The sequence below is a fragment of the Vicia villosa genome, linkage group LG1 (genome assembly GCF_029867415.1).
Source record: "Vicia villosa cultivar HV-30 ecotype Madison, WI linkage group LG1, Vvil1.0, whole genome shotgun sequence".
NCBI classification, from domain to species: Eukaryota; Viridiplantae; Streptophyta; class Magnoliopsida; order Fabales; family Fabaceae; genus Vicia; species Vicia villosa.
The window spans coordinates 246,119,268-246,191,356 of record NC_081180.1 but is presented as its reverse complement, the minus strand read 5'-3'; the positions used below and the strand labels follow the sequence as shown (position 1 = coordinate 246,191,356).

The 72,089-nt window shown below is 34.9% G+C and overlaps 7 protein-coding genes, 1 long non-coding RNA gene and 1 other non-coding gene across 9 annotated transcripts; 4 read left to right on the top strand and 5 right to left on the bottom strand.

Moving 5' to 3' along the window:
* Positions 1 to 6,996: 6,996 nt before the first annotated feature.
* LOC131625067 (peptidyl-prolyl cis-trans isomerase FKBP12) lies at positions 6,997 to 8,676 on the bottom strand. The gene is made up of 4 exons (XM_058895970.1): positions 8,501 to 8,676; positions 8,291 to 8,386; positions 8,041 to 8,093; positions 6,997 to 7,295 (listed from the first exon to the last, which is right to left on the bottom strand). Exons 1-4 carry the CDS (start codon positions 8,586 to 8,588, stop codon positions 7,194 to 7,196), a joined length of 339 nt encoding a protein of 112 aa, XP_058751953.1. The 5' UTR covers positions 8,589 to 8,676; the 3' UTR covers positions 6,997 to 7,193.
* An 8,656-nt stretch (positions 8,677 to 17,332) lies between these two features.
* LOC131598460 (uncharacterized) lies at positions 17,333 to 17,935 on the top strand. The gene has a single exon (XM_058871059.1). It carries the CDS (start codon positions 17,333 to 17,335, stop codon positions 17,933 to 17,935), a length of 603 nt encoding a protein of 200 aa, XP_058727042.1.
* Positions 17,936 to 36,225: 18,290 nt separating this feature from the next.
* LOC131598453 (uncharacterized) lies at positions 36,226 to 36,872 on the bottom strand. The gene is made up of 3 exons (XM_058871051.1): positions 36,642 to 36,872; positions 36,320 to 36,568; positions 36,226 to 36,231 (listed from the first exon to the last, which is right to left on the bottom strand). Exons 1-3 carry the CDS (start codon positions 36,822 to 36,824, stop codon positions 36,226 to 36,228), a joined length of 438 nt encoding a protein of 145 aa, XP_058727034.1. The 5' UTR covers positions 36,825 to 36,872.
* A 4,017-nt stretch (positions 36,873 to 40,889) lies between these two features.
* LOC131625056 (uncharacterized) lies at positions 40,890 to 41,438 on the top strand. The gene is made up of 3 exons (XR_009290721.1): positions 40,890 to 40,953; positions 41,030 to 41,131; positions 41,347 to 41,438. It is a non-coding gene; the product is annotated as an uncharacterized LOC131625056 (long non-coding RNA).
* Positions 41,439 to 43,864: 2,426 nt separating this feature from the next.
* On the top strand, positions 43,865 to 43,936 carry TRNAH-GUG (transfer RNA histidin (anticodon GUG)). Its single transcript has one exon. It is a non-coding gene; the product is annotated as a tRNA-His (tRNA).
* Positions 43,937 to 44,384: 448 nt separating this feature from the next.
* On the top strand, positions 44,385 to 44,609 carry LOC131625045 (dolichyl-diphosphooligosaccharide--protein glycosyltransferase subunit 4A-like). Its single transcript, XM_058895963.1, has one exon. It carries the CDS (start codon positions 44,407 to 44,409, stop codon positions 44,521 to 44,523), a length of 117 nt encoding a protein of 38 aa, XP_058751946.1. The 5' UTR covers positions 44,385 to 44,406; the 3' UTR covers positions 44,524 to 44,609.
* A 329-nt stretch (positions 44,610 to 44,938) lies between these two features.
* LOC131625038 (protein PELPK2-like) lies at positions 44,939 to 45,589 on the bottom strand. The gene has a single exon (XM_058895958.1). The coding sequence runs from the start codon at positions 45,527 to 45,529 to the stop codon at positions 45,173 to 45,175; it is 357 nt and encodes a 118-aa protein (XP_058751941.1). The 5' UTR covers positions 45,530 to 45,589; the 3' UTR covers positions 44,939 to 45,172.
* A 2,277-nt stretch (positions 45,590 to 47,866) lies between these two features.
* Positions 47,867 to 48,178, bottom strand: LOC131598442 (protein PELPK1-like). The gene has a single exon (XM_058871045.1). The coding sequence runs from the start codon at positions 48,176 to 48,178 to the stop codon at positions 47,867 to 47,869; it is 312 nt and encodes a 103-aa protein (XP_058727028.1).
* Positions 48,179 to 68,591: 20,413 nt separating this feature from the next.
* Positions 68,592 to 68,960, bottom strand: LOC131598432 (uncharacterized). Its single transcript, XM_058871036.1, has one exon. The coding sequence runs from the start codon at positions 68,958 to 68,960 to the stop codon at positions 68,592 to 68,594; it is 369 nt and encodes a 122-aa protein (XP_058727019.1).
* Between the last annotated feature and the right edge of the window lie 3,129 nt (positions 68,961 to 72,089).

The window sequence follows — 72,089 nt, the reverse complement described above, 5'->3', positions numbered from 1 at the left end:
CTTACTGTCTTCTCTACCCTGACTACAAATTCACCTTCAATCCGCCTGAACCTGAACCCTATATCTTCCTGGAACTTTTCAGACATAAGGTGATTAGCAGTCTAGACCTTCTGAAGGATGCATTTCTAAATGGTCTGGATGATGTTTCTTCAAGAAATCTCTAGAGAAGATTTCGCAAAGATTTTCAAGTAGAAGCAATGGGAGTACAGAAAAGACTAGTGGCTGCTGCCCCTGGTTACCCTGGTTACCTTCTGGAGGATGATAATGGTATATACTACCATCCTCTCAGAAATTGTGTTGCTGCTGAGGAGAAGCCCTTTGTGGATGAATTGGAAGTAGCAAGACTGGCTGCTGAAATGGAAGCAAATCCATGCAGGGATATCGTTATCTTTATTCCTGATTATCCTGTTCTGCTCGGAGACTTCAAGACTCTCTTTGACTATCTGAGGGAAAACCTTTCTGAGAAAGATCCAAGCTTGGTCATTCCAGAAGTTGTTGACCCACCAGAAGTTGAAGGTCCTTCTGCTCCTAGAAATCTAGCTGCCATTCTTCAGGCACTTGAGAATGGAGACTCGGAAATTCCTGCTGCAGAATATGGAGATGCTTCTATGCAAGAAGCAGATGCTGAAGATCATGTTGCTGAATCAGATCCTGTTGAGGAAATCCCTGCAAATGATCTATCCATGGAAGCTACAGATCAAGTTGCTATTCCTGTGGTTGAAAGCGGTGAAGCTTCTTCTGATGAACCCTCTCGTCTTGCAAGGACTCTGGAAGAAATTCAGAAGAGACAGGATGAGCAAAGCTCACTCAATGCTGAGTATAGAGCTTTCATGGTGAGGCAAGATGGACACAACAATGAGGTTCAAGAGATGCTGGCCAAGATCTTGTCAAGGCTAGGGCCATCTTAGATTGAGTCTGTGTTGTTTCTTTCTTTTCGTTGCATCTGTCTTTGTGCATCTGATCTTACTTATCTTTATGTACTTCTGTACCTGCTGTTTGAACTTCAATGAAATCATCTTCGTCCTCCGTGTGTTTCGTTTGTCTCTGAATCTTTTTTGCTTTTTGATGATATGACAAAAAGGGGGAGAAGATAAATGATAAATGATTTGATTAATCTATCAGTTGCTGGGTAAAGCTCCCACACATTTACTAACAAGAACTGCAAGTTCTATATGGTTTAAGTGTTTTGCAGGTATAAAGAAGTGAAGAGAATCTTCAAAGCAAACACCAGAAGCAAAACCATAAGAAGTGTTATTCTGTAAAAAGAATAAGCTCATGGAAACTGAAGCAAGCTGAGTGCTGTCAAGCTTCAAAAATCAGAAGCAAGAAAGAAGAATGAATCAGAAGCACTGATAATAGAATTTGATCCATATTTGTCTATTTGCTCTGACAAAATTCTATTTGCTCTGATACATTATTTTAGCCTATATGGCTCTGATACATATCATGTGTTCGAATATACATTTTATGTTCTGACTCGTTCATGCTGACTTTTGTCGTTTAGTTTTTGTTCTGTAACATTTCAGGATGTAGAGATGCTCTGATGGTGCTCTGGTACATTCAACAATGTTCTGATACAAATCTAGCATGAAGTGATGTTGGTAGAAATTCAAAGCTCTGAAGCTATCCGAGGGAAGCAGAAATCAGAAGCTGTGAATATTCTAAAGATCCAGAAAACTCAAGTTCTGAAGCTGTCCTAAATGGAAGCAGAAATCAGAAGCTGTGAATGTTCTGAAGATTAAAGAAACTCAAGTTCTGAAGCTGTCCTAAATGGAAGCAGAAATCAGAAGCTGTGAATGTTCTGAAGATCAAAGAAATTCAAGTTCTGAAGCTGTCCTAGATGGAAGCAGGAATCAGAAGCTGTGAGTATTCTAGGGATCTAAAGAAATTCTAGTTCTGAAGCTGTCCAATGGAAGCAGAAGTCAGAAGCTATGAATTCTCTAAAGACAAGAAGCTTATGTGATCGTCTCTACCGAAATAATCAGAGAAGTCTTTTATTAAAGTTCTTCGAGTATTTATTTCAGGGGGAGATTATTTATCTCAGGGGGAGATTGTTAATCTCAGGGGGAGACATATTCATATGCTTATGCTATAGCTGTGTAATTTGTCTTTTGCCGTCTGCTCTTTCTGATCGCAAATTCATATCATTTATATATGTTTTTGTCATCATCAAAAAGGGGGAGATTGTTAGAACAAGATTTGTTCTGATCAATTATCTTAGTTTTGATGATAACAATAATATGAATTTTGCTTAAGATAATATGGTACTCTAATCCAATGCAATTTCCTTTTCAGGAAATATATAGAGTATGCATAATTCAGCGCTCAGAAGCTTTGTCTCAAAGGGTTCAGCATGCAACATCAGAACATGGTCTGGCAAGACATCAGAAGATGGTCGAAGCAGAATCAGAACATGGGTCTATGGAAGCATCAGAAGAACATGAGATCAGAAGCACTGAAGTTCTGATGGTATCACGCTCAGAAGCACTTCAAGGTCAGAAGATCAGAAGATGCTTTGCACCAAGCTGTTTGACTCTGATGATATTCAAACGTTGTATTCACAAACATCAGATCAGAAGGAAGTACAAGTGGCAAGCTACGTTGACTGACAAAAGGAACGTTAAAAGCTATTATAGGCAACGTCAGTAGACACAGCGTGAACAAGGCTCGAGGTAGCTGACAAAAGCGTATAACATTAAATGCGATGCTGTACGGAACACGCAAAGCATTAAATGCACTCAACGGTCATCTTCTCCAACGCCTATAAATATGAAGTTCTGATGAGAAGCAAGGTTAACGATTCTGAACAAAACAACTCCTATTAACTTGCTAAAACTCTGTTCTATTCAAAGCTCAGAATCTTCATCTTCATCAAAGCTCACTACATTGCTGTTGTAATATATTAGTGAGATTAAGCTTAAACGTTAAGAGAAATATCACAGTTTGTGATTATAGCTTTTAAGAAGCAATTGTAATACTCTTAGAATTGATTACATTAAGTTGTAAGGAACTAGAGTGATCGTGTGGATCAGAATACTCTAGGAAGTCTTAGAGGTTATCTAAGCAGGTTGTAACTAGAGTGATCGTGTGGATCAGAATACTCTAGAAAGTCTTAGAGGGTATCTAAGCAGTTGTTCCTGGAGTGATCAGTGTGTGATCAGAAGACTCTGGAAGACTTAGTTGCTGACTAAGTGGAGAACCATTGTAATCCGTGCGATTAGTGGATTAAATCCTCAGTTGAGGTAAATCATCTCTGCGGGGGTGGACTGGAGTAGTTTAGTTAACAACGAACCAGGATAAAAATAACTGTGCAATTTATTTTTATCTGTCAAGTTTTTAAAGCTACACTTATTCAAACCCCCCCTTTCTAAGTGTTTTTCTATCCTTCAAGGTGGTGACACCTTCCTCCTTCTGGAAGACGAAGGCGGAGATGCATGAGTCCTAGAAGTTGATGCCTCCGCATCAATCAAAGTAGAACCGACAGGTGCTTGTGGGGCTTGAGCTATTTCCTTCCAAACTAATGCATGTTACACAACTCTGCTGTGCCTCAATCTATCTTTATTATCAGTTTATGTAATTAAACTACACAAGCATTATACAGATGAAACAGAATGAAAATAAAATTAAACAATGCATATTGACTAAATACAAAAATACATTTCTATATTTTGAAAATCAATACTTGAAAAAATCAGAAGTGCATTTTCGAATTGTTTTGCAACTTAGAATAACGAAAATGGCAGAAATACAATCAAATCCAACATCCAAAAAATACATTGATCATTTAAACTACCTATCAAACACATTCCTTAGTTAAATAACAAATCTAAACTACCTATTAGACAACATAGTGCTCAATTTCTACAAATGTATAAAGAAATAAAAAATGTATAGAGAAATCAAAACTTATCTAATATGAGTTTGATTGTGATCTCTTTGATCGATTTTGAATTGATGGTAAAAACTTGAACGTGAGTTGAGAGAGTTTAAGAGTTTGTGAGTTGAGAAAGTTTGAAAGTTGAGTGAGTTGAGAGAGTACAAGTGAAATGAGGAATGAGAACAGACTCTGACGCGTATTCAACAAAAAAGGCGTCCGGAGATACATTTATGAAAATGCATTTTCATATTATTTTTTTATATAAATTTAAAATCTGACTAAAAAAACAAATGAGTTGTGCATAAATAAGATGCATCCAAAGATGCATTTCAATATTCTATGAGTAGTTTTGAACTTTTTACTAAGGTGAAAAAACAATGCTTAGAATAGAAAAAACAAGGCTTAAATGCACTTTTGGTCCCGGTAAGTTAACGAGTTTTTGATTTTCGTCCTTGTAAGTTTTTTTGTTTTGTTTGAGTCCCTATATCTTACTTTTTGCTTGAGGTTTAGTCCCTAAAGTCAAAATCCGCAGGAAAATCTGTAGGTTACCTGCGGATTTTCCTGTGAAATTTCCTACGGATTTTGATTTTAGGGACTAAAACAAACGCGAAAGTGAAATATAGGGACTCAAACCAAAAAAAATAACTTACAGGGACGAAAATTAAAAACTCGCTAACTTTCAGGGACGAAAAGTGCATTTAAGCAAAAAAAAAAAAAAACAATTCCAAAAAAAATAATAAGACACTAGCTCTAAATATCCAAAAGAAAAAAAAAAAAAAAAACTCTAAATAGAGACCAACGTAGGCTAAGCTCGTATGGGCTAAAACACTCACCAGCTCTAAATAAAACACCTAGTACGTTGGGAGATTTTTTTTTATGATATATAACTAAAAATTTGTTTATAAAAATAATTAAAATTAATTAAATTGCCCACAAATAAAAATAAATTATGCTATAATACCCGGTTATCTAGTTATTTATATATAATGATAGTTTTGTTCATATTTAAAAAGAAACTAATTATTTAAGTATTAATAATTGCATAGAATAATTGTGGGATACTTAATGCTATAAATTTGAAGATTTTTATGTAGATTGAAATAAGGTGAACATCTTTTGAAATTCCAAAGTATCTTTGGGATATGTATATTCGAACTAACTCAATTTTTTTTTAAGATATGCATATCCGAATTAACTAATATTCAATTTTTTTTTAAAGTTTTAGTTTAAAAAAATATTTATTTATAATATAGTTATAATATAATTAAAGAGAGTTGTTATTGATAAAGAATAACTTAAATACAAATTATTATAAATAAAAATTAAAGAGATTAAATAAAATTTTAATTTTGTAATAATTTATTTGTCATAAAAAATTTTAAATTATAAAAATAATTATTTTTTGGATGACTACAACATTATGCATTATAATTAATAAAATTATGACGTTAAAAATAATTTCCTCTTATTAGCATTATAATTTTTAACTTATATTAGATTTTTTTAAATTAATTTTATATGAAAATAATGTGTTGATTTAAATATTTAATAAATTGATAATATTATTATATGTTGATTATAATAATATATATTTAATTGTATATCTTAATTAATACAATTAATCATATTAATAATACAATTGATTCACCTTAATTTTAATGTTTAATAAATATTAGATTACTTCGAAAATACATCTCCGAAAATATATGGGTGTATAATGAGATTCTCTAAATTTGTATATACGTTGCTTCCACACTATTTACAGGTTTTGTTAATGTTTAATAAATATTAGATTACTTCGAAAATACATCTCCGAAAATATATGGGTGTATAATGAGATTCTCTAAATTTGTATATACGTTGCTTCCACACTATTTACAGGTTTTGGGTTCGTGCCTTCCAAAGATTAAAATATCATGTGGTTTGAATTAAATTATTTCATTTAATTTTTATCAATGCATGATTATATATTTATAGTATGTCACAAAAGCAAAATAACTTCAAAATATATAACATATAATGTGTTTATTATTAACATTACAAAATAGTAATAATTAATTAAGTGTGATAAATATGAAATAACAAATAGCATTCTTTTTATAAGTTTTAGTGAAAACTATAATAATAATAATTTAACACCTCACTATTATTAAAATAAATAAGTTTTAAAATTGTGTATGTTTCAATAAAAATGACAATAGATAAGAATATATAATTAAATAAACATGAAATGCCACCCAAAGCATAAGTTATGCTAAAAGCAACAAAATTCAACTAAAAAAATTACTAATGACACTTCAATATATCTGCTTATTTTATATATCCTTCTTATAGCTCATTTTTGTTTAATGTATGACTAATCACTTAAATTTAAATTCTAACAACTTCTCTTAAATTATGAGTCTTTCATATCACTAGTCTTAGCTAGACATGATTGTGCTAAAAGTATAAGGTTGAAGCCAACCCAAGAAAAAATGTATAAGGTTGAAGCTTATTTGAGTTAAAAGAGTCTTTTAACTCTTTTGAATGTATTATTTGATCTTATTATTTGAAAGAAAACCTATAATGAAAATAACATACAAAAGAAGTCATTCATTTCTAGCTTGAACCTTATACTCTTACTCTTAGCACAATCATGCCTTGTACTTAATGTATACTTTATATAGTTGATTGAAAATCATAGAAAAAAGCTGTTGTAAGGTGGAAAAAATCACAGTTCTAACATACAATTTGTTTCTCGAAGTTTACACAAGTGTTTTTGAAGTGTTTTTGAATACTGAAGGCCAGGCCAGAAGCAAGGTGCTTCTGAGAGCTTTCCTACAACAGTAAGCCGTTACAAAAAGAGCTTATGTCGAGCATTATTCCAAGAACTTCTCTGTTGTCAATAAGTTATACAGAAGCTTTCAATAGCTTATGAGCAAGTATCAACAAATACACAATAAGCAAAAAAAGTTTTTCTTATAATCTCATAACTAACCTTTATCCAAATATGACCTATGCAACAATCTTATAAACGAAAGCAGAAAGCCAGAAAAACCATCTCAAGACTTTCACAGGAAGCAGAAACAAAAAGCATAAGCAATAAGCACTTTCCTAATTGATAAAGAAATTGGAGGATATAGTAAAAGGTAGCAAATATTAATACTGAAGAGTTTCAGACCAGTGGAGTTTTATTTAGCATTCAAGTTCTAACAACTCAACCTCGGTAGATATCATTCATAGCGCAACGATACAATTAAACATGTCCAAGGAAATAGAGGATACTCAACTCATACTAATAATTTACCATAGGAAAGACTAAAAAGTTTTTCGGTTTTCATTGTGCACTTAAGACCTCGATCTCAAACTCCAAGACAGAGTTGGGCTGTATTCCCCAGGCAGGAAAACCACCGGCACCATAAGCATAATCAGGAGAGCACTGCAAGATTATACACAAAGTGAATAACAGTTGGATTATCCAAATCGCAAAAAATTATAAACATGATATATGCAATAAGAACATTTGATTGATCAACTGGAATCAGATTGATAAAATTTAGCATATGTGTGATTTTGAAGTGAAAAACAATTGATTTTAGGAGAATTGATGTTGTAAAATTGATTCTGTTTGAATGTAAAATTTGAGTTGAATGTAAAGAGATTTATGTTTGAATAACTTTAAGCAAAATTGAATTGAACAATAAATTAAATCACGTTTATACTCAAAAGCTACAAATTCTAACTTCAACTAGAATCAATTTTGGAGGCAGAATCAATTCTACTGTAGAAGAACCAAACACCTCAAAATCATTCCAAAATCAATTCTACACCTCTGAAATTGCTTTTACCTCCCAAAGGTTAAACCAAACATACACTCAATATATACAAATCTAAATGGATCTCCATCTTGTGCAAGTAAAAACAAACATATAGCATATAACCCTTATTATAGAAGTGCTTACGTATAAGCTATAAACAAGATCAAAATACTTTGATATAAACTATAAATTGCTTTCATAATAGTAATTATAAACATATCATAAGCAATTTCCATAAGCTCTCTCTAAAACAATATCACAATTCACAAGTGCTTATATCAATAAATAAGCTCAAATAAGTCAATCCAACAGAACATAAGTAGCAACAAGTTGTTGTAAGAAAATAACAAGCAATAGATAATATACCCGAAGACGAGCAACTTCGCCGAGTTGCATGCCAAGGACACCTTCATCCCATCCTACATACACAGATAGTTTGAATAAATCACTTAATGAATAAGATGTTAGGTTAGCACCGACGTCTCTGAAAATAGATGTGTCAGTAACTGAAACTACACTTCTGATTAAGTTTAATTTATTATTTTTTAAAATTATTAACGGTGTCAGTGTCGGTGTCGTATTTTCGGTGTTCGTGATTAGCATTTGAGAATAATACCTTTGATGACAGAACCTTGGCCGATTTTGAAAGTGAATGGTTGCTGGCCAGGATCCTTGGTGCTCCAGAACTTCTGAGATAGGTCACCGTTTTTACCTGTAGATTCATCATCGTCACAAATAATTAGGGCATGAATCAGTTAAACAAAAAGTGGATCTAGGGTTTGGAGAGAAAATTGAAATGGAGAGAGATGAAAGTGAGAGAGGTTACCGTAACCGGTGCAGTGAACGGTGACGCTCTGGCCGCGGCTAGGGTTGGGACCGGTTCCAGGTCTTATGATTTGCTTCTCAACTCCCATTTTTTTCTTCTTCGCCGGAATTCTACTCTGAGCACTTCCAAACCTTTGTACTAGTTCGCACAAAATCACCTTATGCTTTTGTTTTCTAATATTCCCTAAAATAATACTCTACTTAACCACAAAATGGGTTTTATTTTAAAAATTAAAAAAAAAAAATCATTTATTACTCTCTCTGTCCAAAAAAATAAGTGTCATGTTTAGAAAAAAAATTGATCTGATGCGCAAAATAAGGTACATTGTTATTGCTTTGTAGAATGTTAATATGATTATGAAATTTGTGTTTTATGCAAAATCATGTCATGAATCTTTTTGCAAATGCTTGTTCATACCGGAATTATTTAAGACAATACCATAAATGTGAGTGACTTTTCATTGTTCACGAAAATGCGAAGGATGATTAGTATTTTTGTTTTACCTCGTTTAATTCATGTTAAATCTTGCATTCATGTCAAAATTGTGGAAACTTAGAAAGGATCAAGGCAATTTTTTTATGATGAGAATGACCACCAATCCAAGAAGGGCCTCAATCTACCTTGTGAGAAGTGTGAGCATTTGTGAGCCTCTTTTGAGCCATAAATTTTTTTAGTGAATCAATCAAAAGCCCAACAAATTACTAAGTGTACCACTTAGTGCTTTTTGTTATTGATCATTAAACAGTTATTATTGATTCATTCTATTTTTATTATTGAAAACACTTGACCTATGTGTTGAAATATCGTTGAATGAAGAGCATTGTCTTGAAAGAAAGAAATGGTTAAATTTGGGAAGAGCCATTTTTATGAGAAAATAAAGAAAGAATTGGTGGAACAATTCATCTTTTAAGAAAAATTCAAAATGAGAACATTTTTCAAATAAGAACATGTGAAAGTAAAGAAAAAAAAGAAAGAAAAAAGAGAATTTATAAGAAAAGAAAAGATTGCACTATAGGAAAAGAAATTGAAGGATGAAAGAAAATGGATTTATCTAAGAGCAAGAATGGAATTTGTACATAGTTGAAATGTTCTTCATAAATTTTATCTCATTTTTGTTTTAATGACCTTGTATATATGACCCTTTGTTGTAACCCTTGCTAAGAAACAACCTTGAAAAGTCCTTTGTGATTTTGTTTCTATGATTTTCTTTTTGATTTGTTTGATGAATGCATGAATTGATCTTGATGTAAGCAATACTACCAGTAAGAGTGTTTTGTCCCTTGTAAATTTGTACATAGTTCTTCATCCATTTTATATGGAGAGAGTTAGGTGATTCAATTATGAACATGTTGTTGCTTGAGTATGCATTCATCGATGTTTGTGTTTAGAACTCAGGTCATAACCATGTTTTGATTCTGAGGAAGCGATTGGTAACTACTTGTGTGCATGTCTGTTGAATTTGAACCATACATTTTTCTCTAGTTGGCTTTATTTCAAAAATTCGTCTTGTTTCTTGTAGAGTTTTACCTTCGTTCGAGGACAAACAGAGATGCAAGTTGACGAGAGTTGTTAGGTGCCAAAATGTGTTAATATTTAGTTTAATTTTGTGGTGTTTTTTTACTCTATTTATTGCATATTCTTGTCAATCCCCTTGTTTTAGTGTAAATAATCGTATGTTAATTTAATCGAGTAAATAGTGTTTAGTTAATCACTTTTTAGTTAAAATTGTAGGTTTATGCACTTGGTTGAAGCTTAGAGCATTGAAAAGATGAGAAATGGATTCCAAGCATTTTTGTGGAAGAAAATCATGCTACAAGGCACGCTTAGTGCGGCCCAGCGCAGTGGAAGATGGTTGGACAGAGAGTTTTGCGCTAAGCCCCGTCTAGCGCGCTTAGCGCACTCTAAGGCAATTTAACTTTAAGTGGCAACGCGCTTAGCATGCAAAAGTGGGCTAAACCCGGTTCGTGACTTTTTGCCACCTCTATAAATACCTTCCATAAGTTTTTTGGGGATACAACACCTTTTTGAGAGAAAACAGAGCAAAAACACTGTAGAAGTGAAGAATCAAAGAGTCGAAGTTGATTCTGCAACAATAGTCGAGAAATTAAAGTTGATGCTTGATCATCTTCTTATTTTACTTGTTATTGAAGCTACCATGTCTATGGATAGCTAAACATCTCTTGTGTCAAGATTAGAGGTAGTTAATCTAGATAGTATGCGATTCTTTTTATATTTTGTATGTGAACCTTGTTAATGATCAATATATGATGAATATCTTTTCTTTTAATATTATATGTTTGATTTCAATCACAATTGAAAGGTATTTTTCAAACCTTGACCTAAGATATTCATCTATCAATGAACAAACTCTAGACATAGATTAATGAGTTAATATTTACTTGTATCAAGCTATAAAAATTATTGTGTTGATTTTTAGCACGATACATCATCCATGGTTAATATGATAACACTCATGATATCGCTCTAGAGATAAACCATATTGAAAGGATACGTGATTATAATGATCATTAGCAAGTTCACATGCTTAATTAATAGGACATTTATGAAATAGATTAACAAAATCCAATCTTAACATGTTTTTTAAACCGTTCAAAACCCAAATTTTTACCATCATTACTTACTTTTTCCTGCAATCGTTACTTTCTGATACCAAAACCCTTTTAAAGCCATTACTCAAAATGTTATCAACTGTAAAACTTAAAGAGTGAAAAAAAAGCTCAACTCATTACCTAAAGGCTTATGAGTAAGAGAAAAACGTCTACCACGAGTATCAGAAGATACAAGAGTGATAAAGCACCTACACAAAGAGACTCTCAACCCTTCAACTTTTTGCTTCCCCAAATTTACAAATTTTGAAAAGATTTTTTTACATTAGGTTGAGTCTTCTCTTTAAATACACATCTGCAGTCCATGGGCTTTGAAATCTACATCTAGATATTTCTTGATCCATAAGCTGATTGATGTACCAATTGTGTAGATAAATCTCCTTAAATCTTGCAACACAAATATCAAGTTTCCTAAATTGTCTTAGCATCCAATTTTGGCCACTTGTACAGATGGAGATACAAAATTTTGTTCCAGATTAAATCTTCTTGATCTGTGAAAAAAACCGAGAAATATCCAAAAGAAATATCACAAAATCAAATCAAATCAGTCAAGATTTAAAAACAACATATGTTAATGTTCTAGTATAACATGTCACAACCTTTGTCAAGACATCTTTCCTGAGCAACATGTTAGAACATCTTCCATAACATTTGCAGTAAACCATGTTTTAGTAAAATTGTGTTAATCCTAAAACTATGGTGCTAACAATATCTATACTAGTAGATGGCACAAAGTGTTCCTCATACATATGCCAACAGTTTAGAACTACATGTCTATACTTTGCACAGAGATGACAAGTAGGTCTCGAGCCTGAAGAGTTATCCTAGAAGCAGCCTCAACTACGACTAAAGTCACAAATAGGAGTTATGTTGCGCTAAATAATTGGTTCTCAATGTATAATATTTGCAGAGACGTTGAAGACAAAGAGTTCTTGTATGAACTTATCTAGCTGAACTTCTTGAACATACAAAAGCGCTTCAACATCATACACGGTGGGAGGTCTAAATTGTCCATAGAGCGGAGTAAAAAAAATGAATTGTAGTCTCTAGTCTATCAAGAACAACATCAATTTAATCTTTCTCAGTGGCTATGTCATTTAAAGACAAAAGTGAATCAACAATAGCTTTAATGCGAAGAAATGAGGCTGAACGACTTAGTTTCTTGCTTGATTTGAGTTTGGTTCGTAGCTGAAGAACATGTGCTTTCATTACAGCACGAAAATGTTTGTGAATTTTGTCCCAAATTTTATAGGAACGTCTGTAGGTAAGAATCATATGGAGCACCAGTTTAGAAATTGTTGAAGGAATCCAAATTAACAAAGTTTGATCTTGAACAATCCAGTTTTCATAATCTTTAGAGATTGCATTGTTGATTTAATTTACCTCAGTTTTGAACATTGGAGGGATTTTCGGGAAGATTCATCGTCATGCACCATTAATGAAGCAGATTAACGATTAGGGAAAAAGAAGAAGAAAAAAGATTATTGTGTGAAAAGCAAGAGAATTGAAGATTGATACCATGTGTGAGCTCAAGTAAATCTCTAATCATACAATATAATAAAGCAAAATGAGATTTTAGGCAATTTTGACAAGTGTCACAATTATAGAGAGGTTACTATTTTTATTATTTCTACATTAGGAAATCTTACTATAATTGTTAATTTAATAATTCAATTTTTTAAAAATTATTATACTTTGGTCTTGCATAACACGTTTTTTTTAATTCTTAATAATTTGTTTATGACCTTTCATTTACATTATCCTTTTCCAAAACATTGGAGGCCTAATTCCCCTTCCCCATGAAATCAAGCGGCAAAATTATGAACTTATTTAATTTACAGATTTTTTATAATAATTATCAACTTTTTCGAAAATTTACTTTATAATCCAAGTTGAAACTAATTGATTATTCATGTTCATAACATCATTTTGCATTCTTAACCATTTTAAAAAAATTTAAAATAATGTGTCATAATTACTAATTATTCTTTAACACTTTACCATGCATACTTTAAAAGTGACTCACCAAATTTCAACGCAAATTCAAAATGCACCACTCAATGCATGCGGCAACCAAAAAATCACAATTAAAGTTAAAAGGCTTATCACCATGTTTTAGAAAGAAAGTACATTATTTATTCTAAAACACTTCCAGGTGCATACAACATTCAAAGAGTAAACCTTTATTTTCCATAACTTTCATCATCTCAATTTCAAATATTCACCTTCGTCATTTTCACTTTAACACACCAAACACAAACTTCATTCTTCAGCAACACAAACCATGTTTTTGAGAATAAAAAAATAAAAAATGGATTCAAAGAGAAAAGGAGAGGATCTGAGCATCCTGAACTTCTTCTGGAAATCGTAAGTTTGTTGTCTCAATCTCTCTCTACTTCAGATCTTTCGAACTACAAGGACTGTGCTAGCTCAAGGTGGAATTCGTCACTGCCGCTGTAACATCTTTTTCGGCTTGTTTTATATAATTAGATTTTATTTCAGTTCATGTTTCATGAGTGTTGTCACCTGTTGTTGTTATTGTTGTTGTTAAGAGAGTACTATTTTCACTTTTATTTATAACAATGAGTTATTGTTGTGCTTAAGAGAGGAAGGAAGAAACTCTGTTTTGATTAATTCGATTTATAATTTCAAATTATTTTAGTTTCTTTAGCTATGATGCTTAGTTTAATACTTAATCGTTTGAGTTTTGTTGTTGTTATTTGATGTTATAAATGGAGAATATGGTGGATATGACACGCGAAGGTTGTGTTAGTGTAGTTAAAAATAAGCTGCAAACGATTTATGGTAAGTGTTTTTGATGTTGTTTAAGTGCTTATTAGTTTAAGTGTGTTTTTAATTATTCTTGCATTCTAAGCACAATGATTGTTAATTAGTAAATAATTTAATTCATCGCAACACAATTTGGAGGGAACAATATATTTTAAAGCGTGGAAATTTAAAATTTTAAAACCAAGTATCTTATTATCATATATTTTGTTTCAATTGAGTTCAAATAGCTACACGTGAATACAAAAAAGAGTTGAATGAACTGTCCAGTTCATATCTGCTACATCATCTAAGCAAAACAGAGGCATGTCAAAAACATTAATTTTCTTTTCTACGCTCATCTAAATGCATAAACATTCATGATATTTAAAGAGATAGATATTTAAACATATATTTATGCATGAAATATATTTTGAGAAGTTTTTGTGTGAGTGATAAATTCCCATTGAATATATTGACTATATTGAAATATATCATGGTATCTAAATCTAAATATATCAATATACTAAGCGAAAAAGTTGCATAATTATGTAGAACGTTGGAATTGCATAATATATTAGTGATATGTAATTTGCATGTGAAATTGTCTTAAACATCTGTTTTATCAAGGAAAGAGACTGACAATGTAAAGTTTCGTTAAGAGGAATCCAACTCAAATATTTTGAATAAATTCTATCTATAATTTTGATAATAGTTTCTTTTTATATATTAAAAGTAGATTCATATTATTTTTGCAACCATATCATATATGTACATATTTGCTTATAATTAATTTAAAGAGCATGTTGCAAAAGTTGTTACCAGTTAAGAAAATGTTTATATATTCTTGACCTTTTGTTTTTATCTTTATCTTCATTTATATTTCTAAAGTTCTGCTTCTATCCTTCGTAGCATTCAATATTTGCATCTGGAGAAAATGAACTTGATTTTAACGGTGTTTTAACTCCTCCTAAAGTGGATTAAAAAATTGCAATGGCAATGGATGTTAATGCTGATTGTGATTTAGTTAAAGCTACACAATACTCAAGGACCAAGCCACCGAAGACTTCTCATTACCCATGTTTCCATTGCTATAATTAATAAAATATTTGGTAATAAAGAGAATCAACAGAATATTACATTGTGGAGTAACTTTTCACTACCTCTCCACTCATCTATTGCACCGTTGACTATTAGATTTTTTCTCCTTTCTCTCTTAATTCATTTCTCTATTTTCTTTGTTTTTTTTTTCTTCTTCACTATTTTTTCGTTAATTTATTTTTCGATTATTGTTCTCTAATATAATTGTTTTTTAATTTACTATTTTTGGATAATTTATAAGTTTATTTATTTTTTATGATTAAATATGTTGTATATTTATATAGCCAATTTGTAAGTGATAATGCTAATTAGGTTAGACACTTTGACAAATTTATCATTTTACTCATTTTATCACATTATAAATTTCTTATATAGTTTTTTTATTTTGAAATTAATGTTCAAATTGAAGGATCCATATTGCGTTATGGTCAGATAGTTGAGCACAACCCTCTGTCACAACTTTGCAAGTTGTGTATCTACAAATTTTTAAACAAAATTTAAAAAATATTACTAATAATATCATTTAAAATTACATTAATTAAAAATTATAATCAAGTAACTACATTAAATTTATATAATTGTATTCCACATTAGTACAACTAATTTGATACCAATCTCAATTTACTACTACTCATTGTTTTAAATTTATGTAATTGACATTAATACCAATTTAAATAGTTATTTTAAAATTTATTACTTTTTTTAATAAACAAATTTTTATATTTATTTAAATTTATTATTAATTTTTCAAAACTACTAATTGTTATTTCTTCCACTAACTCCATTATTCATCCCTTTATTTTCACATTACTTTTGTTTAAACTATTCTTTTACTAACTATAGGTATTTTTTTAATTCAAATTTTATTTTATTATTTTTAATAAAAATAGTCATTAATTATAGACTTAAGAAAACTAACTCAATAACCCTTTTAACTAATTTTGTAACGATTTTCAATCACAATCACTCCCATTATTTTTAATCTGCAGTATAATAAAAAGAAATAAATATGTTTAACAATTATCAACCAATTTTACTTTGATTAGTAAATATTTTATTGAGATATTATTTCATGAATTTTTCTTTCTCTTTTTACACATATATATTTCATTTTGGCTTTTGTGTTGTGCGTTTAATATGCAATAATTTTTCTTCTTATCAATTATTTGTTTTACATTTTAATTGACCTTTTATTAACTAATAATTTTAATATCATTGAGGATAATGTTTATTTTTAATTTTTCTTATTATACATTGTATTTTATTTTCAAATAATTAATATTTAATAAATAATTTATACCTTAAAAATAAATAAATAAATTTAAATATAAATATAAAATTTACTATTTTAAATAATTTTATTTTAAAATTTACTTTGGGATTTATATTGAACCGGTCTTACATAAATATGGTGAACAATTCCACTTAAAAACAACACACCACAACTATTTTTTATTATACTACTATATTTTTATCATATTACTGTATTTTATCTAAAGCTTTTAAATATATAATTTATTATTTTTTTATTTATTTTAATTTTATATTAATTTTTTTAAGTGAAATAATTTCCGTGCATCGCACGGGTTCAACTACTAGTTCATTATAGATTCACTAATTACAATCTTGAAAACTCCTAAACTGTTAATATTAGTCAATCTCATCTTACCATAACTAATTCAAAATAACTAAATAATAACTTAATTAGTTCCAAGTTATAAATGAGTAAACCTAACTAAGTTATTCTCTAATCGAACAACTACTCTAACACTTCTAAATATGTAAAAATCATCAAATAGCAATGAGTTGATTTTTCAAACCAAAAGAAAAGAAAGAGAGTCAATTATATATATCTTGGCCTAACCCCACCTCAACAATGCTAGTTATTACTTTTGGATAAACATAAATGCAAGCTTGAATGAAATGGTAACAACCAACATTTTCACACGACACCATAGTGTTAAACTAAACATAGTATACTACCTCCCTCACTAAAAGACAATGCACAACTCATCTTCATCTCTCTATAGACTCCCATCTCTCTTTCCCTCTCTTCACCTCATTCACATAATCAAACACTCTTTCTTCTTCCATGTTCTACAATGGAGATCCAAAGAATGAAACAATTGATGATCTTATGCTGTAGAATCCGAACCAACCGTATTGCTGCTCTTGTGGGTGGAAACCACACAGCTTCCAGATTTTGCAGTCGCTAAAGAAAAGTCCACATCTTTCAACTTTTCTTCTCATCGATCTTCACTTTTCTTCATCTGGGTCGTCTTTGTTTTGATCCATTGAACCAAAGATGAAGAAGAAGCATTTTCATGGCGGAACAAGAATGGCTTTGAATCCTCATAATTCTATTGTTATCAGGATTCCTGATACTAAGGTTTTACGCGTTTTGTCTCGATCATTGTTCTTGTTTATGATTCTTGTCACATTGCCTTTCCTAGGAAACATTCTTAATGGTTTCTCTTTCACATTGAGTTCTCATTCATGTGTTGTTTCCAAAACTGAAACGTCGTTTGGTTCTTACAATTTTGAGGTATTGAATTTGATTCTTCATGATATGGGTGAGAAAGGAATCTACAAAAAGGATGATAAGGCTCTCATTGTAAGTCCTTCCAATGGCTTTGAATTTGAGGGCATTGATGTGGTAATCATGGATAGTGATTATGAGAGAAAGAGTCTGTTCCTTGATGAGTCTTATGATTTTGTCTTTACATGGAATTCTAGTGATGTTGAATTTGTTGATCGGATTGTGAAACTTGGTGGGATTGTGGTGATGCTGAATTCTTTGAAAGATAAACCATCAAGTTGTGGTTTTAGAGAGCAATTGCATTATAGAGTTGTTTATCTTAGAAGTTATGGAAGTTCTATGATTGTGGCATTGAGGAAAACTAGCTCGGCAATTAAACAGCAATATGGAAATGGAACATGAGTTGTGTTTGTTTTGGTTGTGTATGTTTTTAACTTTTTGTTTTGTTCCTTAGAAGAAGTGCTTGATGTGTGTGATTAATGAATGGTGCACGTTTGTATTCATTTTCCATTTTGTGCTAGTATGATATGGTGATGTGATGATGATAACACTATAAGTAAGCTCATCGACACATAAGATATTGTAAGGCTAAATATGAATTTTAGACAGTTATTATCCCTTCACCTATTTAAAAAAATTAAATTGTTTTTTTATCAATTCTTTGGTATATTTTTATGGCCATGATGATTGAATTAACCATGTCAATATCATTAATTAATTGTGTTGATGCCAACACTACTATGGGAATAGGTTTTTCTATTGTTGAAATAGGAATTTGATCTCAATCAAATAGACTAGATAATGTAAGGTGTAATGGACATGTTATCTATTAGTCAATCCCAACTAACCATAACTAATTCTAACTAACTAACTGAATTAATTATAAAATATACCGGAGTAATTCTATCTTTGTGTCTAAGTGAAGAGCTACTCTAATACCCCCCATAACATCAAGGGGTTGGAAGACAGCCTCGAGGTTGGACCGAAGCTCTTAAAGCACATTGTCTTTTGAACAACTTTGTTAATGTATCACCAATTTTTAGGTACATATTGAATGGATAGTTTCTCGGACACTACTCTGTTATATACGAAATGTATGTCAAATTCAATGTACTTGGTACGAACATGTAGCACTGGATTGTGTGATAGGTGAGTGAAACTTAATTTTTCAATCAATCAAATACTCTTCTAATCGACTGGCTAGACCCTAAAAATATTTTTTGGTGGTTTAAATGAAATTATGAGAGACTTCTTACATGTTTTTGGTGTTTGTGTGTGTGATTTTGCCATGATATTTTCAAAAATACTCTTTTATTTTTACAAAATACTAGTCACTCAGACAGACACGACCAAATGAGCTTTCACCTCCCTCTCTTTTACAACTCTTAAGCTTCAAGTCTTGACAATATTATATTTGAGTTTAGAATCATTCAAGAACTTTGATTCTTCTTAATGAGGTTTGACATGTCTTCATGTTGATTGACATCATTTGAGCGATGAAAGGATTAAAACATTGTTGACCCTTGAAATACAAAGTCTTCACTTGAGAGTCGTTTGACCACAATGTTGAATTTAAAAAGTATCTTGATCTTCAAGAGCATAGCTTGATTCGGGAGGATATCTTAATCATCATCTTGTGCATCTTTGGATGCTTGAGTTATCTTTAGCGGATACTTGACTTCAGGGCCGGCCCAAATAAATTGGAGGCCCGGTTCTAATCTTCAAAATTAGACTATAAAAAATTTAAAACAATCATAAATTTTTTTCCTTTCATTCATTTTCTTAGGTGTGTGAAAAGAAGAGTAAGAAATAGTGGATTATACTTTTAAATAAAATGTACAAACAATAGAGAAGAATGTTTCATTCGAAAAAAATATAGCATAGTTACTGTTCTGGACTGCGCCAAGGTTAGGCCCACTATGATTTTCGGCCCAATAAACCTCAGAGGCCCACGTTCCTCTACGGCCCTCCTACGCAGATAAGATGTCCGAGCATACGACACCGATGTGCTCGGCACTGACGACCCCGCGAACCCCTTCGTTGCCGAGGACTCTGCTCCGCGCAGGGATCCTTCATATTCGACCCTCCGAGCAACATGTATTCCACGTGGCTCCTAAAAGACCGCGTCTCCCTTGAACTTCGGAGCGGTTAACCAGGACAGAGGGCATACACGCACCTCCGATATTTCCGCTCAGGAAACCTGGCAGTCTCCTAGTTGGGCTTGGGGATCCAACCCAATAGCGAGATCATGGCCCAGCGCTGGGGACTATAAATACCCTCTTTAACTAGAGGGTCAGGTATTCACTTCTTACTCACTCTTAGCTAGTACTTGCGCTCCTTTGTTCGTCAACTTACTTTGGCATTGGAGTACCTTGCAGGTACACCCCCCCTCCTCCTTCCTAGAAGATCCAGTCCGAGCAGCCTACGACGATTCTTCTGATCAGGTACGATCAGTGGCGCCGTCTGTGGGAAACTTGCTTCCCCATCTTTAAAGAACAAAGATCAAAGCTAATCATCTCCGATCGTCATGGCTGACAACAACAACATCCCAAACGCTGACCCTTTCCTCCTTCACGAGCTGATCGAGGAATCCTCCCGCGAGCTAGCTAATCATCGTCGGGGGGATCGTCGGCGACAAAGGTCCGGGCATGAAACCCAGGACACTCAGCTGTTGCAGGTCCTACAACAGGTCCAGAATGTTGACCATGTTCCTCCAGAAGGGCACGTTCAGAACGGCGAGCAGATCCGAACGACCAACGTGCCGGAACATACCCAGAATGTGAATGAGACCGACCTCCGAGACGGGCAACATGCTTCCTCATTCACCCACACCTCCGAGAGGCGGAGAGCCCGTCATGGAGACGAAGAGGAACCGCTCAACATTCCCGAGGATGCTGACCCCATCACCGTCCGCTTGCTCAAAGAAATACAATTGACGAACAGCCTCCTCAGAATTCAGGACGACCGAATTCACGAACTGGAAAGACAGCGACGACGTCGCCCCTCTCCGCGGAGGCACTACAGGTCACGCTCCTATTCCTCCTCGCGCTCACCGCCGAGAAGATACCGTCGGCGTTCCCCGTCTTCTTCAAGGTCTCCCCCGAGAAGACATCGCCGCCGAAGGACTCGTTCCCGTTCTCCACCCAGAAAGAACAGGAAGAATCAGAAACCTGAAACCGCTGAACAAAGAAACCCATCCCCCAAACAGGGTCGTCGGGGCCCCTCCAAAGCTGTGTTGGGTGACGACCAAGAGGATTCCCGACGAAACAGGCACTACCATTCACCAGGACCGAGCGACGAGGAGGACTTCCGCAGCCCCTTGTCCGCCAGTATCCGGAGAGCCCACCTCCCTCGGGGGATGGAAAAACCGCCAGTATTGGACCAATACGACGGAACCACTGACCCCGACGACCATATTCGGAGCATCGAAGCGGTCATGGACTATCACGTCGTCAGAGGCTCGATCAAATGCCGCATTTTCCCGACCACCCTCAGAAAGGGAGCGATGAATTGGTACAGGAACCTCCCTTCGAACTCCATCCATTCCTGGACCGAGCTCAAAGAACTCTTCTTGAGCCACTTCACAGCCTCCCGACGACAACCGAAATCGGAAGCCAATCTCGAGGCCGTGGTACAAGGACCCAACGAACCTCTTTGAGATTACCTCGAAAGATTCAACAAGGAGGCCGTCCAAGTGCAGACAGAAGACTACATGAAGAGGTACATCTTGGAGCGAGGACTTCTCCCCGGCAGTGACTTCAAGAAGGCCATTAAGATTGAGAAGGTGCACTCGATGAACGCCCTCCTCCGCAAAGCAAAGGCATTCATCGATTTTGAAGAAGGCGAGGCAGCCGCGATCAAAGCCTCGAGGGGCAGTGATGCCGCTCGCAGCTCAAACCTCGAAGATCCGGGGTCACGCCGAGGACAAGACAAAAGAAGGGACGACAGGTCCCGAGATGTCAAAGAACGGCGAGGACCGGCAGGGCGTTTCAACGACTACACTCCTTTGAACACCTCCCGGGAGAAAATCCTGGCCGACTGCCAGAACGCCGAGTTCAAGAAGTCCAACATCAGGCCCCCGAAGTCAAATCCTACAAGACCGGGGACGGACAAGTCCAAGTACTGCAAGTACCACAAAAGTCACGGGCATATGACCGACGAATGCATAAATCTCAAAGATGCCATAGAGACCCTGATCAAAGAGGGCCACCTGGCAAGATACACCAAGAAGGGAGAACCCCCCAGAAGAGACATCCCTCGAAACTCTGACGAGGGGAACTCACCAGACAGCAGACCGCTTCAAGTCGCACTGTCCGTAACCCGACCGGAAGACTTCATCCCTTCGGTCGGCGTGACGACCGCTCTCAGCACCTGGGAACATTTCCCCACTGCAATGGTCATCTCCAACGGCGGAGACCCCGGATCTCTCACCGTCAGTTCAGTCAAGAGAAAGTTCGACGAGCTACTCAGCGCCAATGCCGATCTCGGCCCTACTCTGCGGAAATTCCGAGGAAAGTCAGAGCCAATCACTTTCTACCTCGAAGAACTGCCCGGCGGAGCTCCAAACGCCACCATTCCCCTCCTCGTCCGAGCCAGAATGGCGAACTTCGATGTTCGACGGGTCCTGGTAGATGAAGGTAGTTCAGTTGACATCATGTACTCCCACCTCTTCCAAACACTTCAGCTGGACGACTCGCACCTCACCCCCTATGTGGGTTCCGATCTCCAAGGTTTTAACGGAGCCACCACCAAACCATGGGGCTACGTCGAGCTGATTGTCACCTTCGGGGAAGGGGAAGCGTCCAGGCAAGTCAAAACCAGGTTTTTGGTAATCGACTGCAAAACACTGTACAACTGCATCATCGGGCGCCCAACGCTGGCCGAGCTAACCGCCGTGCCCTCCACGGTCCATCTGAAGATGAAGTTCTACACGAGGACAGGGAAAGTGGCCACCATCAACGCCGACATCGAAGCTGCGAGAAGGATCTTCGATGCATCCGTCAAAGGACTAGAGCTGATCGCTCCTCCGACCAGCTCCAACAAAAAACCAAGAGCCGAAGACAAGCATCCTCGGGAAGATCAGGTTCCAACGGCCAACGTCAGCTCAGTCGACCTCGATGCAAGGTTCACACAAGAAGAACTGAAGACCGGGGAGGAAACACAATCAAAGGCCCCTCATCCCGTCCGGCCTGTTCCCGACGGAGATTTCGAGCTGATCCCCCTGGGAGACAACCCCGACAGAGCAGTGAAGATTGGCAAAGGCATCCCTGACCTACCGAGGAAACAACTTGTAGCCTGCCTTCGAGCCAATGCCGACCTGTTCGCCTGGAGCGCCGCAGAGATGCCCGGACTCGACCCTGAGGTCGCCTGCCACCACCTCTCCATCAATCCGACCGCCAAGGTCGTAGTACAACGTAGGCGTCGGCAGTCTCCCGAGAAAGCGGAGGCTGCCGAGAAAGCTGTAAAAGACCTCCTAGAGGCAAATTTTATTTCCGAGGCCAAGTATTCAACTTGGCTCTCAAATGTTGTACTTGTTAAAAAATCTAATGGAAAATGGAGAATGTGTGTTGATTATACTGATGTTAACCGGGCATGTCCAAAGGACGCCTACCCTTTACCTAATATCGATAGACTGGTCGACAACTCGGCCGGCTATAAACTGTTGTCCTTCATGGACGCTTATTCTGGTTACAACCAGATCCCCATGGCGAAATGCGACAAGCAGTGCACGGCTTTCATGACCGAATCGGGCAACTATTACTACAACGTAATGCCCTTCGGACTCAAGAACGCCGGGGCAACCTATCAGCGGATGATGAACAAGGTCTTCCGAGGAGAAATCGGCGACACGCTCGAGGTATATATGGACGATATGATCGTCAAATCTCGAGAAGACTCCGACCACACACTACATCTCGAGCGGGTCTTCAAGCAGGCCAGGTCCTGCAGGATGCGCTTCAATCCAGAGAAGTGTACCTTCGGAGTACGGGCAGGCAAATTCCTCGGCTTCTACTTAACAGAACGAGGAATAGAGGCCAACCCCGATAAGTGCCGAGCATTCTCAGACCTCCCTACCCCTACCAACAAAAAATCCATCCAGGTACTCAACGGAATGCTCACGGCATTATCCCGCTTCGTCGCGAAATCCGCCCAGCATGCACTCCCATTCTTTAAGCTTCTTCGGAAAGAAGCAGCTTTCGAGTGGTCCGAGGAATGCGAACAAGCATTATCCCACCTCAAACAAGTGCTCTCCAAACCCCCGGTGCTATCCCGACCGGACAGCAACGAGGTTCTCTATCTCTACTTGGCCGTTTCAGGCGAGGCAGCCAGCGCAGCCCTGATCCGAGAAACGGAAGATGGGCAGAAGCCAGTGTACTTCACTAGCAAAGCCCTACAAGGGCCCGAGGTCCGCTATCAACAGATAGAAAAAATCGCACTGGCCCTAATAACGGCCGCCAGAAGACTGAGGTACTACTTCCTCGCCCACACTATCATCGTCCGGACAGACCAACCGATCAAGCAACTTCTCAGCCGACCAGACATGGCCGGGAGAATGCTGAAATGGTCCCTCGAGCTGTCCGAATTCGACATACAATACGAGGGCAGGAAAGCGTTAAAAGCCCAAGCACTCGCCGACTTCGTGGCCGAGATGACGACGATCTCCAACTCCCCAACACCCACCGAGAAAAAGTGGACCATCTATGTTGATGGCGCCTCAAGCCACGCGGGCAGCGGGGCCGGTATCATCTTGGAGAACGACGATGGACTCGTCATCGAAGTATCCTTAGTCCTATCCTTCACCACATCGAACAATCAGGCCGAGTACGAAGCCCTCCTAGCGGGCCTACGCCTCGCCGAGGACGTGGGCGCTCGGGAAGTCATGATTTATACCGACTCTCAACTGGTCGCGTCTCAAGTTAGCGGCGATTACCAGGCCAAAAACGACACGCTAGCCGAGTATCTATCGCTCGTCAAAGAAAAGATGAAAGGATTCACAAAGGCAGACGTCGCACACATCCCTCGGGAACACAACTCGAGGGCCGACCTCTTATCCAAGCTCGCAAGCACAAGAAAGAAGGGAGGGAACAAGTCGGTGATACAAGAAATCTTGTCCGATCCAAGCGTAGGCAAAAACGCGCAGACCATACAAGTGTTTGCCATCGGAGACGCCCATTGCTGGATGACTCCGGTATACAAATACCTCATGAACGACGAGCTCCCCGATGATCCGAAGGAAGCTTCAGCCATTAAGAGGAGAGCCTGCTCGTACACAGTCATCGAAAATAAACTCTATCGGCGCGGCTTCTCCATTCCCCTTCTTAAATGCATCGACGGCTCGCAGGCAATGGAAGTACTGCAAGAGCTTCACGAAGGGATTAACGGCCAGCATCTCGGCGGCCGGTCGCTGGCGAGGAAAGCCCTCAGAGCCGGCTATTATTGGCCGACTATGCAGCAGGACGCCAAAGAGCATGTTCAGAAATGCGACAAATGTCAGCGGCATGCCGACATGCACCTAGCCCCCCCCCAACGAGCTTAAATCCCTCTCATCTCCTTGGCCTTTCTCCACCTGGGGAATGGACCTCCTCGGACCGTTCCCGGTCGGCTCGTACCAAAATAAATATCTCGTGGTCGCCGTCGATTACTTCACGAAATGGATAGAAGCCGAGGCGCTTGCCAAAATCACATCTCAAAACGTGCTCCGTTTCTACAAACGAAACATACTCGCCCGGTTCGGGGTCCCTCAGGCCATAATCACCGACAATGGCACCCAGTTCACTGACAAAAAATTCCAAGAGTTTGTGGCCAAGCTCGGCACGAAACAACACTTCACCTCAGTCGAGCACCCTCAGACGAACGGGCAAGCCGAGGCAGCCAACCGAGTCATCCTCCGAGGATTAAAAAGAAGACTCGGCGAAGCCAAAAAAGCTTGGGTCGAAGAACTACATAGTGTGCTTTGGGCGTATAGGACGACACCCCATTCGAGCACAGGCGAGACTCCTTTCCGATTAACCTACGGCACCGAAGCCGTAATTCCCGTAGAAATCCGAGAGCCTTCTCGGCGCACCGAATCCCCCCTCGAGGAAGAACTTAACGACGAGGCCATGAGGGAAGAACTCGACATGGTGGAAGAGATCCGAGCAGGATCAGCCCTCCGAGAAGCTAAACTAAAACAGCAAATAGCTCTTCGCCATAACGCCAAAGTTATAAAGCGCGAATTTGAAATCGGCGCCCTAGTACTTCGCAGAAACATGAAAGACTCGCGCGAGGGCAAACTAGCCCCAAACTGGGAAGGCCCGTACCGAGTTTATGACAAAACCGAGAACGGCGCCTGCTACCTCGAGAATCTTCTCGGTGAAAAACTTGCTCGACCCTGGAATGCTGAAAAACTCAGACGTTATTATAGTTAAACATAAGCTAAAACGCCCGGCCTCTAACCCAAACTCAGGTAACAGACGGGCACGGATCCACGTCGTCGGTACGGACGTGAGTATTCCACGACAGCAACGATCGATTCCTCTCGTCGGATAGATGGACCGACCCCTCGGCGGATTCTACACCTAGACCCCCCGTGGAAGTACCTGCATGGCAGAACCCCAGCTCGCGATGGGATCGTTCACGCCGCGAACGCTTGGCCACAACCGCGGTCTCGCGCTCGCTAAAAGCGCATACCTGCTCTGCGCACCCGGCCCGTACTCAACACGCCCGGGCAATCAATCTAGGCCGAGCATAGTCCACAAAACCAATAATATCACAAGTATACAGGTGACTCTCCGGCATGTCCGAGCATAAGTCATCAGTTACCTAGAACAATCGCAAAATACTCTAAGTATAGAGGAAATACCTCGTCATACGAGCACAGCAGGAAAGTTATCAAAAAGAACAAGCACACAATGATAACGCCGAAAGTAAAAATAAACAGATATAAGCAAGCAGAATTATAAAACATTAAAATTGCCGACCAACTTGGTCGACGATATCCAAAAGTTACAACCGATAAAGCCGGGCACGCAGGCCCCCAAAGTACTCCGGGCATTACCCAACAAAAGATAAAATGGCACGCAGGCCGAAGAAGAAGGGCACGCAGACCCAGGACCACTATCTACTCTTCACTCTCTGGAGACTCGGGCACCAATGCGCCGTCCACAATCTTCGAAGAAAGCCCGATATTATCTTCCTTCAACCCAGGGTTTAGAAGCCTCAGTTGACGAACAGCACGCTCGAAACCGACTTCAGCCATGTCGGCCAGGCTTATCTTCAGGCCATCTATCTTCTCCACGAATTCAGCCCTGGTCCGCAGAACGGCCACATCTGACGACTCGTCAGCCGAGGGAGCCCACTCAAGCTGAAGGTCGGCAAGCTTTTTCTTCTCCGCCGCAATCTCCCCGTCCTTCTGCTTCAAAACCGCATCGATCTTCCTCTTCAACTCCTTGCGATCGGCCTCCATGGTCTTTATCTTGTCCTCGGCCGTCTTCTTAGCAGCCTCCGCCTTCTTCAAAGCCTCGGCCGAACCCGAGCCACCATTCGCTAACATTTGGGCCATCCCCAAGACCCTCATCACGGCGGCGCTGTCGCACGCCAGCTGTTTCTGAAGGGACGGGGGGTCCATCTCACCGATCCGACGAGCTTCATCCGGAGAGGTGACCAGCGGGAACTTCTCAAAATAACCCCCGTCCTTATAACAGGGAGGCAACACGAAGGCACGCTCGGAACCCAAGTGCGACGGCTCATGGCGTCCCCCCTCTGAAGGACGAGGCCTCTTAGGGGACCTCTCGTCTAAGTTCACCCGAGGAGAGCCTGCCGAGGCCGAATTCTCCGCAGCACCAGTTCCCCGATTCTTCTTCTTCTGATTCCTCTTTGCATCCAGGGCCATCTTCAGGACTGGATCCTCCTTCTCCGGCATGACATCTGCGAAGAAAAGATAAAAGGGGTTAGCGAAGACACAGGACGGAAAACGAAAAAATAAAGAGTTAGCGAAGACACAGGACGGAAAACGGAAAGCGGGGTGAATAAGCACGACCTAACAACGCCCGAGTCTCCTCGGGAGTCCGACAAGATAGCAAAGCCTTAGTATTAATAGGCCGCTGCTCCACGACCGGCACACCATTCTCGTCCAATACGGGACTCCCATTCCTCGTCACCCACCGGGACATAGTAAAGCTGTCCACATATTTGCATAGGACCGAATAGGACTCTGCATCTTGCTCGTCCAGGTCCCCATCTTCCCAAATGTAATGTTTAGGGGGAGACGAGAAGTGACCTTTCCACCAGAAAAACGGGAACCTCGTGCAGAATTCCCTTGCTACCTGCCCGTCCTCACCCCTCACTAACTCCCCGTCGGCGTCACGAAGGACCACGGTATCCGACACGTCGTGGTAAGCCGCCGGGCTGAGCGGACGAACGACAAAGTATCGATCCTTGAAACCTTTCACAGAGTCAGTGTACATCCCGAAGAGCTTCCGCTCAGCATTCTTGAACGAGACCCAACCGTATCGCCCGTCTGCCGCCTGTCTTTGAACACGAAAGCACCGGCCGAACAACGCGGTCGTGGCACCAATGCCCAAATAATCACAGACAATCTCGAATGCTCGCATAAAAGCAAAAGCATTGGGGTGCAATTGGGACGGTGCCAAGTTTAGAAACGCCATCATCGATTTCTGAAAATCGGAGAAGGGCAGTCGGAAGCCGAGCTCCTTGAACACGTACTCGTACATCGCAAAGCCATCCCCGTTGAACCGAGAACATATGCGCTCGTCCTGAGACGGGCACGTCACTTGGTAATTCGGCGCTTCGCCCTCTCTCAAAACCTCGATTTCTGTAAAGACCCCATCTAGAGACTCAGTGTATCGAGAAGTGACCGTTAAGGCTTCCTCGGCTATCCAGTCGGCCGCAACCGTGCATTCGTAACTAAACAAGGGCATTGGGGAGACCCCTCCCTCGGCGTCCGGGCCAGGAGAATCAACATGGTCGTCATCAGCCAGGGAGGGCACATTTTGATCCTCGATGATCTCGACGTCTGAACTTGTGGCCGTTGAGCCATCCGACTCGCTACTCCACGACGAATCAGATCCCGAGCCGGACTCCGAGCTAGCGCTCGAATCAGATTCACCTGCACGCAGAAGGGAGAAAGTGAATTCGACAGTTCATCAAATCCACCCTTCCACCGCAATGCAAGCGAAAGGGTAGAGCAGGAGCGGCGGAGCCCCCGGCTAAACCCCCGTCGAGGAAAGACGCCCGTCAGCCGAGGACTCGCGAAATGACGCGACATGACAACGCCACATCATCTGGTCCACCGACCCATACTAACCCCCGGGCATCGCCGGGATAACCCGAGGAGGAAACAACGATCGCTCGTTGATTCCCGCCTACGTCTACGACGACGACCGCGAAAATAAAGCACACAAACCCTACGGAAAAGAATAAAGCAACGAAGAGGGAAGCGAACTTACGTGAAGACATGATGACGATGACCGGATGAGCTTCTCGGTATGGTGAACAATCTGGAAGAGTATCTCCCGAAGAACGCCTGTCTGATACCGAGCAGGTAAACAGAGAGAGTGAAACTTCCAAATGAGAGGATTCGCCCCCTTTTATAGGGAAAGGGCTCGGAAGGCGAAGCGTCGCTTCTCCTGACAAGCGCCGCCTCCTAGACCCTAGGCCATCATTACCCATGCCACGTCAGCGCGTGTCTCACACGCGCGACGTTTCGTTCCTCCACGGGCTGTTCCTCCGAGCACATCTGGTTTACGAGGAGCCATCTCATCGAGCATCTCCCCGGCCCGAGCATCAGGTAAAGTCACAGCTTCTTGACCAGAAAACTCCGACTTGGGGGGCTCCTGTTCTGGACTGGGCCAAGGTTAGGCCCACTATGATTTTCGGCCCAATAAACCTCAGAGGCCCACGTTCCTCTACGGCCCTCCTACGCAGATAAGATGTCCGAGCATACGACACCGATGTGCTCGGCACTGACGACCCCGCGAACCCCTTCGTTGCCGAGGACTCTGCTCCGCGCAGGGATCCTTCATATTCGACCCTCCGAGCAACATGTATTCCACGTGGCTTTTAAAAGACCGCGTCTCCCTTGAACTTCGGAGCGGTTAACCAGGACAGAGGGCATACACGCACCTCCGATATTTCCGCTCAGGAAACCTGGCGGTCTCCTAGTTGGGCTTGGGGATCCAACCCAATAGCGAGATCATGGCCCAGCGCTGGGGGCTATAAATATCCTCTTTAACTAGAGGGTCAGGTATTCACTTCTTACTCACTCTTAGCTAGTACTTGCGCTCCTTTGTTCGTCAACTTACTTTGGCATTGGAGTACCTTGCAGGTACACCCCCCTCCTCCTTCCTAGAAGATCCAGTCCGAGCAGCCTACGACGATTCTTCTGATCAGGTACGATCAGTTACAATTCAAAATTTGTTTTAATATGTGATAGATATTCGGTTTTACAATATATACAATTCTCAAAAAATTAAAATATCTAGTGTAATTATAATGCATATACAATTTAGATTCAATTTACATTCGTATTTAATAATTGATATGTTTTGATTAAAAAAATATTTAGATAAAAAAAATTGGTATTAAAAAAATAAAATATAGTTACTTTTTATTTTAATAGGATTATTTTTTTGAAAATTTTAATAGTATTACTTCCTTACTTAACTAGTAATTTTAACATATACTGTTAAATAAAAGTTTATAATTTTATATATTATTGTTTTTTGGTATGATAAGGAGGGCCTAAGTCCAAAATATTATTATTAAAATCTAATTAAACCATCTTTATTTTTCAATTTATAGATTTTATATTATTTATTTATTTTATTTTTTTGACCAATATTATTTATTTATTTGTAAATTAATAAATAAGTCTATAGTTTTTGATTAAAATAATAGATTTATTTCTTCGGCACATTTTATTGTCTACTATATATATTTAAATTTATCAAATATTTGAAGACTTTCATTACTTTGCTATTGAAATTTGAAACATAATTGTTTTCAAATAAGAAATAATAAAATATAATCTTTGGAGAGAATAAGCTACTACAAAATAAAAAATCTATAGCTCAACGGTTGAACATTAACTTGTGCAGTTTATGTGGGGCTACATTTAAATTACAAAGCTATTGTTTGTTTTGGTAAAATTTAGAGGCCCTTTCATTTCTGGGGCCCGATGCAACAGCCCTTGTTGCACCTCCTTTGGGCCGGGCCTGCTTGACTTCACTGGATATTGTTTGTTATTAAGTATTTTCATCATCAAAATTAAACAACTAATCAATTGACTTGCATCTTTGCTATCCATGAACTTCACCACCTTGAATCATCTTGACTATACCTCTAAGAACATAGATCAACAATAATATGATGGATGATCAGTTCTAGATGATTATGAGCATTTGGGAAGATTTTACTAAACATGTTCATGGTGTTGTTCTTTAGGAGTGACAGAAAACTAGAATAAGCTAAGATTGTTTAAGTTGAACAAATTTGGAAGAATGAAAATTTGGCTAGATACTTTTTTGAGTGGCACCATCTAAAGGAGCTAGAAGAATTTTTTTTGAAGTTGTTCTATTCGATGTGCAAATTTGTAGATAAAATGACAGACATCACCAACTTTGAGCAAAGTGATGTCGAATTTCGCTACAAGGCTTGAGAGAGGTTCAATTGACGCTAAAAAGATATCAATTACATGGTCTTGACACAATTGTACATGTACAATACTTCACATAAAGAATGATAAATAACGCTTGAATGCTTCTTGATACCTCAATTAGAATTACGATGAGAAACAAATGCGACACAAAAGTATTAGAGATTATAAATAACATGACACAATGATAAATGTGAAATTACATACAAAGGTTAGGGGTGTGCATGGATCAATAACCAAATCAAATTGAACCATATATATGGTTTGGATCTTAAAATCATTTCTTTAAAATTAGTTTATTTTTTTAAAACCGGTTTACATGTAGATCGGTCCGGTTTTAAACCGGTTTTTTTTATAAAAACCAATTTTTTAAAAAAATCAATTTAAAACCGATTTCTCTTAAAACTAATTTTTTATTTTCTTTAAAAAAAATCAATTTTATAAAAAAACTCAATTTTAAAAGAAGTTTAATATAAAAAACTTAATTTTAAAACCAGCTTTTTTTTAAATCAATTTTGTATAAAAACCGTTTTATTAAGTGCATATCATTATTTCTAAGAAAAATTAATCAGTAATCCAAGAATGAAACATTGCTAAAAGAAAAAATGGATTATCCAAGCATTAAGCATCATGTTATAGTTTGAATTTAAAGATTAGCGTTGTTTTTTGAGAGTCATATTTATAAGTTGGTTTTAATCATTGGGATGTGTGTTTTTTCAGTCACTAATATCTACTCTATCAAGACTTGTTATTACATTATGAAAAAACTGTGTACAACATCTTCAAAATTTCATACATAATAAAATTTTGGCAAAATACCCTTTTTGGTCCCTTAAGTATACTCCAAGGTCCATTCTGGTCCCTTATCTCTAAAAAGTGTCAAAGTGATCCTTTAATTGTCCAAAAAGGACCACGTTTGTCCTTTCTGTTAGCTCCGTTAGTCAAAGTCAAAGGAAAGGCATGGGTGACATACATGTGGCAGACACGTTTTTATCTTTATTGCCAGGTGGTTTATTTTAATTGCCAGATGTGTAAATTTGTCTTAGACAAAAAATAGAAAGGAAAATGAAATAGAAACCTCATTTTCTCTTCGTTGGTTCTTGGAGGAAACCCTAGCGCAGCTGCCATTGACGAAACTCCAATCTCTAGTTGCTGCGAACGAGAACGAAGACGACATTCAAGGTGAAAGCAAAGACGAAGACGACATCAGAAGTAAGTTTCTGCATCTCTATGCCTGGTACTCTATTATGGTTTTAATTCCATGTTTCTGAAGTTTATATCCTGCGCTTCTATTTAGGGTTTCGTTTGAAATGGACGAGTATCTAATCATTACAATCCACCATAGTGGTGAATTTGCGAGTGAGGACTTGAGCGTTTACGTTGGAGGTCAGATTGCTAAACTGAGGGTAGATGCTGATAAGTGGAGTTTTTTTGAGCTGTTAGGTAGTATCAAGGAACTAGGTTATCGAGCCATAGAAAACATATATTATAAGGATCCAACTGGTGGGATGAATATGTTGGTAGATGACAGAGAGGCATTAGAGATTGCTGATTTATATAGGGTTTATCTTAGTGTTGAGGTCTTTATTAAGCACACATTGTCCCAGCCTGTTTTTGCTGATGAAGCTGAAGTTGTGTTAGATGATATTCCACTTAATGAGATGCCACCTAATGAGATAGTAGATGAGGTAGCAGTAGAGATTGAGGAAATATTGAAGGAATTTGATGAGAGGGCCAATGATGTAGCACAGGATGATGTGAGGACTAATGATGTAACACAAGATGGTGAGAGGGCCAATGATGTAGCACAGGATGATGTGAGGACAAATGATGTAACACAAGATGGTGAGAGGGCCAATGATGTAGCACAGGATGATGTGAGGACTAATGATGTAACACAAGATGGTGAGAGGGCCAATGATGTAGCACAGGATGATGTGAGGACTAATGATGTAACACAAGATGATGAGAGGGCCAAAGATGTAGCACAAGATGATGTGAGTGCAGTTGGAGCTGATAATGGACCTGTGGGTGGTGAGGTTGATGATGATTTAAGAATGACTGATGATAGTTCTGATGATAGCAACTTCGAGTATGATAGTGCAATGGAGATAGTATTTGATGATGACTCTGATGAGTATAGTACTGAACTGGAAGAGGAGGATGGAAACTTATTGGACTGTGATATTGAAGATAATGAACAAATGAAAAGTAAAAAAGGAAAACAAATGTCTGATGAAAACAAAGAAGATAGTAAAGGGAGTGATAATGATAGTGAGGATCTTGGAAGTGATTGTGATAGTGATGATAGCAGTAGGGCTAGGAGAAAGAAGTATCCATTTTTTAAGCTTTTAAAGGATATGTCCAATTACAGATGGGAAGTGGGAACCTATTTTACTACAAAGGAAGATTTCAAGGAGGCAATTATTACTTATGCAGTCCATTCTGGCAGAGATTTAAGGTTCACTAAGAATGACAAGATAAGGGTTAGGGTCAGGTGTAAGGATGGATGTGAATGGGAATCTTACTGCGCTAAGTTGCCTACTGAGGATTCATGGCAACTAAGGAAAGTAGTTGACACCCATAGCTGCAGTAGAGAGTATCATGTAAAGTTACTGAAGACTAAATGGTTGAGCAAGAGGTTACAGAATTCACTTAAAACAAACCCTAGAATGAAGCTGAAGGACATTAAGGAAAAGGTTCAGAAGAAGTGGAATGTTGGGGTCAACAAAACCAAGGCTATAAGGGCTAGGTTTGCAGCCAGAGACATGGTTGATGGGTCATTTCTAGGGGATTATACAAGGGTGTGTGACTATGCACATGAGTTACTAAGATCTAACCCAGGTTCAACTGTTAAGGTTTGTGTCCAGCCTGCACAAGAAGGTTCAACTGTTGAGAATTTACATTTCAAGAGGTTGTACATATGTTTGGCAGCTTGTAAGGAGAGCTTCAAGTTGAGCAGACATTTCATAGGACTTGATGGATGTTTTTTGAAAGGCTTATATGGAGGTCAAATACTTGCAGCTATTGGCAGAGATCCCAATGATCAAATGCTACCAATAGCATTTGCAGTGGTTGAAAGTGAAAACAAGGATAGCTGGACATGGTTCTTGGAGCTGCTTATTGATGATCTTGGTGGGAGGGAAGAGTGCCTCACATACACTTTCATTTCTGATCAACAAAAGGTATGACATTTTCATTTTTCATGTATTAAATTTGATATGATATAGACAAAATGTCTGACACTTTCATTTTTTATGACTTAGGGGTTATTGCCTGCAATGGAGGAACTTCTTCCAAGAGTTGAACAGAGATTTTCTGTTAGGCATCTATACAACAATTTTAGGAAGAAGCATGCTGGAAAAAAACTAAAGGAGATTATATGGAAAGCAGCCAAGTCAACTTACTACCAAGCTTGGGAGAGAGAGATGAAAGTAATGAAAAACATGATGAGCACTCCTCCAAGATTTTGGAGCAGATCATACTTCAAAACTCATAACAAGTGTGATGCTGTACTGAACAATATGTCAGAAGCCTTTAATAGTGTCATATTAGAGTCAAGGGCAAAACCATTGATCACCATGGTGGAAGAGATTAGGGTATACATGATGGAAAGGTGGGCAACAAACAGGATGAGGTTTCAGAAATTAGAAGATGTTGATGTGTTACCAAACATTAAGAAGAAGATTGAAAAAACAAGTTCATACACAAATATGTGGCTTGTAAGGTAAATTCTGATTTCATTCTGATTTAAATTTTGATTTAAATTCTGACTTCATTCTGATTTAAATTCTGACTTCAATCCTATTTGTTGAGTTTATATTGAAATAAATTCTGAAGTAGTACTGAAATAAATTCTGACTTCATTCTGATATAAATTCTGATTTTTAGGATGTCTGATGAGTTTATATTTGAAGTGAGGAATTTGGAAAACAATGCTGAAAAATTTACAGTCATTCTAAAAGATAGGACTTGTTCATGTAGAAGGTGGGAGTTGACAGGCTTCCCCTGTGTTCATTCACTATCAGCAATCAAAAGCAGGAACCAGAAGATTGATGATTATGTTCCTGAGTATTACAGGAAATCAAGATATCTGCAAGTGTACCAGCCAGTCATTTTTCCAGTCAATGGCTCAAACCTATGGGAGAGGACAGAGTACCCTGATGTTCTGCCACCCAAATTTAGGAAAATGCCAGGAAGACCCAAAAAAAGGAGGAATTTGGAACAAGGTGAACTGGATGGCACAGATAGAAAGATGAGAAGAACTGGCTTCATTGTGAAGTGCAGTAGATGCAAGAAACAAGGACACAACAAACTTACTTGCAAGGTACCATCAACTACTGCACAAGCAGCTCCATCACAAGCAGCTCCATCTCAGACTACTTCTGTACAAGTATCCCAAGCAGCTCCTTCAGCTCCATCACAGTCATCTCAAGCAGCTCCTTCACAATCATCTCAAGCAGCTCCATCACAATCATCCCAAGCTCAGAAGACTACTCCAAAATCAGCCAAGAAGACTACTCCTAAAGCAAAGAAGTTGGCAGTTAGAAGGCCAAATGCCCCTTTTATCCCACCTGGTCCAACCACAAGGCTGACTGCTGCAAAAACAGCTATAGGTCCAACAACAAGGAGGACAACACCTACTAAAAGGGCCACACCAAAATGGAAACCATAGTCTCTTTATTTTATGTAGTGTTTTGGAATTTTAGACATCAGTTTGAATATTTTGTAATGTGTTTGAATATTTTGTGTTTTAAGAACCTGGTATGCAGTATTTTGGCCAAGTAATTTTGTGCTTTTGAACATGTGATTTCTGATGGCAAGGTTAATGTTAAAGTTAATGCAATATTTTGGCCTATAATTTTTGCCTTTTTCTGTCATATGAATATTAGTGGTTTGTGACCTTTAGCAAAAGTCAATACATACTTAGTAGTGTGTAACAAATCATAACATTACAACACTAAACCATAACATAATTTTTGCCATTGATAACTTTAAAACATTACAACACTAAACCATAACATTACAAATACAGACTTTACCACTACAATTCAATACATGAATAAATATCAAATTCAGTACATACTAATTCATAACCTTACAACATACTAATACAGACTTTTCCAAATGACCAACACTAAAATAACACAGAAAAGCCTTTTCCAATTTTTCTCAGAATTCATCGTCTTCTTCAACTCTCTTGTCTTTTGTTTTAGTCTGTCATTTGTTGCCTTAAGAGTTACCAACTCCATTTTTGCTGCATCAAGTTCAATTTGAATCTTCTCCATCCTACTATTCTGCATCTTCATATACTGGTCTTTCTCATCCATCACATCATCAAAGAACCATTGAAAATAGCCACACCCTGTTTGGGTTGAACCCTGTGAAATTCAAAATACCAATCATTCATAAGGCAATACATGACATGAACAAACAAGTGAAGTTCGTTTTTACCTTGTAATTACGACAGCCCCAGAATTGCTTCCCGAAATTCGTGCTTGTTGAAGCCCTACGAAGCAAAGCTATCTCTCCACACCCACATACGGGTCTCCATCTCAAGTTTGCAGCAAAACCATCATTCTTCGTGTTAGATTCGTATGAACATGGCCCTGCGATTGATGATGATGTCTGCTTCATTGGAAACTGACTTGGGTGATCTGCAACAAAACCCTAGAATTTGGGGAAGAAAGGAGGCAAACGATGAACCCTAGAATTTGGGGAAGAAAGGAGGCAAACGATGAAGAAGAGAACGTTGAATAACGAGTATATAATATTCCACGTCACCTGCCACGTATACAGACCTAACGTCCGTTTGTGCCATTTGGACAGAAAGGACAAACGTGGTCCTTTTTAGACAATTAAAGGATCACTTTGACACTTTTTAGAGATAAGGGACCAGAATGGACCTTGGGGTATACTTAAGGGACCAAAAAGGGTATTTTGCCTAAAATTTTCTTCAAAAAATTATATACACTTCATTCTTCAAAATTTGACAACTAATATATGATCATTATGCTTAAGCGAGTGATATGTAATGTAGAAATACACTTAATACCAGAAAGAAACAAGCATATAAATTTCATACATAATAAAATTTAGGTATCCAATAACTAAACCACATTCTTATTATGGGTACCAGTTTATATTTGAATAATAAAATGGATACCCACTTTCATATTTTAGCATTTGAATTGAATTTTAAAAAGTGGAATAATTTGAATAACAATTTAGTTAAGGATAACCGGTTTATTTGCACACCCTAACAGAGGTGTCATAAAAATGGAGTAGCACCATTTTGGCACTAAAAGTGCACCATTGGCAAGTTTTTTTTTTTTTTTTATAAACCAAGATGGAATATAACAAGCACAAGGGGTGCTAACCCATGGTAAAAAGGAAAAAGGAACAAAAGCACTCTCACCCCCTACAAAAACCACACCAACCCACAAAGCACTACACAATCATAAACAAGAACCCAGATTATTACACCAATCATCCCACGTAATAGAGTCTCTACCCACTACAAGAAATTGGTTCCCTAGCGCCATATATTTGTGACGTGTTATTCACGTGGGAAGAAAAGGACTGTTCTGACGTGAATAACACGTCGGTATATTATTTTAATGAATAATATTAACAATTACGTACTCACATGGGGGATCAGAAAAAAATATTTTTTAAAAAAACTTGTGAAATGATTTCCACGTCGCAAACGATAAAACAAAATTTTTAAACTTAGAAATCTGTAAAGTCTAATGGGGGGAAAACAAAAATTTTGAAATTTTCAGTTGTGACGTGGTTTTCACGTCGGAACACTTTAATGCTGACTTTGAATTGACCTGCGCAGGCTTTGGCAGGTGAAGACAGATTGGAATTTCAAAATTTATTACCGTTGGCAGCTTGCGACGTGGCATCCCAGTCACTAATTAGCGACGTGATTCTAATGACGCTGCCAACTGGACCGTTGGCAGCTTGCGACGTGGCTTGAACGTCAGTATTTACCGGCAGTGCATTCACGTCGCTAATGTTTAATAAATTCTGCACGCTTCCCCTTCTCTTCCTCTCTTCTCATTCTTCCTCTCTTCCTCATTTCTCATTCTTCCTCTCTTCTCCACTGTATATTTCTCCATTCCTCTTCTCTCATTCTCTTCCTCTTCTCATTAATTTCATTCTCACACCATTGTTGAAGGTATTAATTTATTTAGTTTATTTATATTTTATATTTTGTTATTTATAATTTGTATTGATTAAAATTCTAACTTATTTTAATTTTTTTATTCAAGATTTTGAAGATTGGAGGAGATATATATTATAAGAATTGAACTTGAAGATTGGAGGAGATTAGAAGATTGAGGTATTTTTATAATTTTAAATCTAATTTTTTTTAGTATATTTTTGTGTTATATTTGTGTTAATAGATAAATATTATATTTTTCTGTAATATTTGGATATATTAATTAGATTATTGAATATTGTTAGGTTAATGTAGTATGTAATATTTGTGATAATTGTATGTTTTTTCTGGAATTTTTGTGATATATTAATGTAGTATGTAATATTTGTGATAATAGATAAATTGTATGTTTTTATAGGATTTTTGTGATATAAATTGTAGATTATGTAGTAATTTATAGTAAATAAAAATATTTATGTTTTTTAATAAAATATATTATGTTTTTTATTAAAATAGATTTTGGTTAATAGAGCGATAATTTGTTTAGTTTATGGTAATATATATATTTTTAATCGAAATATAATTTAGTAAAAAAGAATTTAATTTAGTAAATCGAAATATATTTTGAAATTTATAATATTTAGATATGTTATATTTTTTGTAAACATAATTTAGGTTACATGTCCATGACAGTAGTATGGGTCAGAAGACCCGACGCCCAAGGACAGTAGTATGCCAGTCTCCTCAGACAGCAGTGTGCCCCCCCCACAGAGTCAGATAGGTTACATGTCAATGGCCAGTACCCAACCTCTTACGTCATTACTCTCCTCTCAGGGGAGGCCTATGTCTGGGTCACCATCTTTTATTCGCCCACCTGTGGACTTTAGTTATCCGTTTCAGCAGACTGCAGGACCTAGTTTTTCATCATACCAGCAGACTGGAGGATATAGTTTTCCACCTAACACACAAGTGCCCCCAGGATTCCAGCAGACTGGAGGATCTGCTAGCTTTCCACCTAACACACAGGTGCCCCCAGGATTCCAGCAGACTGGAGGATCCCACACTCCATATCCCACACAGGTGCCCTTATCCTTCCAGCAGACACGGATGCCCCCACGCTTCCAGCAGACTGGGGGATCCCATACCCCGCATCCCACTCATATACCTGCACGTGAGGATGATCATGTGGAGCCGGGTGGGATGATACTGTGCAGGATGCAGATGATGTTCAGTCTGATGGTGACGATGTTCAGGGGGAGGATGATCCGAGTGAGATTCATATCATTGACGGTAGATATTATATTTGGCCCGCTGGAAATTCGTAAGTATCTTATATATTAAATTTTTATTAAGTTTACATTTCCTTTTTTTAATATAAATTTATATTTAATGCATGCTAATTAACATAATTGTTGTTTAGGTTTGGGCCGAGTCGGACTGCTGCCAGGTGTGTGTACTATGTGATTCAGCAAATGTATAAACAGGGCCGGCCCAACATATTTGGAGGCCTAAGGCTAAATTTTTAAGTAATTTTTTTATTTAAAAGTATAATTTTTATAATTAATGATAGTTTTTATTGTGTATAAACAATAATAAAATATTAATAATTTTCAAAATTAAAATAGAGATAAATATAATACTCTAACTTTGCAAAATTATTTTACACAATCATTTAATAGGATTTTATCATTCAACCATATTATTTTAGTATTTTAAAAATAAAGTTTAAAAATATAATATATATATATATATATATATATATATATATATATATATATATATATATATATATATATATATATATATATCTAAAAATATATATATAATAAACATTGGTGCATATCTTTATGAAATTCGTAAGAACCCAAACCAAACAAAACACAGTGAATTCCGAGGTATGTATGATGTATAAACATATCTAAAAATAATAAAATATTACCATTAAGTACCGAACATCGAACAGAACAACATTGATATTAAGACAAAGCTTTCTACCGCTACGCCACTTGGGATTATGTCTAGCATTCTGGTTCATTTATATATTATTTAAAACCTGAGGCCTATTATTTTAGCATTTGAGGCCTAAATAAAGGCCTAAAATTATGAGGCCTAAAGCCCTTGACTTACTGGCCTTATGCTTGGGCCGGGTCTGTGTATAAAGAATCTTGGACGACTTTTGGAGATGTTTCAAATAAAAATGATTGGTTTAATTGCTTTAAGGTATAATTAATATATTTTTTCGAGTCATTGTTTTTTTAAAATTTTTTACTATAGTTTTCTAACAGTTTATTTTAATGTATTCAGGAAAAGTGTACGTGGGATCCAATGAGCGAGAAACTTGTTGAAAAAAATTATTTCAGCAGAACAACAAAAAGACTTTCTGACACGTTGCGAAATGTTAGAAAGCGTTGGGAACGTGATGGTAGTCGTCCTGGGTGGTTGGGCCAAGAAGTTCTTGACAAACTTATTGCATATTGGAATTCAAAGGAATTTAAAGCTAAGTCTGAAAATGCTAAAAAAATGAGGGCATTTGAAAAAGGAGGTCACCTTAATGCAGTTGGAAGTATAAGCACTTACGAACATTCTCGACGCATGGTAATTATTGTCACTTATTAAAGTTATGTTTTGATTAATTATTTGTTTTTTAATTAAAGTTAATTTTATTTTTTAGGCTAAAAGGTTGGGGAGACAACCACTCATGATCGAGTTGGTTAAAGAAACTAGGACAAAAAAATCGGGTGATTTAGTTGACGAGCGTACTCGAAAAGCTTTGGTAAGTTATTCAATTTTTATTATTATTTTTTTATATTTAATGGCAATTTTGTGATGTTATTTTCAGGTGGCAACTAAAAAGTTCCGGCGTGATTTTCATGTGGCAACTCTGATGTTGTGGCATGTAAATCACGTGGCAACTAATTTTCAATTTATTATTTAATATAATTTAATTTAAGTTATATATACATAATTTTTATTCTATTTTATATTTAGGAGGATTATCAAACAAAGCTTGTGGATTTTTTGGTCGCTAATCCCAAATATACTCCTAGAGAAGGAGAGCCGCTTCATCCAGATGTTGATTTTTATATTTAGAATGAAGTCATTGACGGAAAAGGGCCTAATGGATGTTTTTTTGGTGCGGGAAATTTGGCGGGAAGCTTGAGAAGTGGAGATCGAAATTTATTTCAAAGAGTTAGAGATGGGGAAGGATCGTCACGTCCAACACAATTGGCACCGCAAGTAATGGAAACAATAAGACAGTTGGCTCTAACTGAGGCGAGACGCGAGTTAGTGCAACGTGAGGCGGAGCTAAAGGCCCAAATAGATGAACGTGAGGCGGCGCTAAAAGCACAAGTGGAGGGGTAACAACGGCAAATAGAGGCAATGGCGAAGATGCAAGCAGAGATGCAACAACAACAAATAGAGGCAATGACGAAGATGCAAGCAGAGATGCAACAACAAATGCGGTTATTTATGCAGTCTCAACAAAGTGGTGGTCAACTGTCTAGAGGAAACGTGGGAGCAGCTGACACTGAGCAAGAGAATGATGATGATTTCAACCTTGATAATTATCCCGATCCCGATGATGATTTTTTAGGATGAATTTTATTTTTATTTTAATTTTAAATTGTATGAGATAACAAAATTTTATTTATTATATGTTAGTATTTTAGATATTATATTATAAATATAATATATTTTAGTAGTTTAATATATTTTTGTATTTAGTTATTATTATTATTAATTTAACTAAATAAATATTTTTATTAATATTTATTAATTTTCAACAAATAATATTAATAATAAATTTTTTTTTATAATAATAAAAATCAGGTTTTTTTTAAAAATATTTTAATGTTTGTGGCGTGTTTTCCATGTCACTGATTTGTGACATGTAAGACACGTCGCAACTTCCAAAATTAATTTCAAAATTAGCGACGTGTTTTACATGTCACAAATCAGTGACATGGAAAACACGCCACAACTTTTCTTCGTGTACTGTGCCATACTGCTTTTTGCAGACCTTGTCTGTCCCAGTTGTAGATGGAGGCTTAATTGTGCAAGATTAGCGACGTGAATGCCATGTCACAAAGTTGTGACGTGATAAACACAACACAAAAAGTTCCCACGCACTCCCAGGCAACGTATATGACCATGTCGCTAATTTTACGTTCTGACGTGATTTTCCATGTTGTGTCATGGATTCCACGTCGCTACAGACGTGATTTTTTGTAGTGACCGTTATAAGAAGTAAGAAACCACTCCCAAGTGAGGAATTTAAAATTTAAACAACCCAAATTGATGCACCGACAAGACAACTTACAAATGGTACCATGGAACCATATAAGGTACAACAAGCCCAACATGCTTCGATTTGGATCCTCTCCAATTTATTTCTTAGTGATGTCCATTCAGCTCCCATCTTAGCCATTCATCTACTAAAATTTTTCTTTTCAAACAACTTCATTTTTTAAAATTAATTCTCTGCCATTAGATAAAGGACACGAGGGATGATAGGATTGAAAGGGCAGTAGGGGTTCTATTTCCCTCTGGTTAATATCTTATTGTTTTATCAATTAATTGTTTTATCTTTTTTATATATATAAATAAATATGTCTTCATATATTTTCCTAACATGCATATATACACATCAAACCACTATATCTTCATATATTTAAGTTAACAAAGAAACAAATAAAAAACTATCTTCCAATTGAATATATATTGATCAAACTTATAACTTTTTGTGAACACATCAATTTTTATTTTCTTGGTTTGCATGTCATCTTCAAAATGAGAATGGTGAATTTTCTTTTTGTTGGTTACTGGAATGTCCAGACCAAATGAATTTGTATCCTCTACAAGTGTATAACATGTTATTGAAGAAATTGATTGAATATGTTGGTTCTTTTTTGTGCAATCTGATTGAATATATCAGAAGGCGGACATAAAACCTTAGCTCAACTCTCTAAATTAATAAGCTAAACCGATAACTCCGACCTATTTTGATAGAGAGTAGAATTTAATATTTAAATTTATTAAGAATTTATATAGGTAGTAGTTTTATTTGTATTGTTATTTATTTGGGCCTTTATTAATATTTGGGCTTTTTAGTTTATTGTCCACTAGTAACATTATATATTGTAGTCTCATTGAGACATTAGGGTATCAATAAAACTACAATATATAATGTTATTATTATTCGTGTCATTGCTATTATTGAAGTGTAAGGAGTCTTGTAAACCTTTTGAAGTTTTACTTTGACTGTATAAATATTACTGTAAAGGCTATTAAACTTAGGGAACCTGGACAAAATGAGTTGCAAATAACTTTTATCCATCAAAGAGTTATTGAAGGTATAATATGCTCCTCATTTCAAAGAGCAATTAATATGATTAAGGAAAATTTCAAAGAGCAATTAATATGATTAAGGAAAAAAATAGATCACGGCTAATTACCACTTATTTAGCTGAATAATAATAGAAAAATTAAACAGCTTTAACATGAAGTGGCTGTAGTTTAGTGGTAAGAATTCCACGTTGTGGCCGTGGAGACCTGGGCTCGAATCCCAGCAGCCACACTTCTCCATTTTTTTCCAGCCTTTTTCAAATTCATAAAAAAGTTAAACGACAGCGTTTTACAGTTCCAGTGAATTCCCCTTTATGAAGAAAGAACGAGTGTTGTTGTTGTGAACAGAAAACTCGCTCCTTCATTCCCAATCTCACGTAAGCTCAGTTTCTTACTTTCTCCTTCTTTTTTCGTTCTCTTTGGTTATGCAATCATTTATCAATGATTCTGCATTTTTGTTTTTCAATTCAATAATATATCTACATTGCATTTTAGATCTGTTTTTGTTTAGTTTCAACGATTAGTGTTAGTTGACAGTCACTTTATCAGATTCATATTCCTATTGTAATTTGTAAGCAATGTGAAATGAATTGAGAAATATGCTGACAGATTTGTTGGTGTTTTAACAAAATAGATCATATTGTATAATGTTATATTTCTAATTATATTTAGTTTTGATTTTCATGTTCAGGAAAACAAAAAATGATGATTGATGATGCAGCCTTGGGATTCATTGCCAACTCTCTTGGCATTTTCGTCTTTGCTTTGATTATAGCATATCATTTGGTCATAGCCGATCCCAAATATGAACCCAATTAGATACTATCATTATTATTTTCTGTCGTGTATTCGATACACAATTATGTTGGATTCGGTAATTTTGATCGATCTGTTTATTCAGTTTGTTTATGAAATCAGTTTGTAGCGTATAACAGCTGATAAAAGAAATAGTCTATGCGCAAAAGGAGTTAGTTTTTGTTGAAGTTTCGTTATCAGTATGTTTCCCTTTAATAATATATAAGGATCATTGTGAACATTTTTCCTTTAATATTTTTTCCTGCTTCATGACAATTTGTTACACAAATTATTGCTTGCTGTATCGTATAATAATCTGAGATTTTTCTGATTTTTCTAAGTATTTGGACCTGCTGCTAATAATAACATTTCTTGTTAAAAACACTTGCATGCATAGCTTAGCAATAATAACTTAGGAAAATAAGCATATATATAGATTATGAAACATAACATTTATTTATTATAAAAGTGTGACCCTATAACAATAGTAACTAAAGTACATAAAGTAATGAATATAGGGACTAACATCCCATGCACACAAGTCTTGAATAAAAGTTTAAAACAAAGAAAATTACACACAAAAAATAAAACTAATATTTCACAACAACAATAAACCAACAATGTATAATATGGTGAATATATCTATAAAAACACTTGACATGAACTTCATTCTTCAAGGGGATGTTTTTGAAGGTGGTGGAGAAAAGAAGGGGAATGATGGCATAGTGATTGGGATTGTAGTAGGAATGTTAGGAAGTGGTGGAAGAGTGAACTGTGGAAGAGTTGGAATGGTTGGGATTGTACTAGGAATTGAGGGTTGAGTAGGTTTTGGTAATGTAGGCAAAGGTGGAACATTTGCTTGAGGTAATGTTGGGATGGTTGGCAAAGGTGGCAATGATGGTTTTGGAAGTGTTGGTGTTGTTGGATTTGTTGTTTGTAGAAGATGACGAGTTGCTTTGATAGTTTCCATGTTTGAGATGGAAATAGCAATGAAAATTGCCAATATTATGAAGGAACTATAGGAAGCCATGGCAAAAATGTTTAGTTGATTTTGCTTTGAGTTGATTAGTTTGTGCGTATATTTCTTGAGTAGTGCAAGGCCTTTTATGGGCAAAATCTTTGAGTTTTTTTTTTTTTTCTATGTTGGTTTATCTAATTAACCTTGTTTGGTGGTGGTGGTTGATAAAGACATTGGTGACTCAAAAGTTGGACATCAACATTTTTGAATGGTTTGAAAGAGAAGAAAATATATGTTTATGTTTACTTGTATGTGGGTTTACAATGTGTTTGGTAATCTAACAATGAGATAACTTATGCAAAAATTATATAACCATTGATTAAAAAAGTCACTTCAAGTAGGATTAGAGACAAAATATGGCATGACTTGTATTTTTGAATGACTTTTCATTAAAAGAAGAAGTTATGTCAAATCATGTTTTTTTTTTTTTTATAAATGTTTTACTAAAAAAGACAAAGATAATTTTTGTGTTTAAAAATTATATATCCAGAACTTTTTGAAATATAGTTGAGATGCGATTTTTATATCAAGTAGGAGACAATTGATGATTTTATCTAACTTTTTATTTGTTACTTAACTGAAGTTATATATCATTCTACAAAGAAAAATATTTAGAATCTTATTCCAAATGTAAGTGTTGATAATAGTGAGGGTCTTCTCTCTAGGCATGAAAATACTATTTAAATATAATATTAAAAATAATAATAATTATAAAAATTTCAAATATATTTTTTAAATAATAAAGTACAAACTAAAATATCAATATATAATGATATTTCGAATTTTTAAAATCAAATAGTGAGAAGTGGGAGAGTCCATAATCATGATTAGTGGTTTCTAATTAATAATTCATATGTCTCTCACTTATTTTTAAGTGGAGATAGTTAAATTAAGATAAAGAGAGAGATAAAAGAAGATAGAAAAATCAGCTTCAAAATTGATAAAAGATGCAAGAAATTAATTTTTCGTTTTCTTGCAATTAGGGGTGGGAATAGGCCAGGCCGGCCTACAGGGGCCTATAGCCTAGCCTACTTAAGGCTTGGCCAGGCCTAGGCTATTAAAAAAGCCTATAAAGCCTTGTAGGCCGGCCTATATTTTCATATATATTAAAATTAGTTTAAATAGGTTAGCCTATATATGTATATATATTAGAAAAAATGTTAAATAGATTGGTCTATATATGCATATATATATTAGAAAAAAAATGTTAAATAGGTCGGTCTAAATGTTCATATATATATATATATATATATATATATATATATATATATATATATATATATATATATATATATGACCTATAAGGCTGCTTAAGTAATATGAATTAATTGAAAACATTAATAAGAAAGAGGCTTTTAAATAGGCTTTCAGGCCAGGCCAGGCTTTTAAAAAGGCCAGGCCAGGCTGAAAAAACGAGCCTATAGTAGGCCATAGGCCAGGCTCAGACCTTGTAAATTTATCGTAGGCCAGGCCCAGGCCTTATAAAGCCTAGCCTAGCCTAGCCTATTCCCACCCCTACTTGCAATCAGTCACAATAAAACATTCTGGATTCGTTAACCATTGGATCGAACTCATTTTTGTAGGACAGATTTGCAACACTTACATCTACCTTTTGACCGTGGAGATCAGTAAAACGAAGTCTAGATCATTGACTTCCTAGTAAATTTGGAGATTTGGCTTTTCGTTTTTACTTGTAAGTTAATTAATGGCTTTGTGATTTTGTTGTTGTTAGTCTTATTTTGTAAATCACTTTAAAATTTTCTTGTGCCCTTATTTGATTATAGTTGAGCTATTTATTTGGTCTGAACGATCCATAATTTTTTACTCTCACCATGAAAGTTTTTTACATTAAAATTTCGGTATTTTCTTTTATCTTTATTTGTTCGATTGACTATATATATTTATTGTTAATTCTCATAAATTTTTAAATTTTTAAATTTTATTTGTTCGATTGACTATATATATATATTGATTTGTTATTTGTTATTACATTTTAATCACTAACGAGATGTTTATATTTTTAATATCTTTGATCTAAAAGTCTAAAATAAACATTCACTCTTAGAGAAATATACAAGTCATGATGAAAATTTCATACCACATAATTCCTTCATGCTCTTTATATGATTGATGAGAAAAAGTTAAATATACAAAATAAACAATAGCTGATTTAGGCCACATTAATCAATGACACAAATCACACTAAACAAACTAAAAACTGAATACAACATATGACACATAATCATAAAGTACAAATGAAACATCCTTAGATAACATAAACAAATCTCAACACACACATTTTATAGCTAAAATATAGTACATGTTAAATTTCATCAACTTTGTAGATACTTATGGTTGAGGCACACTTGGAACAGTAGGCAACTGTGGCTTAGGAATCTGAGGAATTTCAGGAATCTTAGGTACATTAGGGATTGGGACACCTAAGTTTGGAATTGCTGGCAATTGTGGTTCTGTTGGTAATGTAGGTACTGTTGGTAGAGTAGGTACAGGTAGATTAGGTATTGGTAGTGATGGCAATTCAACTTTGGAAACTTCATGCATGCTTTGAAGGTTACGTGCTCCTTCAACATTTGTGATTGATGAAAATGTTACGAGTAGAAGAAATGGTATCATAAATGACAAAACATTGATGGAAGCCATTTTTTTGAAACTAGAAAGCTTAGTATGATGGTTTTGGTGTGTTTGAGGTTGTGGTTTATGTGTGTTGTACTTGTGAGCTTTTATAGACCAAAGTTATGTGTGTCATGTGATTAGTTTAATCTCTTGTATTATTGTTCAGTTTAATGGCTTCAATGAAGTTTTAAGGCTCTAACATTAAGAAATCAACAATGAAGTTTTTTTAAGAAAACAACTTGGGAGAGTAGGTAGCTAATAAGCCAATAAAGATAAGAATATTGGTTGGCTCTTGTTTGTGTTTTAGATGTTGAGAACATGTGATATTTTGTCATATTAGAAGGTTGAGATAACAGAATAAGGACCATATCTAAATAAACCACTAGGACTAGGTAACATGAGTTGTCATGTTATGGACAAATTCACACTGTGTGGCCTGTGTTGAAGTTACATTATCATGAATCAAGATACATATTTTATACTCATATAGATACAAATCTTAGCCAGATACATTTGCTGTGAATTATTTTTCATTTTAAAATTGATAAAAAAATATCTGCTATATTGTGCGAGTGAATATATTTTACCATTATACAATTGTCTCTAACGGGATTCGAAATTATATTAAACTTACTGAGTCAAACTCTTATCACTGAACTGATAAATGAAATATAGTTATACGAAATTATGTGCATGTTTGGTTTGTCTTTTAGAAGGGACAAAATCAATTCTAGAGATGAAATATAGCTATACCTATACGAAATTATGTGCATGTTTGGTTTGTCTTTTGGAAGGCACAAAAGCAATTCTAGAGATGTAGAATTGATTTTAAGATGTTTGGTTAGGTAAAAGTAGAATTGATTCTGTCTTCAGAATTGATTCTACTTTAAGCTATAATTTGTAACTTCTGCCTTTAGAATTGATTCTGCATGATTTTTACACTGAAATTTATTGTCCAACCCACTTTTACATAAACGTATCGAAACATAAATCAATTCAGCTAAACTCAATTCTCATAAAATCAATTCTACCAAATTCAATTCTACTAGAATCAATTTTGTTCACCGCCAATCCAAACACACCCTATATAGGCCTGTTTGTTTCAGATTTTTAAAAAAATGAATTTTTTCTATTTTTGAAAATAGATTTTTTAAAATCGTTTTTCAAAACATTACAAGTTTTTTTATATTCGTTTTTTCTAAAATGAAACACTAATTTTGACATCCTAGAACATAAACATAGATTATTGAAGACTAAAACTTAGTCAAAATCGCAATTTTTTCAAAAAGTTGTATTTCAAAAATGATTTTTATGAAAATCTATTTGAAATAGCTTCAAAATTAAGTGATTTTTTGAAATTTTGATATCCAAATTTTTTCTTCATAAATAGATGAAATACTTAAAATCACATTTTAAAAATAACTATTCAAATAAAATTTTCGTTTGAAGCTTTTATAAAAAATTTTTTTGTAAAATTTTTTTTACAAAATTTTATATCAGTATAAAAATCAATTTTAAAAAAGTCAAAACAAACGGACTCATAGAATATAAATTTTAAACAGTAGTAAATATTTAATTGAGCAAAATAGTATATATTTCAGAGCATGCAACTCTGACTTAGGAATTTCCAATACTGAGAAAGTTTTGGTATTGCAGGATATTCTGGATTTGTCAGTGGTTGTAGTGTTAGTGGCAGATAGATCATCTTTTCATAAATTTGGCATCTCAGGTAAAAGAAACAATTTAAGTTTAAAAATTTTCAGTACTTTTGGCTATGATAATGTTATAAATATCCAGCATGCATGCTTATATCCAATATAAGACTAAAATGATAGCAAGCTTTCTAAAGATAAAGCAACAAAATGTATTTTAGATGGTTCTTACAAAATGTATTGTAATACTCCTTCCGTTTCACAATGAGTGACGTCGTTTTAGCAAAAGAAAATTATTTCAAAATGATTGTCATTTTCGCTTTTCAATGAAGTAATAATTGCTATTTTTCCAATTTTATCCTTCAATTATTATTTTGTATCGATTACTAGCCACACTAATTCAAGCACCTATACACAACAACACCATCTTAGCTTTATACAAATACAATTGAACATAAGTAATACACTTGACCTAAACTCTAATTCTCTAATACTCCCTTGCAAACTCAAGGGGGCTTACAAGTCATGACCTTGAGCTTGATTCTAAGTTCTTGAAATACAACAGTGCTAGCAAGTTCTTCTAAATAACTTTTTCTCTTACAAAGTGAATATCGAGTTCAACGTGATTGATGCAAACGTGAAAGATTGGATTGCAAGAAAGGAGCACTGCACTTAATTTATCACAAAAAAAGCAATGTATAGCTCACGTAAGAAATATTCTAACCATAATAATTCAAAAGTGGTGTGAGCTAAGGGCCCATATCCTGCATCTGCATTGGACCTAGCAACAAGAGGTTGCTTTTTAGAGCTCTGTGATACAAGGTTTGCTCCAAAATAGATGCATGCGCCAGAAATGGATTTTTGATCATCTGGATCACTAGCCCAGTCAGAGTCATAGAAGGCTCTTAGAGAAAACTTGTGGGCTGAGGGAGATGGAGATAGAAGCAGGTCATGAGATAATGTTCCACTAAGATACTTCGATATTATTTTTCACAATAGGCCAATGAGAGTCCAATGGAGATGACATGAACTAGAACGTCTTGTTAATATTGAATGTTATGTATAGCATAGTCAAATTGACATATTGTAGAGCACCTGCCATAGATCTATACAAATGAGGGTCTGAGAATGAAATGAAACCATGTTTTCTCAACTTGCAGTTAATTAGTATATGAGTAGGTACATCATTTTCATTACACATTTTTGCTCTAGCTTGTAGGAAGCTTGTAGGAAGCCAAGGCTACATCACAAATATTTCACAATAAAACATGATTTTTTAAATCAAAACTTCAAACCGAAAGAATATGTATGTACCTCGATCAGTAAACAACTGTTAGACAAAGTAAACTAAACAATAATATGGCAAGACGAGAGTTCAAGAACTCTTGGACACGGTGAAGTGTTCAAGAACTCTTCAACATCAAATGATTAAAAAGAATACTATTTAAAACTTTTTGAGTAGAAATCATCAACTATAGATTCAAAATCAATAGTTGTAGTGACAAGTATAGTTGGATTGACATCATATACTTGGATTCAATTCATAGCATTGTGATTATTCATAGCATTGTGTTACAATCAATTTAGGACCTCCAGTTACACCTTAGCTGCACAATTAGTCAATAATAGAAGAAATTGTAATCTTTGCTCAATATTTCTAATTCTATTTAGGAACTCAACGTTAACTCTGATATCCCTTCTGTTGGGTTTTATTGTTAGCCAAAAAGGCATTGAAGTTGATCCTGATAAAGTAAAAGTCAGTCAAGAAATGCATGCACCAAAAACAGAAAAGCAAGTTAGAGGTTTTCTCAGACGCTTGAATTATATTTCAAGATTTATATCCCATATGACTTATACTTGTGAGCCAATCTTCAAGCTATTTAAGAAAGATCAAGGTTGTGTGTGGATTGATGATTTCCAGAAAGAGTTTGATAGTATCAAAGAGTATCTTCTCGAGCCTCCTATTCTAATGCCTGGTGTTGAAGGAAGATCGTTGATCATGTATTTGACTGTATTGGATAATTCCATGGGTTGTATCCTAGGTCATTAAGATGAAAATGGTAAAATGACATATACTATTTGAGTAATAATTTCACTAGACTGTGAGTCTCAGTATTCATTGCTAGAAAAAATATGTTGTGCTTTAGCCTGGGCTGCAAAGAATCTTCGTTAGTAAAGGATTAATCATACCACTTGGTTGATATCCAAAATGGATCCAATCAAGTACATCTTTGAAAAGGATGCTCTTACTAGAAGAATTGCTTGTTGGTAGATGTTGTTATCAGAATAAGACTAAATATCATACTCAAAAAACCATAAAGAAAGTGTGTTGGCCGATCATTTGGCTCACCAAGCAATTGAAGATTACCAGTCATTGGATATGATGAATTCCCGATGAAGATGTTATGTAATTGAAAATGAAATATTGTGATGAAACGTTGCCTGGTGAAGGGCTGGATCCTGAATCCCGGTGGGGATTAGTGTTTGATGGAGCAGTGAATGCTTATGGCAGTGGAATTGGGGTAGTCATCATTACTCCTCATGGGTCTCATATCCCTTTCACCACCAGATTAAGGTTTGATTGTACGAATAATATGGCAGAATATGAAGCTTGTATCATGGTGTAACGGTGAGATTTGTGAGACTAAAGCCATTGAATCGACTTAACTCGTATGTTTTGAACAGAGTCGTCGCCGCGCTTTATTGTTTTCAAAGGAAATGGGAGAAAGAACGAATAAAACCCACATAAATTTTTAAATCAAAACTAATAAAATTATCAGAGACTTGGGTAAGGGAGTTTGTTATGCAAGGGGGAGATTTTAAGCACCCCTCACATATATGATATTGGAAAAGGAAAGAGAAAAAGAAACACTATCTTTTTTTTGGTGAGAAAACACTATCTTTAAATAAATAAAAATGGAGAAAGAGTGATTTACTCACGAATTTAGTTTCGTGAGATTTAGAAAACATAGGTGATTATGTGTTGTTGTTGATGAAACAAGATGGAACAAAATGAAACAAAATGGCCATGTGTTGTGTTATTGTTGATCATGTGTTGTTGTTTTAAGGAAAAGTTAGTGATCATGTGTTGTTGTTGTTGATGAAACAAGATGAAAGTTGGAAGATGTAATCCATTGAATCCCACATTGGTTTTTCTATAAAATTGTTTATGATTTATATATATTGTTTAAAAAACTTGACATGTCGAGTACTTCTGGGCTGAAAACATATTATGTTGTAGCTAGTGGGCTTTTGTTCCATAAATTATAGCAATGTCATATCATTAATAAATAGAGACTAAAAGATGAAAAAACACCAAAATAATATTTTGTTGAAAAATATATAATAATAATAATATTTTTTTATATTATGATTACATTTGACATAATAGAGTCGATATGAAACTAAATATATAATGCCAAATTATCACATCTTTCACTGTATAGGATGGATCCCACTATTATGAAGGTAATGATTAGCTTGACTAAAATGTTTGCAGCAAAAAAAAATCGCAGCTATTAACACCTTATGTTTAGGATTATCAATCAAACTGATTTGTGTGTGAGTAGTCTTTCCCTCAACATTAACATTTCTCTTTTTATAAGAGATTCTTTCGATAGCAGTATTGATGAGCATTCATAAGAGATTCTGTAAATAACAGCATCGATGAGCAGCTCCCAACCATTATTATGACAGTCAAAGCAAAGTAATTAATAATAATAAATAACTATAATACAACTAATAACATGACATATATATTTCTTTATTACTTTTATCTTTTTTTTATAAATAATATATTTTTACTAATTATATTAAATTAAAATATATTTTAAATGATTTAAGCTACGAGTGTTTTAAATACTTGAAGAGAAAAATACATTTTTGACCATCATAAATACTACCTCTGTTTTTTATGAGTTATTTACTATTTTCATGCGTATTAAAAATGTGATCATTGCTACATAAAAAAAATTATAATTTTTTTACATAATTGTTCTTTATTAATGGTATGCAAAAGTATTTTAAAAATTAAAAGAAAGAGAATAATAATTTGAAGGTGAAACCCACGAGAGTGGATTTGATTTTAATATAAGTTTAGTGTTTTTCATAATGGTTAAGCTAATTGATGATTCCTGTCAAAAAAAAAAGCTAATTAATGAATTATTAGTATCGTAAAACAATTTATAATTTAATACAATTTTTAATATAATATTTATTAGTACTGTAAAGCAATACTACATATTTAGCTTATTTGTTTTTGGAACTTGACCGTGAGAGATTATTGTTTTTTGAATTAATATATGTTTTGGTTAAAAAAACTAGAGAAAAATATTTAAAAAAATATTTATTTTTATGTTACATTTGCATTCTTAAACGTGTGTGTGTGTGTGTGTGTGTGTGTGTGTGTGTGTGTGTGTGTGTGTGTGTGTGTGTGTGTGTGTGTGTGTGTGTGTGTGTGTGTGTGTGTGTGTGTGTGTGTGTGTGTGTGTGTGTGTGTGTGTGTGTGTGTGTGTGTGTGTGTGTGTGTGTGTGTGTGTGTGTGTGTGTGTGTGTGTGTGTGTGTGTGTGTGTGTGTGTGTGTGTGTGTGTGTGTGTGTGTGTGTGTGTGTGTGTGTGTGTGTGTGTGTGTGTGTGTGTGTGTGTGTGTGTGTGTGTGTGTGTGTGTGTGTGTGTGTGTGTGTGTGTGTGTGTGTGTGTGTGTGTGTGTGTGTGTGTGTGTGTGTGTGTGTGTGTGTGTGTGTGTGTGTGTGTGTGTGTGTGTGTGTGTGTGTGTGTGTGTGTGTGTGTGTGTGTGTGTGTGTGTGTGTGTGTGTGTGTGTGTGTGTGTGTGTGTGTGTGTGTGTGTGTGTGTGTGTGTGTGTGTGTGTGTGTGTGTGTGTGTGTGTGTGTGTGTGTGTGTGTGTGTGTGTGTGTGTGTGTGTGTGTGTGTGTGTGTGTGTGTGTGTGTGTGTGTGTGTGTGTGTGTGTGTGTGTGTGTGTGTGTGTGTGTGTGTGTGTGTGTGTGTGTGTGTGTGTGTGTGCGCGTGCGCGCGCGTGCGGGTGTGTGTGTTGATTTTAGTGGACTATAATACTAGTTTGAAAAGATGGGAAAAAATATATGCGATGGTTAAATTTGAACGTGGAACCCACGGGGTGGATTTGATAAAATAGTAAAATTAAATGAGATTTAAATGAAGATGATAGTTAGTTGGTTTCATGTAATAAATTAAGTGGGTTTTCGGGAGATAGATAATGTGTAAAATAAGACACAAGTAACATAAAAATTGAAAGTAAAGGTTGGTAGGAAACGAATTTAATTGATTCTATTCAAAGAAATTAATCGAGCATGTTACATGTTATTATTGTTTTCGGTATCATCTATCAATTTATTTATTTATTTATTTTCAAAGCATGGTGTATTTAGCCTTGTAACTGAATAATTTAAGCACATTTAAAATTAGAACAAAATTTATTACAAATTGACCTAACACAAAAGTTATTACTAATAACTATTGTAATTTGAATATAGACTTGGAAAAGATCACATTCTTAAGATCCACATGTCCTGTCAATATTTTTTAGTTAATAAAATACTTTGATTTAATTAAAAAAGGGTTTTGCTAACCAGTGCCCTCAGGGCAATGGTTAAGCATTCTAAAAAAAGAAAAAAATTATAGAAAATTTAACATTTCAATTTTCGAGGCATTAAGTACGCAGATTACCGAGATAAATTTACTATTTTTAAAGTCTTAACCATTGTCGTGAGGGCACTAGTTGGCAATTTCCATTAAAAAACAGTTAAGTACAAAGGTGACCAAGAGTCCAACCTTAAAAGGACTAGTTAAATCAAAAGCCTTGCTATATACTCCCTATATTTGTTGTTGTACCATCCCCTATGTATAATTGCTTCTTTGATATTATTCACAACTTTCTCACTATCACTTATATAGTAAGGTTGTCGGAATCAAATTTTTATTTTGACTCATTTTACATAGGTAAAATTGAAACGTAAAATTATAGAGTTTACCTCATATTAAAGTTATATTAAATTTATATATACGACATATATATACTTATATAATATTCTAAATACATTAATTATTTAAAATTTTAACTTAATTATAAATAAAAAATATAGTATATCATCGTAATAAAGTGTAATATTCACAAACTTGTATCAAACTACATAAATTGTATACCAAATCATTGAATGTAACATCCAAAAGAATAATAAAAAATAGTTTCACAAGTTTTTCAAGTTAAAAAAAATAAATTTTTCCATATTCATCTTCAACTTAATCAAAAGTTCAATCATTCTACAACATCATCTTCATTAAAATATTCATATTCGACTTGATTAAATCTATCTCTAAATGTTAAAGATTCTTTAATATTATAACTGAGATGTGAATGTGAATAAAATTAAAAATCCATAGAAAATATTTTATGGGCCAAAATATAAAATGTGAGTTATAAATTTTGACCAAAAAAACGTAAAATTAGTTCAAAGAGTAAAATTTAACGATTTTACATGATTTCAAAAAGATTTAAATCCCTTAAAATCATTCTGGAATAGGATTTTACATAAAAAACAGATCAATTTGCAATTACGTAGGAGATTTATTATAAAGAAAAGAATTAATATGCTTCCATATTGATCTGATTGTGCATTATCTTTGAGATTTTATGAGTTTTGGGACTGATTAGAATAAGTTGAGATTTGAAAATTGAAGATTTGGAATGAAAGAAACTTACTGGTTTAGTTTTGCTCGTGGCAGTAATATTAGAACTTGGATTTTATTATTATTTTTATAATAATAATAAATAATTTATAACTAATAATAAAATAAAGTTTATTTTTATTTTTTCTTTATAATGATACTAACAAGATAATAATGGTAAAAACTATAAAATATATAAAAATTAACTCTTAATATGATAAAAAATAAATTTTTTAATAATAGCATGATAATAAAATTAAAACTCTACTTAAAATAATTAAATCCTAGAATTAAAATAATCTAATACTTGAAAAAGAAAAAAACAATTTGATTTTTTTGATAATAAAATTTAAAACTAAAAAGACTAATGATGACTAGAATTACAAAACAAAAACGATGGGATTTGAACTTAAGTTCTCCCACACATGTATTTCTTATCCTCGCCTTACTATCCACTAGGTCATTGCCCTTATTCAAAACCAAATGACATTTGCAAGTATATGAATGCCGGACAAATTTGAGGTTTGACAGTGTGATCAATGTTTTCGTGCTTATGACAGAAGCAACAGTAGCTATAAAGATTCAACCCAAACTTTACAAGTCTATCTTTGGTTGCAAGTCTCCGATGGAAAACTAGTCATAGGCAGAACAAGGCCTTAGGACGAGCTATATTACCTGCGAATAGGACAATCCAATAAACATTCTCATCAGCATCATGAAACCGCCTATATCCATTACCCAGAAGATGTTTCAATTTGCAGTTTCAACACGTCGAATAAGATGTCCTAACCAAAAGTATAGGACATCGTGTCTGTAACAGCTGACAGTTTAGATTCAGCTGGTGTTTGTTAGTTACTGAATATTCTAGGAATATTTAGTAATCCTATGTGGCGTCCAAGATTGATAAATAAGAGACTTTATGTTTGTTTTCGAGATACTCAAACTTTCTAAATATGGATACATTTTAGGAAAGTTATGATTGAAGACCTATTTTCTTGGAGAAGTTTTTGCAGACTTTGTGCAGCCTCATTACTGCGATTTTGAAGCCCAACCCAGTCCAGATTTAGGTTATAAATAGACTGGTGTAAACTTAGTTTTAGATGTTGAACTTGTGTTTTTGTTAAGGTTTTAGTATCCTTATTGTGAGCCTCTCTAATATCATCTTGATAGAAGAGTAGGATTGTTATTGGGTTGTAAATTCTGTCAGTTACTCATAAGCTTTTAATCATTGAGTTTCTGTGTGTCAATCTCATAAGTTTGTAAGCATTGAGTATTATGTGTCTTGGAAGTGTGACTTTTATTTGTCTCTCATTGTGCTTATTTAATCAATCACTGACTGTGATTGGAAGGGATTTGAGAAGGGTCTCATACCTAGGTGAATCTTAGGTAGGAAGTTAAGCAAAGGGTAGTGATTGGTCTCATACCTAGGTGAATCTTAGGTAGGAAGTTAAGCAAAGGGTAGTGATTAAGTGCGTAGATTATAAATTGGTGTGTTTGCTGTGGGTCTACAAATTGATACTATCTAGTTAATTTCGTCCCTGGCTTATGAGCCCCCAAAGTAGGTATTGTTGTCACCGAACTGGGTAAACAATCATGTGTGTTCATTTACAATTCAACAATATTTTTATTGTTTATACTCTGCCATTGTGTGTGAAGTCGGGTTCAATGTCTCAACATCTTTTAGGACATCTGAGATCTGACAACTAGAATTTCATTCTCAGTATAACTTGCTCCTCAAGTTATGAGAATTCTTCCTAGAGTTTCTTCAGACGTGCCAGATATATGAATGTCACACCTTGTTTGAAACAAACTCTTGATACAACATGGACTTAAACCCATGACTTTACTCTGTTAACAAAACAGAATCCTTGAGTATATTGAGTGTATTGGCTTATCATACTGCAATGTTATGATATTCAGGGTGATATTTGTACTTTCTTAGTAACTAACCCACTTGAGAACACATCTTTTTCAGTAAAGTACATAATCTTCAGAGTATATCAGGACTCAATTAATTCCAATCTATGAGATCACAATATCCTCCATCAATATAAAATTCTTTTGACTTGGTCACAAAATATTCACTCCAAAACTGATAATCATAACATATTTCATCTCTGAAATACAAATGATCATAGACCCAAAAAAATCCAAATAATAAATTCCCTTTTTGAACAAAACTTGCCCTCTTGAGAATCTTCTTATTCAATGTCTGCTAGTCTTTTATATTGATTAGAATAACAACTGATGATATGATGTTTCAACATCTGGTTGAACATCAGTCCCTTCTTCAATGAACATATCACTGATTTTGGTTCTGACAATATTACCAAAAGCACTACTCTCAGTTAGAGTAACTCAGATGAATACCTTGCTTTCCTTCACAGAGAGATAAGAATATTTGCAGACTTCACTAATAGTAGAATCTTCTTTTGCAACAAAAAATAATACATATATGTCTTTATCCACCATGATACTCATCTTGAATTGAATAAATCAGACCCATATAATAGGATCTAGAGCTTTTGTAACTGTCTGATGCTGCACTTTCTGGTGTGACATCTAACTACATCTTCCTTGAACACCAAGTATGAGAATAAAAAATTAAATACTTGTGAGAGACACAAATAGCAATTGATTTTAAATCCCCATAAGATCTTCACATATCTCATAAGAGGCGAACCATTCTTCCTTGATGACATATACCTTCAGACTTTGATCACCCATTTGACTTATGTTAAACATAAAAGCCATCAGTCCTTCAGTAAGAAGAAGAAATTACAACAAACTTAGAAAAATCCCTCCTGGATTCTTCAGATAATTCAATGTCTCTAAACCTTCTTTTATCAACAACAATAGTTGATAGAATGAGACCAAACATACAACCAACAACACTTTTCTGAAGATAAGTGTCTGGAGTAGCCATTAACAAGGTACCAATAATCTTAGTTGGAGTTTTTAAGACAGACATGAAAAAAACAACACCTTCTCCGAGTATTGACCACTGCTTGGTTAATAAATGCTGAACTTGACCTTCGAGTAAGTTAACCAAAAGAACTCATTGAAATCATACTATCATAGAAGATACATCTTCAGATCAAGTATCTGTGTATGGCATGTGTGCACATGATGTCTTACACAATGTTGAAACATCAACATTGACATTTCTTACTCAGCTAGCTTGAGAAAAAACAACCTTTTGTCACTTTGAGTTTTCTCTTTGCTTATTAGCTTAGAAGAAAACTTATTCTCTTTAAACTTCTAATCATCTTCACTTTTGAACAAACTTCTTCAACTGTTTTGAACAACCCTTATGAACTTGATCAAACACCAAGCTTTAGGATTATGCAAGATACTCCACCTTACAGGATATAGATAGTAGACACTTCTTCATCTTCTTAAGACATAAGATCAGAAGTAGATTACTTCTTTATTCTTCACGGTTGATAACGTCATCCATTTTAGATACATAGATCTTTGAACAAAGTATCTAGTACACAACAAGATAATTCTTCAAAAATAGAAATCTTCATAAGAAGTCTACCATCCAGTCATTCCAAAAATATCCTTGGAGATCTTCATATATCTTCATAAGACTTTGTTATGTTTGAAAAAGGAAGGACCAATTTCGTGAGTTGGTCAAAATGCAAGGACCAAAAGTATCATTAAGCCTTTAAATTAATACATCTAAACTAAATGAAAAAAATATATACTTTAGCTTGTATTTGAAAAAGCATTGATTTTTAATATGTATATCAAATGATAATTGTAATGCATATCATGCATTAAGATATGAATTTTATTTTAAAAAACAATGGGATGGCCTTCCTTAGCCACCCCTAGCTCCACCACTGGTGGCGATCCTTGCGGCAAGTCCGACGAAGGAATCAAATGCACTTCTTCATCCGTCACATAAATGTAATCATCATTTCCTTTTTAATCATCTATTCTATTATATTATAATAATAATAATAATAATAATAATAATAAAAATAATAATAATAATAATAATAATAATAATAATAATAATAATAATCTATTCAATATATTCATCATTGATGATTGTTTTGTGTTTTGGCATTTTTAATAGAAATTTATAATCAATGGGGTACCAGTTGGCAAACTTAAAATCAATTTCCGAATTATGAGGCCAACATATTCAAATTATAATCCATCCTTTATTTCCTTTTCATTTATCATTAGCATTCCTACAACATTACTTAAATGTCATACATTCATTATTCATAGTGCAATGATTTGAGAAACAACAATTTCAACGGCGATATACAATACCAATTCCCTCCAAATGCTCGTAACAAGTAAGAAAATTTTATTAAACATTTTCAATGTAATTGCATTTGATTGGTGTCATATCTCTATAATTTTGTTATCGGCTTATGTCGAGTTTTTTTATTAACATAGGTGATTATGTGTTGTTGTTGATGAAACAAGATGGACCAAAATGAAACAAAATGGTCATGTGTTATTGTTGATCATGTGTTGTTGTTTTAAGCAAAAGTTACATGTAGTAATCATGTGTTGTTGTTGATGAAACAAGATGAAAGTTGGAAGATGCAATCCATTGAATCCCACATTGATTTTTCTAGAAAATTGTTTATGCTTTATATATATTGTTTAAAAACTTAACTTGTTTATGCTTTATATATAGTGTTTAAATACTTAACTTCTCAAGTACTTCTGGCTGAAGACATATTATATTATAGCTAGTGGGCTTTTGTTCCATAAATTGTAGCAATGTCGTGTCATTAATAAATAGAGAGACTAAAAGATAAAAAACACCAAAATAATATTATGTTGAAAATAATAATAATAATAATAATTTTTTATATTATGATTACATGTAACATGATAAATTCAATTTGATACTAAACACATAATGCCATATTATCACATTCTGACTCAAATGTTTGCAGCCAAAAAATGCTTTTTAGGAAGGACTTGGAGCTATTAATACCATATGCTTGAATTATCGATTAAAATAATTTGTGTGTGAGTCATCTTTCTCCATGTCATTAACACAACATTTCTCTTTTCATAAGAGATCCTTTCAATAACAGTATCAGTGAACATTCATTAGAGATTCTTTTAGTAACTGTATCGATAAACAGCTCACAACCATGATTGGTGTGTGAGTTAGGCCTTTTAAGTATGATAGTCAAAGCGAAGTTTAACCGTAGAACCTCTAAAAAAGTTAATAATAATAATAATGAATAACTATAGTTTAATACTTTTAGCGTTTTAATGAATAATATACTTTTATTAATTATATTAAATTAAAATATATTTGTCAAAATATTTTTTTTTGTCCCTTGTGTTAACTTCGGAGTTCATTTTGATCCATTAATTTCAAAAAGTGTCATATTAGTCCCTTAACTCTTCAAAATGTTATTTTAGTCCTTTTTGTCACATTAGTGACGAAAAAACTCAAAAATCGGTCGCTAATATGACAAAAAAGGACTAAAATGACACATTTTGAAGTTAAAAAACCAAAATGAACCCCGAAGTTAACATAAAGGACCAAAAAGAGTATTTTGCCAATATATTTTAAATGATTTTAGCCCGTCTATGAGTGTTTTAAATTCTTGAACGTATAAAAAAAATGTGATCATTGCTATATGAGAAAAAATTACATAATTGTCCTTTATTAATGGTATGTGAAAGATACATTTTAAAAATTAAAATAAAATAAAATAATAAATATTTGAAGATATAATACAAAAACTAATTAATAATTTATTAGTATTGTAAAACAATTTATAATTTAATACAATATTTTTCCAAACTATTATGTAGTATTATTATAAACCAATACTGCATAATTGGCTTATTTGTTTTGGAGCTTGATCGTGAGAGACTATTGATTTTTGAATTAATATATGTTTTGGTTAAAAAAAATTAGAGAAAAATATTTTAAAAAATAATCATTTCCATGTTACATTTAGATTCTTAAAAATGGAAATGAGTCGTTACATATATAAAAAGAAAGAGAATAAGGAAAAATAAATATATTTGGTGAGTGTGGGAGTGTAAGAGAAATCTAATCAGAGGGTGAATGAAGATTTGTGGTATTGATTTTAGTGGTCTATAATACTGGTTTGAAAAGATGGGAAAAAATATATGTGATGGTTAAATTTGAACGTGGAACCCACAGGAGTGGATTTGATAAAATAGTAAAATTAAATTTAAATGAAGATGATTAGTTGATTTCATGAAATAAATAAAGTGTGTTTTTGGGAGATAGATAATGTGTAAAATAAGACACAAGTAACATACAAATTGAAAGTAAAGGTTGGTAGGAAACGAATTTAATTCATTCTATTCAAAGAAATTAGTCGAGCATGTTACATGTTATTATTGTTTTGGATATCATCTATTGATTTATTTATTTATTTTCAAAGCATGGTGTATTTAGTCTTGTAATCCAATAATTTAAGCTTAAGCACATTTAAAATTAGAACAAAATGTATTACAAATTGACCTAACACAAAAATTATTGCTAATAACTATTGTAATTCGAATATAGACTTGGAAAAAATCATATTCTTAAGATCCACATGTTATGTCAATTTTTTTTAATCAATAAAATACTTTGATTTAATTAAAAAAACAGTTAAGTATAAAGGTGACCAAGGGTCCAACCTAAAAAGGACTAGTTACATCAAAAGTCTTGCTATATACACCTTATTAGGGGTGGACAAAAGTTATTCATCCAAGAATGATCGATCGGCCCGATCCCAATTTTTCTCTTTGGTTTGGGTTACATTGGATTAACGGTTCAAACAGATGGTTAATTCGGCTTTTAATGGATTAGTTCGGTTCAGTTCGGATAAAAATATTGGACCCATCGTTGACCGAACCCAATTAATTCTTTAATATTTTATATTTACTTATTTACACTACTAGGGTTTGAGGAGGCAACTGTTAGAACAAGATTTGTTCTGATCAATACTCTTAGTTTTTATGATAACATTATATATGAATTTTGTATAAGACAATGTGGTACTCTAATCCTTTGCATTTTCCATTTCAGGAAATATATAAAGAGTATGCACAATTCAGCGCTAGAAGCACTGACTCAGAAGGTTCAAGATTGCAACATCAGAACATGCTCTCGCAAGACATCAGAAGATGGTCAAGCAGAATATGAACATGGTCTATAAAGCATCAGAAGAACTTAAGTTCAGAAGTAGAAGCACTGAAGTTCTTATGGTATCACGCTAAAGCACTTCAAAGTCAGAAGACAAGAAGATGCTCTGCACCAAGCTGAATGACTCTGATATTCAAACGTTGTATTCTACAAATATAAGAATCAGAATCAAGTACAAGATGACAGGCTACGCTGACTGACAAAAGGAACGTTAGAAGCTACAGAAAGAAAAGTCAGTAAAAGCAGGAAAAGCAAGGCTCGAGGTAGTTGACAAAAGTGTGAGACATTAAATGCAGAGCTGTATTATTCACGCAACGCATTAAATGCTCCCAACGGTCATCTTCTCAAACGCCTATAAATATGGAAGTTCTGATCAGAAGCAAAACAACAATTCTTGCAAACATACTAAAACGCTGCTGAATCATATACTTACGAACTTCATCTTCAACCTCACAAACTCTTATAATATTTAGTGAGTGTTAAGCTTAGAACTTAAGAGAAATATCACAGTTGTGATTATAGCTTTCTAAGAAGCATTTCAATACTCTTGTAAACATTTATTTTACATTGATTGTAAAAGGTTCCTAGAGTGATCAGTGAGATCAAAATACTCTAAAAGACTTAGAAGTTATCTAAGTGGTGTATTCCTAGAGTGATCAAGTTGTGATCAGTATACTCTAGAAGACTTAGAGGGTATCTAAGTGGAAAACCATTGTAATCAAGATTGATTAGTGGATCAAATCCTCAGTTGAGGTAAATCACTCTAAGGGGGTGGACTGGAGTAGTTTCGTTAACAACGAACCAGGATAAAAATAATTGTGCTCATTGTTTTTATCTTAAGAGTTTTTAAAGTCACACTTATTCAAACCCCCCCTTTCTAAGTGTTTTTCTATCCTTCAGCAACCCTAATTTTTCTCATTTATTTTTTTTAGTAGCTCCGCTCCTTTTCCTCTCATCTCTTCAACCCTAACTATCTCCCAAATCTCAGAAATAACAAGATCATCACCATACTTTTTACCCTTCTCTGTTTCCATCACCGTCACATTTCATCTCTCCCACTATGTCTCTCATATTCTCACCCTAAATCACCAAGTTTTGAAACCCAAAACCTAACCCCCCAAATTCCAAAAAAACATCATAATAAAATTTAAAGGTTGAACTGAAAAAATGTTGTATGTGGATGTTTTGAGGGTCTCTATGGGCTTCAATTTGATTATTGCAGTGATCAACTTAAGGTATATAACTCATCTTAACTTTTCCATTGTTGTAGTGATGATTTCTCTTTGATTATTTTGTTATTTTTACTTTTACCCTTTTCATGATGCATATCTTTACTTCTATGTTCATGATACCTATTGTTATTCTCATTGATTTTCCTGCCTTCCTTCTTATGGAAGGTATCAATTTCTGGTTTATAGTTTAGTTGGTCTTTATTGGTTATTATTCCTGAAGCTGTCTTTAATATTTTTAGATCTAGATCTATTTTTCCTGAGATCTTCATGTTATAGTAAATCTGGGAATTGCTTTTGGTATTCTTCCCTGCATTATTAATTTATTCAGGATTGATTTGTTTCACATCTTTCTTTTATTGACCTTGTCTTACAGGGGTGAAGAGAATCAAAAAACAATATTAAATGTATATACCTTCTTCAAATAGCATGTAAATTTTTCTATATTTGATTTTTTTTTCTTTTTATTGTTTATATTTTGGATCAGTATTGAATTATTGTATTATGTGAAAGTCTCATTCCATGACAATTTAATTTTTTTCTTCCTTTTTTCTCAGTAGTTTATTTGTTGGTGGATGTGGAATTCTATGTTTGAATTTTTAACTGGTTTTCCATGATTGATGATAACAAGAAGCTAGTGAGTTATGCCTTCCATTGTCACTTTTGCACTTATTTAATCTAAAGATTCTCCATGTATGATTTGGTTGAGGTTAGTATACATTTCTGTGTTTATTGAGTTGTTAACATAATGTATGAATGGTTTATTTTTCACCACAATTCTTCCTAATTATTTCTTCTGCCGTAGAATATAATGGCTTTCTCATAAACATTGTCTCAAGCTGAAGAAATCATCAAAGAACTAGTAAAACTTCTCTACAAATACTACAAAAACATTGTTTTCTCTTGGCATAGAAACATATTCCAAGACTCTCTTGTTCAGGTAAATTCAACTCCCCATTCCTTTATTACTTTTTTTTCTTATTTTAATTGCTTATAAAATAATTTATTTCTTAATTTGGTTTTTAGAGTTGAATGATGAAATTCTGGTATCAGATATGTGATGTCGAAGGAGATGTCACGACACAAATATCTGAGAACTGAACACTATGGAACAAGATAAAAAGTGACAGAAAGTAAAATGAACAAAGAAGTGTTAACCCAGTTCGGTGTACAACAACACCTACTCTGGAGGCTACCAAGCCAGGGATAAGCCCACTAGATAGTATCAATTCGTAGACCCTCAACGAAATACTGTACACGCCAAAAAGTGTTTGGAGTTTCAAAAAATTGTACTTTTCAGTTAACATATTGTGCTACATGAACTACTAAGATAACATGTTTTTAAAAATTGTACACAAATGAAAGTAAGTATAATTGAGTTCAAACTAATAGTACATGTTGGTTGGAAAAAGTAAATTTTGGACACAAAATTCCCCTAAATTGATGAGGTGGAGGACAAAGACAAAATGTTAAATTGGCGTTTTTCAAAGCATGTAATTTTCTTAAATTATAGATGAAAGTAAGTATAGTTGAGTTCAAACTAATAGTACGTATTGGTTAGAAAGAGTAAAATTTGGACACAAAATACCCCTAAATTGATGAGGTGGATGACAAAAACAAAAGGTTAAATTGATGTTTTCCAGAACATCTATATTATAGATTCCCGTCCAAACTTTTCATCATTTAATAAAAATAAAAAAAATTAATTAATTACCTATTTATTTAAATAATAATAATAATAATAATAAGCAAATCCATACTTCTCAAACCCGCATAAATTTCTAACAAACCCACGTAAACTTCCTTTCAAAATTTTCTATCAATTAATAAAAACAAAAAGCAAATAATAATTAAATTAAATAATTAATTAATTAATTCCAACCACAATTAATTTCCAACACGTCGTTTCTGATAAGCCACCCACCTCTCCAATTAAAATTTTCTATTTAATTATGAGAATAAAGGATATATTACGAAAATAAAGGATATACAAGGACAATGTAACATTACCGAGATTGAAATTATTTTCCACAAATTCGAAATTTCTGTGATCAACTGGATATTTCAAATTTTTTTACAATACCAGGAATTGGAAGGTCATACTGGAAATTTTCATCTGCTGGAATTTGTTGGGTGCTCCTTAACCATGTTGGACGCCTCCCTGTTATCTGCTTTTGTTGAGAGGTGGCACTCGGAGACATCATCCTTTCATCTTCCATTTGGGGAGATGATGGTCACTTTAGATGATGTCGACTCCCTATTTCATATCCCGGTCGCTAGTACATTCTCTACACCAGTTTATAGGGACGAGGCGACGACCTGGTCACATTAGATGATGTCGACGCTCTCTTTCACATCCCAGTCGTTGGTACATTCTCCACACCAGTCTATAGGGACCAGGTGACGGCAGTGCGCATGGTTATGAATGATTTGGAGGTATTTGAGGCGAAGGTGCTAGAGGAGTTTAGTGAGACTTGGGGCTTTCACCTTCAGATGTCTTGGCTGAGGAGGTTGTATGGGGAGTTTATTGAGGCACATAGGTACCTGGCTGCCGCTAAGGCGTACATGTTACATCTAGTGGCATGTACTCTCTTTGCAAACAAGTATGGAATTTACATTAATGTTTGATACTTATCTCTGTTTAGCACACTTGACACTTCATGTTGGGCTTGGGGAATGGCGGCCTTGACCATGTTGTACACGGCACTTGTCGTTGCTTCTCATCCTGAGACCAGGCAGTTTGCTGGTTACCTTAGCCTGTTACAGGTATACTAGATTATTTTGATTGTTTTTATTAGTTATTTGGGTGTATTTATTTGATGGTATTTATATATGCAATGTTGGATATACGAGCACTTCCCTCACATCTGTGAGCAAAAGATCCAACGTGCCTCAGCATCTGAGCCATGTGCGAGGAAATGGAAGGCCAAGCAAGCCATTCAAGGAGGTTTGATGGAGTATCGAAGGAGGCTTGATGCTCTGACCTTAGAGGATGTCGTCTAGACACCATATACATCTCATCACCATCATCATCCATTTGAGGTATCTACTTTGTATTCAGGGCATATTAGATGGGAGAGTCATGTGGCTAGACACTTGACTGAGATATGTCTACGCCAATATGGTTATGTACAGGGTATCCTTTGGCCAATTCCAGATACTCCAGCTGGTGGTATTGATATATGGTTTTAGAGTCATATCCTCAGCTCCCCGTGAGGTCATGGATACATCCGTTGAGGTTCAGCATTTTGGACTGTGCGGGGATGGATATCTGGAGTAGTTTCATAGTGTGTCACACCCTCGGGTCATACCACCGACTGCAACATCTAATGTTTTGAGGCCTTCACATGCCATGGTTTTTGCCAAGCCGCCACCACCACCTGCAGGAGATCAGGATCGCATCCTACAGTTTATTGTAGTTCATCTAGATAGCCTCATGGGTTTGGTTAACTCTGATGGTGAGGTCTATATAGGTTTAGCTAGGTTAGCCGACGTAGTCGTGGAGGGCCTATATAGATTTGTTTTATTATGGTTGTATCATATGTATATTTTGTGACACCCGGAAATCTTATTTATTGAATAATATTTTGGCGATTACATGTTTCGAACAACTAAACATGAAATAGTACAACAAACATAATCCTAAAACAGTACAACAAACATAACCCTAAAACAACTAAACATGAAAACCTAGACACTTTTGGATGACTCTGGACGTTTCAGACACTTCATTATGTCGTCGAGGGATCTTCGGATCTCTGCATCCAACTCGATCGGACCTTTAGTTATCCTACGGCAAAATGATTTCCACATAGCCTTCACATCTTCATCATTCTTCAACTCGATTAGGTTGTATTTCACCCTTTCATTTGTATCAATCCAATCCTCCCAAAACTCGACCTTTTTTACCCTTTTGTTATCGGAATCAGACAGCAAATTATTCAACGTTTCTTTTAAGATGGCAAAGGATTCGGGGTCATATGGAATCTTGGTTTCATCAGCGAGTTTGCAGCCATTGAAATACACTTCTACATTAATCAGATAATGAGGAAGAGACATTTTTTGATATGTTTTTCTCTATAACATATGCCCCCTATTATACAAATGGTGATGTATTCTAGACCATACAAATGTGTCAGTGCAATCAGAACCCTCCAAATATGTCGGCTAAATCCCGGCCGTTGAAAAAAATTGAATACATAACCTACCGGAAACTTCAGTATAACTCAAATTTCCGGTGTACTAGAAATTTCAAATGAACTACCGAAAATTTACTCTTATCGGAAATTTCGTAAGGGTGTACCAAAAATTTGGTCTATACCAGAAATTTCATCCCTTCTACCGGAAATTGTGTGTAACTCATCAAGGGTAAAACTTGAATTTTTTTAGGGTGGGGGTGGGGGGTTGGCATGTTTATTTTTGGTGGCGGCATGTTAAATTCTCCATTATTTTACATTGTAAACCAATCGCAATTATGTTAACTCTCAGATCATATTGTTATTTTTAAATCAATTATATTGAATGGTTAAATGATGAATTTTTATTGGATCATAGTGTAAAAATATTTTACACTGTCAGTGCACTACCTTTTAACTCTTTAACTATATTAATTAATATTTATTTAAATTAAAATAATATTTGATCATACTTAATTATTTTAATAATGTTTTATTTTATTAAAATTTAAATAATATTTTATTATATTAAATCAATTTAATTAAATATTTAAAATAAAATAATCAAACTATTCTCTATGAGTAACACGTATTTAGCGGTGGCAAAACGGGTTGTGTCCGTCAGGTCGGACCGTTTGACCCGCCATTTTTTGTGGGCTAGGTTGAAGTTTTCGACTATTTACCTTAGGTTGGCCCGCCCTGCCTAACCCGTTTTAAAAAGTGGGTCAATGCAGGGCGGGTGGGTTTTGCCCATTGACTTTTTGGTTAAAACTTTTTTTTACTTAGCATTAAAACAACTTTAACTATAAAAACAACACTATTCTCTTAGGTTTATGTTGATTGAATTGTATTCTAAATAATTATACAGACAAATTAAATTATAATTGTAACGTTCTTTCGATAACTTTCTAATACATGTGTTGATTGAAAAAGCTTGAAATAAAAGAACAATTGTATGACATGCAAAATTATTAAGTTGTCATTACATTGGCTCACATGTTTTCTTTAGAAGTGGATGTTGATTTTAAGAAAAAGAATGATTTTATTAGTGTATACGTGTGACAAATTTAGGATGATATTTTATGCACTGTGGTGTTTTATGCAGTTTAATTGTTATCATTGTTTGTCTTGTGTAAATTCTTAATTGAGTTCTTTTAGTAGTTAGTTTTTAAATAGGATTAGAATGATATGTATTGTTTGTTTATTTATTTATTTATTTATTTATATACGTTTGTTTATTGTACTTGAGTTTATTTCGTTTTTTTTATTGTAATTATTCTTTATTTATTTTATTTTTAGAGCTGTTTTGATTTAAGATATGTTGAAGTTCTATTATGAGTTGTTAAAAAAATTATTGATCTCTTTGGTAATAATTAAAATTTTTGTAAATTATGTAGTAAATTAAATTATAAATTAAAAAAGAAAACAATGGCGGGTCAGTCCGCCAACCCACCAACTCGATAATAAACGAGATGAGTTTGACTTTTGAACTCAGATGCCTAGATTGATCCATCCTGCCCCGTTTTTAGACGGGATTAAATGGGACGGGACTAAACGGGACATGCCATCCGCTTTGTCACCCCTACCCATATTTTTTAAGATAATTGCTAAAAAAAAAATAGTAAGATGATGCTAAAAATTCTCCACTTATTATTTCCCACAAATTCATACTTAATTAATTAATTTAAAAATCAACCACATTTATTCATGACCATATAATATTGCAGTAAGTATCAATCAATTTCTAACGCATATACAACTTATTTAATAATCTCACGTAGTCATTTAACAATATATATATATATATATATATATATATATATATATATATATATATATATATATATATATATATATAAAATTATAAAATATTTTAAGTATTTCACATGAATTAAGAGATTTAATTATTATTTTATAAAAAATGATGTATAATTTTACAAAAATATCTTTCAATAATTACATTAAAAAATAAAATTGAAAGAGTATAAAAGAGAAAAGAGTACTAAATAATAAAAGATATATTAAGAAAAATTGTATTAATATTGTGTTGGAATTGTAAAATGAAGACATTGTTATTATTGTATGCATTTCTTTTATATGTATATATAAAAGCAACCAACTACATAACTAAAAACTGATACTTCCTGCAATTTGATACATGTTGTAAGTATTAGCTAATTGGCCGTCATATTCAGGACTGTATTGGGTTGGCTTCGGAAGCTTTCAACTTGCTGGATGCTAAGACGTAGTGTGGGAATATTGCTATGAAAGTGGACATCTCTAAGGCTTTCGACACCCTGAGTTGGGATTTTCTTATTAAATTTTTTCAGAAGTTTGGTTTTAATGCTAAGTTTTGTTCTTGGATTCTCAGTATCCTGCATTCAACCCATATGTCAGTAAATATTAATGGTATTCTCAGAGGTTATTTCACTTGCTCTCGAGGTGTTCGTTAAGGGGACCCGCTCTCGCCTCTCCTTTTCTGTCTTGCAGAAGAAGTTTTGAGTAGGAAGTTAACTTTCCTTGTCAACTCGAATAAGCTTGAGCTCTCCAAGGGGCCTCACAATGCCATTGTCCCGTCGCACATTTTATATGCTGATGACATTCTTCTTTTCTGCAAAGGCAAGCTCTCTAACATTAAAACTCTCAGTTATGTTTTCAAAGATTACGAGGCTGTTTCGAGACAGCAAGTTAATTACAACAAGTCCTTTATTTTCTGCGGTGCCATGTTGGATTCCAGGAGTAATATTTTGTCGGAGATGTCGGATTTCAAAATCGGTACATTTCCTTTTGTTTACCCCGGAGTTCCGATTTTCAAAGGTAAACCTAAGGCGGTGTATTTGCGGCCTATTGCGAACAAAGCTATTCACAAATTGACTGCTTGGAAAGGTTCTTTGTTGTCCTTCGCCGGTAGAGTGGAGCTTGTGAAGTCGGTCATTCAAAGTATGTTAACTCACACTATGGCAATATATGCTTGGCCTTTATCTCTTATTAGGGAGATTGAGAGTGCGATTAA

Coding starts and splice junctions, on each gene's coding strand:
- LOC131625038 (XM_058895958.1), bottom strand. CDS start 45,529: ATGGCTTCCTATAGTTCCTTCATAATATTGGCAATTTTCATTGCTATT.
- LOC131598453 (XM_058871051.1), bottom strand. CDS start 36,824: ATGAAGCAGACATCATCATCAATCGCAGGGCCATGTTCATACGAATCT. Junction 36,569..36,641: donor GGGGCTGTCGTAATTACAAG/GTAAAAACGAAC, acceptor TGAATTTCACAG/GGTTCAACCCAAACAGGGTG.
- LOC131598432 (XM_058871036.1), bottom strand. CDS start 68,960: ATGTCTCTTCCTCATTATCTGATTAATGTAGAAGTGTATTTCAATGGC.
- LOC131598442 (XM_058871045.1), bottom strand. CDS start 48,178: ATGGCTTCCATCAATGTTTTGTCATTTATGATACCATTTCTTCTACTC.
- LOC131598460 (XM_058871059.1), top strand. CDS start 17,333: ATGGCTTTGAATCCTCATAATTCTATTGTTATCAGGATTCCTGATACT.
- LOC131625067 (XM_058895970.1), bottom strand. CDS start 8,588: ATGGGAGTTGAGAAGCAAATCATAAGACCTGGAACCGGTCCCAACCCT. Junction 8,387..8,500: donor CGTTCACTGCACCGGTTACG/GTAACCTCTCTC, acceptor ATGAATCTACAG/GTAAAAACGGTGACCTATCT. Junction 7,296..8,040: donor GCGAAGTTGCTCGTCTTCGG/GTATATTATCTA, acceptor ATAATCTTGCAG/TGCTCTCCTGATTATGCTTA.
- LOC131625045 (XM_058895963.1), top strand. CDS start 44,407: ATGATGATTGATGATGCAGCCTTGGGATTCATTGCCAACTCTCTTGGC.